The sequence below is a fragment of the Nelumbo lutea genome, chromosome 3, assembly GCF_056320005.1.
Source record: "Nelumbo lutea isolate HS-2025 chromosome 3, American lotus-T2T, whole genome shotgun sequence".
Taxonomy (NCBI): Eukaryota; Viridiplantae; Streptophyta; class Magnoliopsida; order Proteales; family Nelumbonaceae; genus Nelumbo; species Nelumbo lutea.
In genome coordinates, this window is record NC_142686.1 from 24,231,334 (window position 1) to 24,284,987 (window position 53,654).

The window sequence follows — 53,654 nt, forward strand, 5'->3', positions numbered from 1 at the left end:
AGTACTTTAAAAAAGTACTTTTTCCCCACTTTTTTACCAAACACCCATAAGTACTTAAAAACCACTTAATGTGTGGTCCCATGTCTTAAAAGAAATACTTATTAAAAGTGTTCTAAAACAGAGCCCAAGAAGTGGAATATTCCCTTCATTTATTTCTTTGGTGTCCCTTAGCAAGAGCTATTCTCTTTGCTGGTCCTTGGTCGATGTTGTTCCTCAAAATCTTTCATCCTTTCCGAGGCCTTATCTTTCCTAATTCATAAATTCAATAATAAAATCCTTCTTAAGCAAGTCATGTCCTAGATAGCTACCTGGTATTTCATTTGGCAGCTAAGGAATAAAATGATATTCCATAATGTTGTTAATGATGCCTCATGGGTCCTTAGTCTAACTCAAATATACTCCCAAGCGTACATCAATACTGAAAATCAAATCAATCAAGACCTCTACTTCTCCTCTGGCTCTCATCGGGGGCAAAACACTAACCTCCCCACTAACAATAAAATTACTATAATCTATGGTGGAGGCTTTAGTTAACTGAATCAATGATCTTATGGTTTAGTTACTTTGGATAATAATTCAAAATTATTATGTGCCATTGGTAACAAAATCAATTTTGTTTATAGGCCTTGGAAGCTGAATGCAAATCAGTCCAAGAAAGTCTTCTTTTTGCAAAGACAATCGGTTGGCCTTACCTTAACATCAACACAAATACAAAGTCCCTTGTGGAGGCTCTCAATGGTCATCTAAAGTTTTTTGATAACTCATTGACTCTCCTTTTGGAAAACATTAAGAACTTGTGTTCAAATTTTGTCTATAAAATATTTATTACAGGAGTAGGGAACTTACTATGGCCACCCCATCACGTGGCCCAATAGGCTAAAAGAGCAGAAGTTTTTTGGTACGAGGAAAATATTCCCGACTGGATGAACTTATATTTCTCTGCTCTCGCTTAATATAAGTTTCTTTTGTATATATATATATATAAAGCACTAAACCTACATGGCATTGACAAGATGGAAATGACTTCGGTACCAAATACGTTCTAAGTAGGGTTGTCGATGGACCATGTATTCATCCAACCTGATCCGGTCCGATATGAGTCCACTACAAATGGACCAATTCCAATCCAATTTGATAAATATTTTGGATTGGATTGGTCCAATTGAATACCTTATTGGACCATCCAACTTGTTCAAATTGGTTTTAATTTAGTTTGTCCAACCAAAACCTAATCCATTGACACCCCTACTCATATCTTTTGTCAATGCACTGAATATTGGTTCGGCCTGACCCAATCCGGTATAAATGATAAAAACATTATAGGTGGAGTAGGTCTAATCCAATTCAATAAATACTTTGGACCATTAACTCTAGACTGGTCCAATATAAGTCCTATTAGACTTTCCAACCTATTCAAATTGGTTTTGATTTGAATAGGTCCAACCCAAACCCAATCCACTAACACCCCTATTTCTAAATCACTTTTATATTAAACCATACCTACACCATAGCATTCTTTAAACTCATTCAATTGAAAAATTTTCGAACCCATGCCTGTGAACAATGAGAAAGCTGCCTTCCCTAGGTTGGGGTTTTAAGCTGCAATTAGACCTGTTCATGTGCTGGTTAACCCAATGGCCTAGCCTGGTTCGGCCCCTAGATGGGCTTGGACATGTATTTTAGCCCACAAGCTTGACCTCGGGCCTAAAAGCCCGGCTTGATTATTTTTCAGGCCGGGCTCGGGATTTGTCAAAAAACCCCAGCCTGACTTTTTATATAATATAAAATATACAATTATTTTTATAATTTCTAAACCCTAAGTCCCTAACCCAGCTAACCCTTTCCCTCTTTTCATTGACCCACTTCTCAATTCTCACTCTTAGAGTCTCCATCTATCTATAACTCAATGAACCAATCGGTGCCACCAACGAACTAGCAATCTCCGACAAGTTGATGTCGAGCATAAGCTAGCAATGGCAGGTAACAACCTTTTTTTTTTACTTTACCTTCTCCAACGAACTCGGGCACCAGTGCCACCAACGAACTAGCAATCTCCGGGCAAGTCAGTGTCGAGCATAAGCTAGCAGCGATAGGCTTCAGCAGTCTCGTTGTTTTTGTCATTCTTCGGCGGCAACAAACTAGGCTAGAAGTGGTGGCCGACGAGTGACCAGGTCTTCTCTCTCTCTTTATTAGGTTGGGCTTCAGGCTCGGACTTGGGCTTCGGGCTTTTTATGAGGGTCGGGCTTAGGCCTAAGTTGTAGGCCTATTGGTCGGGCCAAGCTCAAGCCTAAAAAATTTTTGTTAATGAAGAGTGAAAGCCCAGTCCATGAACACGCTGCAATATAACAACTGGGAGTCAGTTGTGCATCGAACAACAAAGTATACATGGCTTCCACTTGGGCATAGAATTCACATCTGTGCCCCACAAATGTGCATGTGGGGCGTTTGTGGGGTGCCCTCTGTGGGGGGCAGATGTTCCCAATACACGGTGAGATGTGCATGTGGGGCGTTTGTGGGGTGCCCTTTGTGTGGGGCAGATGTGATCCCCTGGGCACAATCTTAGCAATGAGTAATAACTTTACCATATATAGAACATTTTCAATAGCTCTACTACACGGCTACCCACAAGAACCCTACCCATGCCTCACAACATTGAGAACATCTCCTATATTTGCATGTTATCATTCATGGGGAGATATTCTCAATGTACAACTGTGGTGTCATGTGGGAAGGTGTGGGTAGGAGATCTGAATTCCTGGAAGAGGAAAAAAAAATAGGGTGTCAATTGAAAAAATGGTATTAAAATGACATATTTTCCCTTATAGCATAGCCTTATATGATTCAAATCGAATCACTCATGGGCCATGTTTGGTCCTCAAGAGAAGACTGTCAGGTAATTGATGCATGGTCCTGGTCCGCGATCTAGGCCATGTGGAATTTTTAAAAGGCGAGACTGGGCTGCATATAGAGGGTTGTGGGCTGGACATATTCCAATAGCTCTTCTACACGGCTACCCACAAGAACCCTACCCATGCCTCACAACATTGAGAACATCTCCTGTATTTGTATGTTATTATTCATGGGGAGATATTCTCAATGTACAATTATGGTGTCATGTGGGAAGGTGTGTGTAGGAGATCTGAATGAATTCCTCGAAGAGGAAAAAAAATAGGGTGTCAATGAAAAAAAATGATATTAAAATGATATATTTACCCTTATAGTATAGCCTTATATGATTCAAATCGAATCACTCATGGGCCATGTTTGGTCCTCAAGAGAAGACTGTCAGGTAATTGATTCATGGTCCTGGTCCGCGATCCAGGCCATGTGGAATTTTTAAAAGGCGAGACTGGGCTGCATATAGAGGGTTGTGGGCTGGATCTGGGTTATATGTCCAGCCCATAAGCACTTTCACCTTTAATGGGTCTAAATGTCTACTCACCTGGATACGATTATTTTCGGTCCGAAGAGGAACCCGACTAAATGTTACCGACGGCTCAGATTTGATATATCCAAACAACTTACTTAATCTGCACCGTCTAGAGTTTAGGGCAAGCACCGCTGTCGTCCTTCTCATACTTTTAAAACCCTTCGTTCTACAAAATAGAGGTTTCTCCGACGTGCGGGACTGAAGCGAGGACTTTCCTCTTGGTTAGTGATTCCCGCGGCAGTGAGGTATGATGGTAAATCAATGGCTTCTGTCTAGGGTTTACCAGTTGTTTAGAGCTTGTTCGTATAGATATCTCTAGGTTGTTAACTCGGATTTGATTTTTCTTTTCCTTTCTAATGGTAATCCTTCTCTCGAGAAGAGTCTGTTAGGGTTTTAAATTCTTGGACTGCAACTAGATTTCCCCCCATCTTTTTGTATCTGCTTTTGTTTTCTTAATTGATCAAAATCAAGACATTGCTTGGCTTGCAGATTTGGTGTTTTTGTTTGATGATCTGTTTTTGAGATCCACGTGGGAAGAGGGTTAATAGATTCTGGTGGACATTGTTTGGTTGTTAGCGTGTGGTTTACGATTTTAGATTGATAAAAGCTAGAATTTGAGTTGAACCATTTCTTTTGCATTGTATTCGAATCACTTTCTTCACTGCGAACTCATTATCATTCAATTCGTTAAGACTGGAGAATGGTTATTTGGCTATTTGCCAGAACTTATGTGGATATCTTAGGAATTAGGATGAGGTGATTATTTGTTTGGAGGAATGAAGTAGTACATGTAAAAAAGTAGAACGATGTTAGAAATGTTAGTTTAAACCCTTCGGATATGCCTTTAAGGCTTCAATAGTGAGCAAATATGATTTATTCTGGTTTACTTCCAGCTTGGTGACAGAAAAGTTTTATCCATTTAGGCTCAGTTTGAAAGGAGTACAAATGCAAATATGTAGAGTGCAAGATCTTATATTTTGTATTATTTTGTATGTATATGCACTGTACGTATTTATTTGCATTTGTACTCTTTCCAAACTGAGCCTAGAAACATAAAGTATAATGCAACTATTTGTCGACAACTGGGCATAAATGGAGGACACCTAGACTTTATAAGCAAGCTTTCCTTGAATATGAGATCTTTGTCGTGCCAATTCAATTATTTGCACATACAACCCTTCGATCGTGGCTTTATTTATGATTTGACAAATCATGACTAAATGTTTTGTTTATAGAGCTAGAAAAATCACTTGGTGGAACAAAGATGTGAAGAAGAAATGATGGAATTGTACAGAAACTATGTTCCTTGTCTGTATATGTTTGTTATGATGCTTCACATCCATAGATAGAGGATTTAGTTGAAAATGTATTTATGTTTTTGTTATTCTCTTATCTAATTTAACCTTTGTCATGGCAGCCAGCTCCGTCAAGATGTATACCGCAAGGAGGAAAATCCAGAAAGACAAAGAAGCAGAACCAACCGAGTTTGAGGAGTCAGTTGCACAGGTTAATATTATCACTGTTATTTCTGTTACTTTTAGATGTTCATTTATTTAACATTTAACACTATGCGGACACAACATTGGGATTCTGGTTATCTTGTGTATGCAGTCTCTGTTTGATTTGGAAAATACCAATCAGGAACTTAAAAGTGACTTGAAGGATATTTACATCAATTCTGCAGTGTAAGGGCAGTCTTATGGTTGATTACTATGAACTTTCACCTTTGGTCTGCCATGGATCTTGACCTTTTTCGTTTTCCAATCCTGCAGTCAAATTGATGTTTCTGGGAACAGGAAGGCTGTTGTTATCCATGTTCCTTACAGACTGAGGAAAGCTTTCCGCAAAATTCATGTCAGGCTTGTAAGGGAGCTGGAGAAGAAGTTCAGTGGAAAGGTAATTCAAAGGCTTTGTTTTGCCTCTCAAAAATGTGATGACCTTTCTGTAACATTGAAACTAATGGGAAATGACATCTTGGTGGTATCTGTATTCTTGCCGATCCTGCTAAACCATTTTAAAGAAGGTTCTAGTTCTCTTCATTTCCAGAGCTTCTATATTCTGGTGACTCTTCTCTTAGTTTAGAAAATTTGGTGTCTATTTATTTCTTATAAAAAAAGATGTCTATTTATGTTTGATGGCAAGAGGAGTGTGCATCTCTAAGTAACATTGTCTACAAATTTCCCTATTCTTGCATTCAATCGATCATTGCCATGTTTCTATTATGGTGACCCTTCTCACTCTTTATTCTAGCTGGTGTTTGAGTTGTGGTCTTGAGTAAGTTGCTTGGAGACTATGTGCTTTCTTCAAACAGTCTGTTGTAGCTTTTTTTTTTTTTTTTTTATTTCTTTTCAATGTTGAAGTTGAGATACTACCACCCATCCTTTATAAACTCAAAGGGCATAATTGTCTGTAGGATGTAATCCTCATTGCAACCAGAAGGATATTGCGGCCACCAAAGAAGGGCTCTGCGGTTCAACGGCCCCGTAGCCGCACACTCACTGCTGTGCATGATGCCATGCTGGAGGATATCGTATATCCTGCTGAGATTGTTGGGAAGCGCATTAGATACCGGATTGATGGATCCAAAATTATAAAGGTAAAGGACAGATCTTGCATCCAGACGGGAAAAGATTATTTCCCACCCGTGTTCTCATTTTTTTTCTCAACTTGTTTATTTTTTCTTGGGTCTTGTTCCAACTTGTTGTGGGCGTTTTATTTTTCTTGTAGATTTTCCTGGATCCAAAGGAGCGGAACAACACAGAATACAAGCTCGAGACTTTTGCAGCGGTTTACAGGAAGCTTTCAGGGAAAGATGTTGTATTTGAATACCCTATAACTGAGGCATAGAAATCCTGATGCGATGTAATGGAGATCAGTCTTTTTGTTATGTTGCTATTAAGTTTTTACCATAATTGGTACTATTTAAAATTTTGACTCTGATTTTATGGAACAAGTTCGTTGTTGGGTTTAGGTTGCAATTGACAAAGCTGTTTTTTCTCTTATTGGATGTGTGCAGAATTGCTCGAAAGAGCAATGTTTGTGAAATCTTTTTAATACCATGATTTTAGACTTGGAAGGACACGAGGCTAGGATGAGTGGAGGTTTAGTTTAGCCGTTTAGGGCCTCAAATGGATGTGGGTGGTCATGTATGTATTTTCTGATGGTTTACCTGTTTTGATCTGGAACTAGAAGGAAAATCTAACTACCATCTCTTCAACCTTCCATTAAAATTCAAGACATTTTGCACGGCAAATCATTTTTCTTTGACTCAGTTTGGAAGGAGTACAAATGCAAATATGTATAGTGCAAAACCTTGTTTCACTATTTTGTACTGTACAAATTTGCATTCCTACTCCTTCCAAGCTGAGCCTTAGCAATATTATCACTATGGCTACTTGTCTCATGAGAATTGAGAAGTGGCCTGGTTCCTTATTGACGACAGGAATTGTTAGGTATTATGCTCCATCTTTCTTTTTAAATTAGTCCATTTTTACCATGACTCTTCGGTCAGCCCTCCAAATGACAATTTCTTCTTGCGGACGTTGAGCGTTTATACAACATTGTTTGAATCTAGGTAGTAAAAATTAATTTGATATAATTCTATGAAAAAAAAAAAAAAGATATACCTGGGTTAAGGCAGAGATAAGTGAAGTATCTCAAATAATCTATACAGGTCTGAATTGATTTGGAAGAATCAGGAAAAACCAAAACCAACCAGTTGTTAATCGAAATAAAGTTATTGAACCAAAACCAACATAATCGATTCAGTCAAATTATAGTCCGATATGAGATCTCCGAGAAGATCCTATTTGATATCTATTATATATTTATAAAAAAATAAATATATATATATATATATATATATTTTTTTTATTTGTTTTATTTTATTTAAATTAGTATATTTTATTTTGCTTTTAATAATTTATTAATTTTTAAAGCAAATAAGTCAGTTCGAATCTAATCAGATCATTCAGATTTTTTGATCGAATAAAATCTAACATGAACAGTGTCGAATTGGATTCAAATATACCCTAATTCGAATCCAATCCGATCTATTTGCATCCCTAAATAGGATGGAACTGATCGACCAACAACTGCCATCTTTGCCTATATGCGGGTGAACTTAAGTGGGATTCGATCTCAAGTCTTCCGCTACAACCACTCATAAACATTTTTTTTTTTGTAAGAACCAGCCATAGACTATTGAGAGGGCTTATGCGCAGCATTTCTGGCTTTGAGAGACCGGCCCTACACGGAAAGTATAAATTTATGCTTAGTGAAAATTTGGAAATCCCAATTTGGCTGTCGTTGAGCTAATTGAGCGACTGTTATGAGTGGCTTATTTGGAACACCACCCATATGAGCAATTTAACATGTAAGACTTGTTCATTGGTGATTTGGTGTTACCTCTATCAAGTATCAACCTTGCTTAAGTTTGGGTTGCGTGAAAACTTATAATGTTGCCTTCAATTTTTGTAGTCTAAAATAGTTATTGAAGGGGATTCCCAACTTGTCATCAACTGTCTTGAAAAGCGGCTTATCCCTTCATAGTCTCATAGATACTCAAGAACATCATCGAGGAGTGTCATCATCTTTGTATGTTGATGGATCTGAATGTTTTTTTCCAGGCCTGATGGATCTGAATGTTGGGTACTGGCATGTCTTTCATGAAATAAATCAAGCAGCGGATAGGTTGACTCATCTCTCTATGTCTAATTGTGATTTATCTACTAGTGAACTTGGTTATATTTGTTTTGGTGATATTGGGACGTCCTACCCGTCTTATGTAGCCCCCTTTAAATGTTCAATCTATCAAAAAAAAAAGGAACTTAACATGTAACACAACAATATCCTATATTTTTTAAATTACATTTATTACCCCTATGTCAATGAAGATTAAACTTCGTGACTCGTGAGTAATTGGGTATTGCCCAAGAAAATCTAAATCAACCGTAGGTTGTTTTTGAATATTGGCAACCAGGCACAGAGCTGAAGAAGAGCCTATTAAGCTGCTGATAGCCTGATACAGCTCTAAAGATCAGACAACTATTCTGTGGATCCGGTGACTCCATGCTGAAGAATGCTATTCAGTGAAGAAGTTATTGATTTGTTTTTTACCAATACCCAATTAGAAGATAAAACATTGATTTGTTTGTTTAGACAGATTTGGGTATATATTTGGTATAGCTTCCATTTATTCATTAAATGTTTGTAAAATTGAGAAAAACAATAATAAAATTATTTATTGACAATTAGGCATCACGAGGCGCCATTAGGCACTATATCGGCAAAATAGTAAATAAATGCTTAATAATTGGGAGAAGCAAGGTTCAAAATATTGATACGCCCGATATGTCGATAGGGGCGTATCAGGCAAATCGATACCTTTTTTTTATTTTTTTTAAAACCGATTTAAGGGGGCGGTTTAGAGCTCCTTCACCCCCTGAATCGATCAGATCCCCGACACACCCGCTGTATGGGCATATTGAAGGAGTCCCAGAATGATACATATCGGCCCATATGGGCCTATCGATATTTTGAACCTTTAGGGAAAGCACTAAAATAAAGCTCTCCAAAAAGTAGGCGGGCGCGCACATAAATCAAGGCCCGCTTTTAACGCCCACTTGACATAAATTGCATTTTCGTTAATTAACTCTTCTATTCGGCTTTTGAATGGAATTCCACCAAACATGGCTTAACGAAAGCTAAAGCCCCTCCCAAACAGGCCCTGAATTCTCTCTGCGACTTCGACGGTGACTACATTCTTCTACCAAAGCGTGTATATTGCTTCTTCTGACTGACGTTCCATTGAACTTACTCCCAGTACAAGGGTTCTTATTTCCCTCCACCCCCACCTCTCTCTCTCTCTCTCTCTCTCTCTCTCTCATTTAGAAATCAACCAGCGGTTTGTAAAACATAAAGTGAATAAACCCATAAAACAAGGTTTTACTCTTGACGAAAGAAATGGCAGAACCAATTTGCAGAGTTTTGCGAGATGGAGCATTGGAGGGAGAGCATGCTCCTGCTCTCATGATAAAGGACTCTATGCACAGTGCTTTTGGACTTGATGTCTTCAATCATATTCTTTGTTCTCTTGCCTCAAACATATCTGCTGGAAAATCGCAAGCTCGGTTAGTTCCACTCAAGACTAAAAATCAACTTTTAATTTTCTTTGTCGATTTAAGTTAATTAATTTACATAATACTTTGCTACAGAGGTCTTGTGCTCGTTTCATTAAATCGACATCCGTCATTCTACACTGATTTGTTAAAGAGTAGAGGAATTGGTGTTGCCTCGTCCAATAAATTGTAAGAATATCTACCTCAATTTCTGGAGTAATAATCAGTGAACATTGTAGCAGTAGGTTAACTGAGTATTAACATCACGTAGGTTATTGAAACGATCTTTTCACTGTGTTGACAGCTTCTATTTCAATCAAAGTGTTAAGAATGAACTTATGCACTTTTTATCTTTTACTTTGTAATAGACAGTTTTTCTCCATTTATGTTTCCTTTTGATGCTTACTAATGTGGTTTGAATTGGTCGTATAGGATTCAGATTGTGGACTGTTATTCTGATCCTCTTGGTTGGAAGGATCGGCTTCTGGACCCTAGATGCATTACCAAGCTTTCTCCAAAAGCTACAGGTACTCTTTGCAAGGATATCAGGGATCTAGACAAGCTGCTCTCCGTAATCCTTGAACTTGGGAATGGTATACTTCTAGACTATGTCTGTGCTGCTATGCTAATTACTGCATGGTGATGAATTTCAGAAAGTATCCCTAGAGTTGTGGTTGTATTACCAAGCTTGTTTTCTCTTATAACTGCTATTTTCTTAAAACTCACATATGTAACTTATGGTTGCAGGATTGGTTGGAGTTGAACAAGGAAAAATCCACTTTTCAGTTGCTATAGACTTGGTAACCGTGTTTGTTGCAGCTTAAGTTTATTAGTAAGAGTGCGAATAGTATCTATAGGAAACACATGTTATAATGGAAGAAGCTAAAACTAGAATCTAAGATCCCTACTTATTAAACCAATATCTGGACTATCTTCCATATGAATATGGTTATAGTTGCATGTGGACTAGCTCATATAATGGCCTCTCAATGCATGGTTTAATTTTTCAAAAACCTGATATATAAAAAATACAATCAATGATTTCATTTTGGAACTCTTGTCAGTTTAGTTTGCTGTGGTGAAGGGTCTTGCCTTGTTCTTGTATTAGGAACTATATGAGTCCTTATTATTGATCCATAAGCATTGGAAGAATTATAATGTGCAAAAAATTTTGCGAGAACTTTCTACATTCATAGGCCAAATAATTGTTTATAAGTCCATGTATGGAAGCAGTGCACAGAAGTTAAGTGTACAACAGGGTTGGGCATAGTGATTTGAAGCCCATACGACCATTGAATTGCTTGCATGCCTCAGACCAAAAGTACATTTATGTTTTCTTAACCATAAGTTTTGTCCTACAGTTAGGGTTTCTTTCCGTAAAAGATAATCCTGTTTTTTTAACCATAATAGACGTGCAGACTGATTTGCCTAGCATAAGGAGAAATTTGAATCTTTTGCACTTTGTTTAATCTCCTTGGTGTACCACCATCTTCACCCTACACTAGATGAGTGCTGATCTATCACTTTTTTTACATTTCTCCTTAGGTCTCTCTGAGTTATTTGGTGGTATGAAATTCTTACATCTCTATCATCAACTTTCAGCTTCCAAGCAATGTGAGATTTGTTTGTGGACTAAATTAGAAGTTCATGCAAAGTACTGCTCCAGTACTTGTGACCCCCGGCTTCTTGTACATCTCAATGAGTTGTGAAAGCTTTGGCTAACTTGAATTGAGTTTTATACAAGTTAGGCAAGAGTTTTAATGCACTTTCCAACCTGACACAACCCTCCTTTATCTGGGCTTGAGATCAGCAGTGTAAGACAGGCTCATATAGGCAGAAACATGATTTCCCCTAGGAGTTTAATTAGAATAGGATCTTGTACATGTTTATCTGATTTAAGTTTTTACTGCAACCTGGTATATGAACAATAAACTCTTGGTTTTGTCATGTTGATCGACCACAACTGGAAATGGTAACTTGGAATCCTAACAAATATCTATCATTTCTCTGTTCTAATCATACAAGAGACTTCTGTCTGTAGGAGATAATTTGAGATCTTAAGTATCCAAGGTTGGTGGTGTGCATGAAGATGAATATATTGGGCATATATATCAAAATGCTTTCTGATAGCAGATTTGATTTCTGTTTGGTCACATTTGGCAAGTGAACTCTTTGATCTTTAGAAGGCAGACATGATTCCATAGTTTTGAACTATAGGTGCATTTAGAGGTTTCTACAGCATTTATACACAGCAAGGGCATCTGCCCATTTTCTGAAATCTGTTCCATATCCACATTTCAGAAAGATTCCAATGCTTAAAGTTAGACAAGATCTTTTCTGTAATCATATATCTTTGGTCTCACATATTGTTAGCACTTGTATAGTTTTCATACACTTGATTTAAGTTATTTTACTTAAATATCTCTTAATACGTTTAACAAAGCATATATTTGTGTCCTATTTTTGAGTTTATTGAAGTCAAGGTGTTCTATACCATGTGTAATTTACACTGGAGATGGCAATCTGGATGTCCCATGGATTTAATTTCTTAAAGGACTGCATGCTGGGGTTTTTGGAAGTAAACTTGGCAAGTCAAAAACATGATCTTTCATCATTCACTTAACAAGTAGTTTCCCTTAACTTAATACTGTGTTTGGTTTGAATGAAAAAGTAGGGAAAGGAAGGGAAATATAGGGAAACCTTTACAAACCTTGTATAGGTTTCCTTACGTTTCCCTTCCTTTCCCTACCTTTTCCTTCAAACCAAACATAGCCTAATGGATTCTTCGCCGATTTAGTTCTTCCATTACTGGTTCAAAGCAAATTCACTGCATAGCTATTTAAGCATCTTAAATTTGTAGATTCATGTACTCGAAACAAAAAGATGTTTTGGCTGTTACTTGGTGGAAGTTTGATCCAATATTTTGCATATATTGTCTTTTGAAATTTCATCTAATATCCATCATTTGCTCGTATACTTATTAGTTTTTTTGAAGACATTTGTTCATTTATTTCTGTAGCATATTTTCTTGCTAATAACTTTTTGAGATCTATAATACCTAGATACCTGTATAAGGGTGCCATATCATGTTGGATACTTTATTTTTTAGTGTAAACATTATATCTGACACATTGTCCGGCTGTTTCCTTGTTCTACCTTGGTACACATCGCTTTCTCTTGACATAACTTGATCCTTGAAATATTTTCCAGGTCACTGTAATATTAAGGCATACATCTCTGCAGTCAGTCTCACGCCTTATAAGCAACTTACGCAGCCATGGTATCATGTTCTTCTGTTGATATTTTTTTTTGTCCCTCTATTAAACTTAAAGCTTCTTGGTAAGCACGGCCAACAGTATTTTTCAAACTTTCATTTAGATGGCATGTCACTTGATTTTCAATTCTTGGCAATGCAGGGCTTAGTGGTTATTTCTTTCAAATAAATTCTGATATGAATACGGCTATGGGTATCTCATATAATTGGTTATATCTGTATATCATACTTCCATATCTAGTTTTTTATGGAAGGTGTCACTTCTGAGCTTATACCTTACCATTTTATTATATATATATATATATATATATAGTATGATTTGTTAAAATATACCAATTTACATAATTTCAAAGTGCTAATGCTATTAGAGTATCCATGCAGTATGCCAGTATTTGGTATATATTTGTGTTTGCCACCAGTATGCTGGGCATGTATAGGTACCCGGGTATTATAACCTTACTGCCATATGCCATTCACCATCCAAAAGAACATGAATTCAGAGATTTGCAATCACCAGTTTTCTGGGTGGAATCCATTGCTTTGTGGGCCTCAACTACCTTAGAGGTGTGCCACTTGCACAGTTGCACCAAATATGATTTTTCTCCCAATAGTCCTGAAGAAGTGTTCTAGAACTCAATTGCCAACATTTGTTCATAAATAGTTAAAATAAAGTTCAACCTAGGCAAATTCTTTTGGTAAGTTCTTTTTGGGTTTGTGTGTATACTGTATTTTTGTACTCTAGTACCCCACTTTTTGCCAGGGCCAGCTGTGAATTGGGTTGAGCAAACAATAACATCTAAGCACCACAAGTTTCATGAAAGAATTAGTGTGTAAAAAGATCAAGCTAAGGGGAAAATGAGATCATGTTGGATGTGCATGTCTGCATGATAGTGACAATCATGAAATTTAAAGCTATAATTGATCAAAAAAAAAAAATCAAAGCTATAATAATGTGCAAGGTAGGATACATTCACTTATCATTTTTCTTCTTTTATTTGGTAGTGGTGTTTATTTTTAGGGATGCAAACAGATCTGATTGGACTCAAATTGGGGTATATCTGAATTCGGTCCGATGCATAAATCTTATATCTGATCTGATCCATTGGCCCGGTGGATAAAGATTAATCCAAATTCGAATTAAGGATGTCAGATATCTGAATCTGATCCAATCCGATTTAATTACCCATAGGTCTGTAAAAATTTAACAAATTGTTAACAGAAAAGAAAAAACAGTTTATACAAAGAAGAAAAATACAAGAACATATAAAAAAAGAAGAAGAATACAAGTACATATAAAAAAAAAAAGAAGTACAAGCATTTCTTTCAACCTTTTTTGTCATATATATTTCAAACAAAATGGGGTATACATGTCTTTCAGAAAACAACATAAATAATATAAAACATTAAATTACAAAATGCAATATAAATATATTTATAAATAATGTATGCATGTATAAATATATTTATAAATAATAGGGGTGGATTCGAGTTGAGTCGAGCCGAGTATCTAGTTATTTGATCTCAGCTCAACAAAACAACATCAGGCTCGAATTTGGGCTCAAGCTCGATTTGAGCTAGAGACATTTTCTCGAATTTGGCTTGACTCAAAAGCTCATATGTTTGAGCTCAGCTCAACTCAAGTTTGATAATAACCAACCCTATTTTTTTTATCCGACCTGATTCAAAGTATCTGACAGTGGAACATCTGTCAGATATTCCTATTTGAAATAGGATCAGTTTCAAATTTGAATTGGATCACAATCCAATCCGTTTGCACCCCTATTTATTTTAGTGGGTTGGGGAGTGTGGAGAGGACTGATTACTAGCCATGGCTAACATGGCATAACGGAAGAGCTTATCCTTGTTTATTTATCTGATAGTCTATATAATTACTAATGGTTACTTCACACATCAGAGAAGCAAGGGACAATCAGGATGCCTGAAAAAGCAATTGCCTCTCTGTTTTACTAATTACCACTTCCAAGGGTATGCTTCCCTAAGATAGATGCCAAAAAAAAAAAAAACATTTTCCTCGGATTGATAAAGAATTTTCACTATCACACTGCCTGTTCGCTTCATTTTACCGATTTTCATCTTTTACTAGATACCTTTTGTATCAGGCTCAGTTTTGATATGCCTTTGAAAGGTCCCATAGAAGTAGTAGGATAAGAAACTCAATATAGCCAGAGGTCTAATTATTATACATATGAAAGGCCATTAGCCAATGTTGGTCCCAGCTATCTGTGGTCTTGGGAGGGGTAGACTGGGTATGGTCCTAACCATAAGCATTTATTTTTTTTTTGCACAAGTGGTCACTCTTAGACTTGATGCTGCATTCCGATCATTATACATATCTTCGGCAAGAAACTGAATCAGATCAAGATTTCTGGTTCTTTCTCTTATTCTATATTGATTTCTTTCAAATTCCTTAAAGGGCACCCTTAGAGATTAAGTTGTTGGTAGTATTGCTCATCACTCTCTTTGTTTGCCAAGTTAGGACTTTGTTTTGACTTTTTACACTCTTTTCTGTTATGCATTCAACTGGCAATTAAATTTATATCATTTAGAACTTTTTATTTGATCCTTGTGATCATCTATGAATTTGGTATTTCCATGATATGGGCGCCTCTAAAGTTTTGCTGGCAATTAGGAATAGTGAACCAAAATCTATGCAAAAATATTTCCTCCAATGAGAGCCAATGCCCTAGGCCTTCTTTGTATTCAACTTCTGCCTAGTTACTTCTAAATGATTTTAGATATCCAAAGGTAGTTTTTATTGATCAATATTATTGTTCAAGAGAAACTTCAAAGATGACGTAGTTCTTTTTTTCTTTTATTTTGGTACATTCATACAAATCAAATAAACTCCAAAATTACATTTCTCATTTTCTTTTATTTTCATTTATATATTTTTTTGATAAATTATTTTCATTTTTATATTTATTTAACTAAGCATTTATCCATTTAGGTTTCCAATAACACGATTCTAGGAAGCCAAGTTTCAATCAGAATAACACGAGAAATAATATTAAAGAAACTTATTTTTGTTCTTTACTGATAAAATATGTAGTAAAAAAAATGGGTCTTTTGCTAGATTTAGGACTTAGTGGGAATAACTTTAGAAACAACGGAAATTAGTGCAAAGAGATCCTACCAATTAGGTCTCTAGTAACACCATAAATTTCCCCAACTGAGATTATTTTAAGATGTTAATCTGACACCTAATGAAACAGATTCTGCTTTTCTGTTTTGGCTGCAGACCAAGTTTCAAGTGTATTTTGGTTGATCCATTCAGACCTTCATGAGATGAAGGCTATAGCAGCTCTTGAATATATGTCTTCTATGGTTGCTAATTTAGAGCCAATTGGTCAATCACCAAATGAACAGAGAGGACATTTTGAGAAGCTTTTGTGGATTGAACAAAATTCTAATAAAGGAAAGTTCCATGTTCGGTTCAAGCGTAGAAATGGAAGAGTTAAATTGATGGTTCTCTCTCTTGCCTGTGCCTTGTTCTTCACATAAAATGAAAAAATCTATCATATTAGACTGGTTTCAAGTTGTGCTATCTAACATTTATAAAGTCATGTCCAGTCTGAAGAATTTCTTGTGGAGCAAGGAGGCATTAAGTTCATTACTGTTTCTTCGGGAAATGGGATGATTGATCAAAGCCTTTTACCGAAGGTCAGTTAGATTATCTTTCGTGGTTGGAATTTAGAATATTCAATTGCACCCAAATGCCATGTACATCCGTAGCTTTTTTGGCTGCACACATTTTCAAATAGGGATATCTATACTTGTATTTTGTATGTTTTCAATATTTACAGATGCTCTATTCAACAGGTGCAGTTCAATCTCCAGCTATCAGAGAAGGAACGGGTTGACAGGGCAAAGGTCGTACTTCCATTTGAACACCAAGGTATGGCTGCACAATCCGAATTTGAGTTTTCCAAAGTCTAGCTTTGGTTGGTATTGATTGAAATATGTTACTTGAGTTCTGAACGCAGTTGTTTATTGTGGTAAATACTGCCTGTTTAGTTAGTGGCTACTATCTTGTTCTTTTTCAGGAAACGGTAAATCCATGCAGATTTATGATGGTCGAAAATCTCTCACAGAGGGCCATAATAATCTGAGTACACCAGCTTCAACCACTAAAAAAATTCATACAGAAGCTGATTGTGGCAAGGGCGAGATACACTATATTCGTGATTCAGATGATGAGATGCCAGATTCAGACGAGGACCCAGATGATGATTTGGACATATAAATCCACCCTCTTGCTGGGGAACTCTCTGATGATCTGGAGGTTTCTGTTATGTTGTATGATGAGAAGAAACGTTCCCCTGAAAGGGGGATTCTATTCACGCATGCTAGATAGCTAGAAACCTGCAAGTTTATTGCTTTTCTCTTTCCAGAAGGGAAAGAATTCCTAGATGCAGCTGCTCGAGTTTCTTTGGGAAGCCTTTTGAATAGAAGGGGACTCAACTTCTTGATTTGAGTCTTGCCTGAAGAAAAGCAAACTTGATTTGTTTCTACACCTTTTGAGGTTAACAGGTTTGATTTATGTTACTCTTTGTGAAGGATTTATGCTTAAGCTAATTTATGCTAAGGTGGCATAGTGAAATGGAGTTGTTCATTTGATGGCAAAGTGCTTCAGATGTCTTTTGAAATTCTAGTTCAATGTATCGTATGGGGCTTCAGACATCTTTTGACGACTGACGGCTAAGGGCTCGAATTATTCATTTGATTGATGGTTTTGGATGAGACTAGAGAGTATATCTTTGTTCTACTTTTTTACGTGTTTAGTTGCATGTACTAACTACTAATTACCAATATAAATGGGTAATATGTTGACAGAAGAGAGATGCTTTTGGCCCAATTGGAGCATGAATAATCACATCTCTGCTCAATTTGTAAGCAAACTGATAGTAAATGCACAATGGTTGCTTGTTTATTTTGCAAATGCACGTTGTTTTATTTTTTATTATATTCTCATCTTTATTACCTCGAATAATAATAATAGTAATAATAATAATAATAATAATAAATGGATAAATATTATTATTTTGACTTCCATCTGTCCATGCACGTATCATGAACCTTTAACTTAAGGTTCACTCTGTAATCCTGCCAAGTAGACGTTCAGACTCCAAACTCTAAAATCAGGATGCTCATTGTTCAATGGCAATTTGGCAACATCACAAGCATTCCTTCCTGTTGTTCTTTTGACTAAACTCACTTGAACAAAATGTTTAATATTGAAAGAAGGGTCTCGCAGATGGTCGTATGGTTTATGTTCTATCACTTCCTTTTCTCGTATTATTTTCTATAGCCAAACTGGTTGCAATGTACTGAATAATGTTTGTAATTCCATGGTCATGCGTTAAAAGAGTAAATACTCAAGCTCAACTGAGAATTGTAGAAATGTTAGCATAAATCTTTTTGGATGGGAAGTGAATCAGAGATCTACTGCCGGCAAAGGTTAATAAAGAATGAACCTGTAGCAATTAGTGCTACATGAGGTATTATGATTTCTAATGAATACGAGCTGATATTCTGAGATGTACATAATAAAAAGTTAAAAACATAAGGAATAAAAGAAAACATCATAATTTCTGTACAAGGCCTACTATAATTCTCTTTGGGCTTGGGTAGCTTTGCAGTTCTCCAGCTAAGAGTGGATTAAGGTTATGGAGGTCAAACACTGGGGAATACAGAGATAGCTATCAAGTGAGATCTTCCAAGTGCTAACAAGAGTCGTCACCCAATTGCCTCCTTGGTATGACTTGTATGATTGATTTCATGGCTAAGAGGCTCAAAATCTCTGTAAGCCAGAAGATGCACATTGGCTTAGGCCCTTAAGATGATGAGATTAGTTAACCCGGCACCACAGTATTAAGTGGTTGCATGTGATATTGAGTACCTTTCAATAAGGTTTAAATCTCTTGATGCAACTTACTGCTAAAATCAACTGACGTGATTTTGGCTCAAGTAGTATCCATATAAAAATTCCATATGATCTCCTATTTTCCTTAATGTCTAATAACATTGTTCCACAAGTTGAATATCAGTGTCAAGTTGAACATGGACATGCAATAGAAGGCTTATGGATGAGAATGCGATCACAATGTCTGAAATGTTTTCCAAGCTGACTTGACTCATGGCATTGTGGGTTGAAGCTCTTGTATATCCTTTTTGAGCTGATAATCTGAGTCTGGGTCCATTATTCATGCACAGTTTCCAGCAGTTCGGATTTATTGGAATTTCTCGGGGCTGTTTGATAATGATTGAATATGTTGTGTTTTAGTGGATAAACTAATTAAATAATAAAATATTCAAGCATATTAATCAACTCAACTTCAGCTCCAGCCATTAAGGAGTTCACAATCTCTTCCTTCATTACTTATCCACTAAAAGACAAAGCAACAAGTCATTCAGTTCAACCACATTAGCTGTTATAAAATGACACCTGAGATTTTGACTAGAGAGGTTCAGGATCCTCAAGCCCAAAACTACCTCATTGAAGACATAGCAGGTTCTGCATGTAAGAATATAATAAAATAATGATCATGTAAGCAAGTGGTACCTCAAGACAAGACGACAAGTCCTAGGTACATGGCTCCACAGAGAAACAAAAATGATATTAATCCCCTGTAATCAGATTTAAATATAAATTAGCTTCCAGAAGGATGAAATATTTGTAACTAGGGAGGGAAGCTGCATACATGTGGAACTATTAAGGCAATCGAGACACATTTACAACAAACAAGGGCAAGGGCAAGGGAAAACGCTCACCAGATAACTCCCCATGCAACACCATTGCAAGGGCATGGACAATGGTCTGCAAATTTTTCAGCATCACTGGTGTGAACTCTTCGGGATATTAGATCATCATATATATCTGCATAAATACAGGTGGTACAGGACATAATTTGGCGTTACAGAACTAGATGGCTAACCCACAAATTAGGGTTGATCAATTGGTTCAATTCCAGAATGCTGAACAAAAGAAAGGGCAGCCCAGTGCATGAGGCTATCGCCAATGTGGGGTCTGGGGGGCGGCAGATGCACACAGCCTTACCCCTGCACATACAGAGAGGCTGTTCCCAAGATTTGAACCCTGGTCACCCAGGTCAAAATGGAATGACCCAACCATTGCGCCAAGGCCCACCCTCAGAATGCTGAACAAAAGAAACCTGAAAGAAATCCTAGTAGAAGATACATACCATATACTGAAAACAAGCTGTTCATTACACCTACAATGTGCAGATTGATACAGTCAACATACTTTCTTCCAGAAAAACAAAAATAGAAAACACTTTGCAGTCTGTTGCATAAAGAAAAGGAATTGCATAAGCATAAAGCATATACCAATGAACATAATGATGTATCTAAGAATGCGGACTTTTGTCGTTTCTTGTAAAAGCCAAATTACGGCAAGGAAAATGATAAACCCTGGGAAGTTCAGTAAAGACATTAGAATTGTGTTTGTATTTTATTGAAAACTATGAATATTAGAGAAAGCAAAAGTTGTCAAGAGCTTGAAAAAGTTACCAATACAAAGTCCTCGAAGTGTCCACTGTTAAATAGGAAAAAGATGATCAATAAGCCAAAGATGATCAAGAAGCCAAGTAAACAGGCAGGCATGAAACTCAGAAGTTTTATGAAAAATAACATCAGAATGTTGCATTTGCATAGGATAGGAAAAATATGTTTAGCAGAGACTCTTATCAATAATCTAAATATAAGAAGTACTCACATTTTTAGCAACAAATAGTACAATAAGCAAGGCTATACCAAAACATGCAGCAGCAATTCTTGCAGTTAGAAGATTTGTAGATGCCAGTATAAGAACCATTCCCCAAAATGAAGAACCAATGTCTGGAAAGTTCCATACAATTTTAAAGCCACTAAAAAAATCAATAACAAATACAGAATGGTATTAACTTAAATTTTAGATGGATCCGAGAAAACTAACTAGTTAAGGATACTAGGCCCAATCATGAATTTTGCAAATCTAGCATTGCTGCAAATGAAATTCCAACAAACTGAAATGAGATCTTATGAGACCAAAAAAAGATAAGGACAGAAGTACATTACATCCAGCAGGCAAAATTAACCAATATACACCACCACGAGTTTGTGTAACTCCACCTTCATTTGCATGAACTTGGATCCCCTCCACCTGCATATTTAAGTAGAATATCCTTGTTCAGAAGCAACTCTAGAATCTAGAGCCGACAGATAAAATTATAACCATAGAGTCGGGAGAATCCTAATCAAATAGTGGAACTAATCATCAAAAATTGTTTGTACTTGTAGAAGAACAGCATAGAAAACCAATAAAAACATCATAAATTATTTCACCAAATAAACATTACTAGTTGCAGGGTCTTGACTCTTGAGCATATAAATTTTGAGAGAGAATGGTGAAGTATTTTATTAAATAATCTAAAAATGTATACAAACCTTGCCCGGTAAGGCACTGGACAAGGCAAGTATTAACCTTATACATCCCCAAAACCACTATTCATCAAATGATCAAATCATACAAAAAAGATTGCTATGACAAAAAAAGAGCAGAAAGGAATATTCTTGAAAAACTTGTGTGTCGCCACCAATGAGTAAATCCTACCACGACTGCCTTTTAAAACTCTCTCTTCTGAACTGAACTTGTCTTCAAAAAGCCTCCTGTTTCTTTCCTGATTGACAACAGCATTGCTGCCAGCACAACCTTCCAAACAATCCTTCCTTTCCCTGACAAACCACCCACATTCTAGATCTTTAGCAAATCCATCAAGTTCCTTGGGAAACACAGCTGAACTCCAAGCACCCTCAGAGATTTCATCTGTATCTCCCAAGTGAAGCAGAAAAAGATGCTCCACCTCCTCAGAATTGTTGCCACACAGCACACATCTACTGGGTTCTACCATCAAACCTCTCTTTGATAAATTGTCAACTGTTAAGCACTTCCCTAAAACTGTTACCCACACAAAGAAAGACTTTGAGGGGAGCACCGGAGCAACTGATCTCCAGACCCTATTTTCAGGGAAAGAAACCTCCTCAACATTACACAGACTGCTATTAAAAGATTTGACTGAAATTTCCTGAATTATCCCCTAACCAAATTCTCTTATTCATCCTTGCACTGTCCACCCTAAATGTATTAAGGATTTGCGTCAATTCTTCCCATTGATCTACTTCCCAATCATTCAGGCTCCTTCTAGAAATAGGATTCCAAACTCCCACGCTTCCTTCCTGAGAGAACACCTCCGATACCAAATATTCCTTGTTGAGAGCAATTTCATATAAAGTTGGAAATATGTTCTTGAGAGGGATAACCACCACACCATACCTCTTGCCAGAAACTAACTCTTGACCCATCTCCTATTTCCAACTTTATCCCCTGTTTGAAATCCCTTGTTACTTTCTGCATGCCCCTCCACACTGCACATCCATAAGAAAGATTTGATTCAATTGGCTCCCAGTTTGAATTCCTTGAACCTTATTTATCCAATATCACTCTTTTCCAATGATGTGTGTTGTTCATTCCACTTCCAAAACCACATCCCTAGGCAAGCCACATTGAAATTTCTTAATTTTCTTATCCCTAAACCTCTTGCCTTTCTTGGCCTACAGACTTAACTCCAATTGACTAAGTAGAACTTGAACTCTTCATTCCACCCCTGCCACAGAAAATTTCTCATTTTCCTCTTCAAAATCTTGGCCTTACTAGTTGGGATGGGGAACAGGGACAGTAGATAAGTGGGGAGAGAAAACAGAACATTTTTGCTTAGTGTTAGTTTTCCACCCTTTGACAAATACTCTGATTTCCAGATTCTAGAAATAGGATTCCAAACTCCCACGCTTCCTTCCTGAGAGAACACCTCCGATACCAAATATTCCTTGTTGAGAGCAATTTCATATAAAGTTGGAAATATGTTCTTGAGAGGGATAACCACCACACCATACCTCTTGCCAGAAACTAACTCTTGACCCATCTCCTATTTCCAACTTTATCCCCTGTTTGAAATCCCTTGTTACTTTCTGCATGCCCCTCCACACTGCACATCCATAAGAAAGATTTGATTCAATTGGCTCCCAGTTTGAATTCCTTGAACCTTATTTATCCAATATCACTCTTTTCCAATGATGTGTGTTGTTCATTCCACTTCCAAAACCACATCCCTAGGCAAGCCACATTGAAATTTCTTAATTTTCTTATCCCTAAACCTCTTGCCTTTCTTGGCCTACAGACTTAACTCCAATTGACTAAGTAGAACTTGAACTCTTCATTCCACCCCTGCCACAGAAAATTTCTCATTTTCCTCTTCAAAATCTTGGCCTTACTAGTTGGGATGGGGAACAGGGACAGTAGATAAGTGGGGAGAGAAAACAGAACATTTTTGCTTAGTGTTAGTTTTCCACCCTTTGACAAATACTCTGATTTCCAGATGCTAGATTCTTCTCCATTCTTTCCACCATTAGTTCCCAAATCTTCTTAGATATGCATTTCTCTCAAAGTGGCATTCCCAAATACTTTGTCAGCAATTTCCCAACTTTTCAACCCACTATATCTGCCAACATGTCTAAATTATGATCATCCCCCACCACTAAGCCTCAAAATTATTTTAACTCATACAATTTTGTTTAGTAACCTATTCAATACCATAATTGGTTTGTAGGTGAGTTAGACAAATGGAACAACAAAACTCTTAATTGTAACTTAATTCTTTGTATGAAATTTTTGAATAAAAGGATTGTACCATGTGAGTTGTACAAGTATCTTGAAAGACACCGAAGGGAGTGTTAATCAGTATAGTTTCTAACTTTACACCCATGGGGTATATCTATATATCTATTATTTTCTTAGCATGGTTTTTTTGTACCTCAAGACAAGGTCCTATATAGAGTGAAATGACAGAAGAAACCCATCTAATTGATGCAGGTTGGCTTTCCTAGCAGAGCTATTTTGGTAATTTCATCAAAATAGAAGATTAGGGCCATGTAAAATGGAATGATGGAAGAGAACTGTAGTCAGCGAAAAGTGAGGATTAGGCTTCACTAAGAGTTGTGAGGAATCACTCCTTAAGAGATGGTTAAGAGTTCCTTTTGAAGCAAAGGGTGCCATTTTGTGGAGAATCACCCATTTTTCTACAGTATGGGGCATATGCCATATGGACAGAATGGAATCAGAGAAGTTTTGAAGAAAAGTCCCATCCTTTGCACAGGATATGAAAAGATATCAGCTCCTTCATCATGGATTAGGTTTTGTTTCATATGCACTTCAAAGGAAGAACCAGATTAAATTTTAAGATATCACGGAGCACTAAGGTTTGCTTCTGTCTTCTTTTGATGTTTGTCTTACTCTAAAGAGCACAATGTTTAAAAAGGTCATTTTGTTCTCTTGATCTACAGTTGTCCACATCAGTTTATTCTTTCCGTTCCTCTTATTGCTTCTCAACCCCTCAGATTTTGTTTTGTTTTCTTTTTGATTTTAAAAAAAATAAAAATTAAATATGGGGCTATTTTAACTCACCCATAATCAATTCAGTTTCCCTTTAATTAGGAAACTGAATGTAATAACTCCCCTATAAAATATGGGCAACTTTTAACACCAGTCCATGCACCACATGGATCTCTTCCGGCAGTATTAATAAAATTTTGTTAAGTTACCAATTGAAAAAAAAAATTCAGAATAGGCTTCAATTATTGATTAATTGGATAATATTGTTAAACAAAGTTATTTTACAGAGTAACTACATGCTTTAACTCTAGCAGGGTTATAAAATTAATCTCTCACTTTTCTTCATTGTAATAAAGCAGTTGAAAACGTTATGTCTCCAAAAGCGTTCAACGGGAAAGAAAGAACCAATGTTTCAAAAAGCATGTGAAGTGTGTGCCTAGAGCATTTGAATTATGACTCATGCCCCTAAGTGGTGGAACCCCTTGCATCACGTCTCCATGTTCTAAAACATTGGAACGAATCAAAGGGTGTTGTATCACCATTACTTTACCTCATTTGAATCCTTCAAGCTGAAACCAAAAGGTTAGAATAAGGCTTTATTGATTAATTTTGTGAGTTGTTGGAATTTTCTGACTGATTGATGTGAACTTTAGAGCCAAAACTTAACTTGAAAAAAATATAAAAAGGTATACTACTGATCAATGAGCAGAATTGGGTTTGGAAAAGGGTACTAAAAGAATGCTAAAGAATCTTTAGAATTTGTTGATAATAGTTCTTCCAATCTGCCAAAAGCGGTATCTTATTTCCCCAATAGATCCAGGCTTATGGATTTTTCTTCGTACTCAAGTTCTTAGGGCTACATAACAGGGAAAACCCATCCCCATACCCTTAACCCCCAAACCCTGGTCGCAGTGGGATTTGATCCAGTCTCTGCTAAAAACAGCCGGAGATCCCACCAACTGACCCACAATCAATTGGTTCAGGTTTATGGATTTGGATGATCATATTTGTTCTTTGAAAATGTGGATATGTTGAAGGACACATTTGTTTTTCGGTAAGGGGGGGGAGTTGGTCAATGGGAACAATCCCACATTCTTTTTGCAGATTCTTGTAGGACCCACGGAAAAGTTACTTTCCTTGGGTATCACTAACCTGGTCCTGGTGGGTAAATAACTTGGGTATCACTTGCTCTTCTCCCAGGTGGATAAATAACTTTCACGCCTGGGGGGAAAGTTGCCAGCACATGATGGGACAATATTGTCCCTTCAAATTTTATCTTTTTAAGGATAAAATGTCATTATCTCACTAACCTGGGAAATAAAAGAACACAGGTCCAGGTAAATGGCCAAAAGAAAAACGAATGGGGAGAGGTTCTGAGGTGTTACACTTGCTTATCTTCTGATTCTATGTTGTAAAAATTTTATGATTTATGATATGATTCACAATTTGAATCATGAACCTCAAGGGTTCCAATTTGAATCTTATGCCCAAATCCTTTTCAAAATCATATGATTTTTGTTTGAATCCTACAATTTGATTCATTAATCTTATTATTTATATGATTCCTGTGATTTACTACAATTCAAATAAGTTCAATTAAGGATTAGTTCTCTACTTTGTCATTTTTTGTTTATATTTATTTTTGTCAAGGGAGACTTGTTTTTAAGCCCTTACTAGAAAATGATTTATATACGTTATTTAAGACCAGACATTGAGTTTATTTTCTATTATATGTATTTTAAAGAGCCAATATGTGGATTATTTGACCTTCAAGTCAAACTTGATAATATCATCTTAGGCTTGTATTATTAATATATGTGGTAAATTCTATTGCTTTATGTGCGTATATGGTAGTTATGGATTAAAAATAGGATAAAATCATTTTTCTATACATATTTAACTTTTTCATATATCTTTATTTAAATTTTTAGCAAGTTTATAAAAAATAGAAATAATCTTACGATTTACGATTCCATTAACTTTCTCTACAATTTATGATAGGATTATGATTTTCAGAACACTGCTTCTGACTCAAATTCCTAAATCTACAAAAACTTGGGAGGTTTAAGAAAACTAACAGGTTTCAATCTTAGAGCCCATGACAGAGTCAAATGGCTAAACAAAACTCATGCATCTGGCCCCAAATAGTTGGGGTATGGCTTTGCTAATTTAATTGGAATTGAACAGTTAAAAATCTTAGAACTAACTGGAATACCATATGAAAACAGGTGATAGGTCAAATAGTTATTAGAATCAGTAATTATCTAGAAACAAATGCAGTGGCCTAGGAACTTCATCAGTAAAGAAATATGTATTTACAATTTTACATGTTTCTAAATAAAGTAAAAATACAAACACACGTGCACAATACATTTTTAATTATGTTAAATTCATTCGATACATACACACATACATGTATTTAATTATATTAAATACAAAAACACATACACAATCTATTGTATATAAATGGTGGCTATTAATTAGTTGAAAAAGAAAATATAGTCTCTTTATTACATGTTGCCGGTATGTATCTATAATTTATCAATTTATGTATGTGGAAAGTCAGAAGAGATATAGGTTCTTACATGACCACATGTTAGTTTGCAAGCAATAGCATGACTTGCTTCGTGGAGAAAAACAGTGATGAGCTTGAATGGTGTCAAAAATATTGTCCTCCAAAGCTACAAGGAACCAAACAGAAATAAAATCAAAGAAATGTTAGCAAACAACAAAAACAAATAACACAGCCATAAATTCAAAATCTGATAAGAAGATAGATCGACCGTCTGAAATTTCTTTCCCGCAATCGTCCCATGTGTTAATCCAACTAGATTATGGCTAATATACTTACTGTCCTGGATCTCTGATCTACTGGTAAAGAAAATACAGAATCTCAATATCAAAATATCTAATGAAGGAAAACAAATGTGAAAGCTCCAAACCTCAGAAGGAAGTCCCGAAGCACTTCACAGTAAATCAATTACTGTTAGTTTTAACGGCTGCCAATTCTTTGTGAATTTAAGCTAACAAGAAAGACTAAGAACATAATGCCACGCCCACTAATGTGAATACAATAACAGAAGGATTATTCGTGAAGAAAATTATTCAATCAAAACCATTTGCCTTTCTGTAGAACTCCATTTCTAAAATCTACTAGACTCTAGACATATCCAATGGCCCCAACGCACCACCAACTCAAACACAGAATGACAGAAAAGAAGGAAGCTTTTTCTCAAAAATAGGAGTACCCATGAACATGAAAGAAATGAACTAAAACATACCGCGAGGATTGCAACAGTACAGATTCCTACGGTCGTCAGAAACACGACCTGGTCATGCTTACAACAGTTTTTGAGCTCCCAATTCGGCATCCCTAATGCGTATTGTCAAGACACAAATAGACCAATTAAACTATTCCGAGCTCAAATGAACCAAAAGAATGGAAGAATACAGGGAAGAATCAAATAGGTGTCCACGGTAGTTGAGATCTGGTGAACACAGAGAGAGAGAGAGAGAGAGAGGGAGTTTCAGAGGTTCCTTCCTCCCTTTCTCTCTCCTGTTCTCTATCTGAATGGGCGAAACCGGAACGTTGGTGGAAATGTCAAGCGACTAATTCCGTGTTTAGAGCTTCAAAATTTTTAATTTCTGTGGGTTCATGTCCGAGACAACTCTCAGGAAGGATTGGCTAAACTGCATTTAGCTTGCTCTGCTACTCCATTGAAGTCGTCCTTTCCACTTCAAAGACGAGACCAACGGCAACCACGAGGTCCACGACCCGGCCCGATATCCTCTTGCCAGTAATAAATTTATGGCCCCACCCCAAAAGGTGCGGGTCCCATGTATTTTATTACTGGCATATAACAATATCATTGATTTTACAGCCCGTTGAACAGCCAACGCGTTCAACTAATCCTTATAACTTAGACCCCATACGTTGAGTAAGAGTAACACAATCGACCATGACCACAAGGTCCATAACTCCATTAGGTCAAACGGGTTGAATCTGGAGCGGATCTATTCAATCCATACTTTAGGTCCTGTTCGGTTCGCGGGATTGAGGGTCTGGAATCGGAATCGGAATGGGCTATTTCCATTCCAACTGTTTGATTGGATGAAATTAGAATCTTATTTTCATTTCTTCTGGAATTATTTTCTCCCATTTGAGAAAATGATCATTTTTTATCCTCTCTTAGGAATGAAATTCTATTCCTACTGATTCCAACTTCCATTCTCATTCTTATTTAAACCAAACATGTTATAGGAATGGACCATTCCGATTTCGATTCTGAAAGATTTCGATTCTGATTCCGATTCTAATTCCAAGAAAAATGTGCTCGAATATCATACCCGGATCATATGTAAGGATCTATTCCTAGTAAAAAAAATGTTTCATGGGAGTTTTTGAATTCCTTTTATTCATGATTACTGTCGGTATTTGGTATCTAAATCTGATGGATAAGATTCAATAAGAATTGAAATATTGTGATCCAATGTATTTACTATCTCCCTAGTCCCTACCTAATAAATTCAAAAGAAAAATACCTCCATGATAGGGTTCATGTCCGGTTTAAATTTTAATCGAACCCCCCTGTAAAATTAAGTTCAAATCAGCCGCCCACAACATCCCATAGCATATCTCCGCAATATATTGAAAACATCTCCCGATAATAATATCTACTTTAAACTCCATCATATTCACTTGAAGCTAGGGACAAGAATTTCAATTATATGGGGCTTGGCTTAGGGTTTGGGCCCATAAAAAATTTGACAAATTCAATCCCAAACACGACCCAAATTGCACCCCTTTATGGACTACTAAAAGAAAACGCACAGTGGCTTGTCTCCAAAGTGAGCCAAAATCTCCTTTCCATAAAAAAAACTGTATATACAACATCCAACTACACTATAGAAATATTTTCTGTACATGTATATTAAATTTATGGGAAGATATTTCTTGAATGCTTGTACTCTTGAGTGCACAAGCTTGTAAGAGATCCCATCTTCAACCTTCAGGCATGATTCCACATTAACATTTTCCAACCATAAAAATTGTCGATGATTAAGGGAGTCTCACTCATCATATTCAACCCTCATAATACAGATAGATACCCTCATACCCATTTGAGTCCAAATCATCTAATTAAATGTTCGTTTGGGAGGGTTGAAGCGCAGCAGCTTTTGGCTTTCCATGGCGAATCCTACACAGTCCTTTAAGCTATGTTTGATGAAACATCAAGAGAGCCCACGATGTGGATCTCAAGATTCAAAGTATTAATACGTTCTGGTACGCTGAAAGGGCTGCATCAACCTTTTGAATCTTGTGTATGTATTTTTTTTTAACTCTTTTTTCTTAGGCTGTTTTTGGTTTAAAAAAAAAGTAGAAAAATCTTTACAAATCTTGTATAAATTTTTTTATCTTTCCTTCATTTCCTTACATTTTCCTTCAAACCAAATATGGCCTTATAATAGGCTTTGGAATTGGTTTAATCGAGTGTGCTCAAACCTAACAAATGCTTCAGTTTAATCATTTCTCTAGATCTCTCCCCCTTTTTGTCTATTTGAGGAACTAAGGGACCGACACTCTCTTCTCATTTCAATGACAAAACCAATTCATTTAGAGAGAAATGTGAATGTTAGTACAAAGAGACAAAACTGAGACGTGTGAAAGATTAGTAGGAAAAGAAGGCGACAACGAAGGAAGTAACAAATATCAAATTGGATGGGCCAGGCTAGCCTAAGGCTGTCAATGGTCCAAAACATGATAAAGATACCTCAAGGAACGTGTTATGATTTACATGATCTACCTATAATAATTTCATTTAGTATATAATGTCTAAATTTGCCATATTAGATATATATATATATATATGTTATTTTAAAAAGGAATATACATGTAAAAAGTTTTTAAATGTTGTTCTCGTTTTTCCCACGGCTGTATTCGGTTTAAAGGAAAAAGTAGGGAAAAGAAGGGAAAGGTAAGAAAACCTTTATAAATCTTGTATAGGTTTCCCTAAATTTTTCTTCATTTCCTTATCTTTTCCTTCAAACCAAACATAGTATAAAGGTTCCATTTTGAAGGAGTACAAATATAAATATGTAGAGTGCAAAATCTTGTATTTTATATTATTTTATATGTATTTGTACTGTACATATTTGTATTTGTATTCCTTCCAAATTGAGCCGAAATAAAGATAAAAAATGCAAAGTTTTCAGAGGCAAATAGTTGGCAGGTTGTTATTTGCTTGCCTTTGTTCATTGTTTTTAAAACTGATCTAAAAATAAAACGGCTTTACCATTCAAGCGGTAGGTCAGAGGTTCAACCATCCAGCTCAAAATGTCAATCCATAGCATCATAATTATATAAAATAAATAAGTATAAAAGTGTATAAAATTATAGAATATTGTAAAAAAAAAAGGGCATGCCTATTCTAATCGGAATTGGATTGTGTGCAGGGAATTCAAGTTTGAATTCGATTGATTTTTTTGGATTTAGGATTTTAATTTGATTCGGATTGAAGTTACCTATTTCAGTAGTTGAATGGTCACAATTGCTGAATGTAATATCATTAAAACAAAATCTACAATTAGTAATTTTTACTCAAAAGTTTTGAAACAATTATGTAATCTATAAAATTTAAATTTTTATTTCAAAAAATTTTGAAATAATCTATAATTTATTAAGAACAAATGAAAACGTCAAGAAAGAAAACGGTACATGAGAACTCTATGGTCAAGAAGAAAACCTAGGCGAGAAAAGAATGATGATGGCAAGAAAAGAACAACAACGGCAACTTGGTTGTTGCTAAGAGTGAGAGTTGAGAGAGGAGAGAACGGCAGCAACTTGACAAATGGCAACACGAATTAGGCGACGGAAAGAGAGAAGAAGTGAGAAGAAAATGTCGAGTGAGGGTTTAGGATTTTAGGGTTGATCAACTAGGGATTCAAGGAATGGATTTCCTCATTTCCTCAAAATGTCAATCCAGTCTGAGTCCATTACAAATGGACCAGGTCCAATTCAATCCAATAAATACTTTGGACCATTTTGGAATAATCTAACTCAATGTCTGGACCTTCCAATCTGTTCAAATCTGTTTTAATTTAGATTGGTTTCAATCCAAAACCGACCCATTGACACCTATATTCTTATCTTATATCAATATACCAGATATTGGCATAATCCAACCCAATCCAATGTAAATATATTCCGGGCCAGGTCCAATCCAATCTAATAAATATTTTACACTGGATTGGTCAATCCAATATGTCTTGTTGGTCCGTCAAACCGGTCCATTTGACACCCTTACCATCAAGGTAGAGAAAAAAGCAAACAGGTATCCCAGTGCAAATACATGGGGTGGGTGGTAATTGGTAGCAGGCTGGAATCTGCTCAAAGAAAAGCGTGCACAGCTGGCTATGTAACCAATTAAGAGTAAACAAACAGGTCCGAGTGATCACTCTTGACTGATTAAGTAGCTAACTGTACACGTCTTTGTTTATAGCAGACCTGGAGTGGATGGTAGACTAGTATTTAGAATTGCACTTTTTTGTTTTCATTTGAAAGGGCAGCGCAGTAGCATCTGGCTTTCTAAGGTAGGTCCCACATGGATAGCCTATAAAGTTCTATTTGGTGAAAAATCCAGAGAGCACTAATCTGCTGTCGCCTGCCCTTTGTGATCTAAAGAGCCCTGCAACTATAGCTTCCCTGTCCCTGGCACTAGCACAGCTTAAACACTATCTCATATGTTATCCAATGGGCGTACCAGATACAAATTAAATTTACACTAAAACTTGAAATATTGATAGAGCACCATTGTACAGGTATCCCAGTATCATATTCATATCTATAGCAGCATCATAGTCTTTTGTTGATAATTTACCAGAAACTTGAATACCAATATGATACAAAAGAGCGCCTCCACTTTTATTGTACAGCACTACTTCCAATGAGTTCTAGTTATGAATACAGACTTCAAGAATTCTGTACAGAAGAAATAAATTAATATATGGATGTCATCTACCTTCATCCACAAAAGAAATAGAGATAGAGTTCCTAGAATAATCATCGACTACACTACTATTGTAGAAAGCTTAGTCATACCAGTGGTGCTTTCAGTAGCATTAGTGGCAGTGAGAGTGAGAGCAGAAGAAGTGGTAGTCCAACGTCCACCTCGGCCTTGAATCCCTGGATTCCCAGGGTTCGGCAAAGTAAATGAGTCACTTAAGAGCATGAGATGAACAGAATTCATGTCAGGTCTGTCGGCAACACTTGCTTGACAACACAGTAATACCTTGCTTTCTTGAAAAAGTTTCCATGTCTATAAAGGCAGGCAAATGCATGTAAATGAGAGGGCTTGACGCTTATTGATTTGCAGAAATAGCATTAATTACTAATGAAAGCTTGGTTCATAGACAATTGGAACTAAGATATATAATATGTAATATATGATGTTTTCTTGGTTCTGGTCATAAGTTGTAAACATATTTCTTCTGGCACAAGCACAACCTATTGATCTATGCCATGCAATCAATAAGATATACTGGATAGTTCAAACCCAAATTTGTCACTAATTATAATTGGGCAATCTTAACCAGTGAATACCAATTTTTTACTAGTATTTATTAGATGGACATGTTAAGGAAAAGTAATCTTTTATAATTTAAAGGGGCTAGAAAAACTAGTGGCAGACCATCCAAATGCACACAAACTGAACTGGAGTGCAATTTTATGTGGATAATAATTATACTCTCTTTCCAAATGCATACAAATCCGAACCAATGTAAAATTTACATCGGTTCTTGATTTACATCGCATCCAAATGCAATTTTTTTTGGTACAATAATATTTTGCTGTCATTGTATTTTGGATTTGATCAATATGAATTTATGAGAGATTTTTCTATTTACATTGAATTGATCAATACAAATACAAATTGCTATTTCTACTTAAAACGTCAAATTTGATGCGTCTCAAACATATGTATTTTTTAATTGAAATGACACTCATATCTGATGTGGAAACACATATTTCCCTCATAACATATTAACATGCAATTTGTAGTAGATTTAATGGATTTTGTTATATAAAAAGTCAGCGGTGTCAAGTTAACTTACATAACTTGCCAAAAAAGAAGTTAACTTACATATCTCAAGAGATCAGCCTTTTCTTCATCCAACTTCCGCTCATGATTCTTTCTCCCACTGACAATCTCCAACACCAAAATCCCAAAACTGAAGACATCAGCTTTGACAGAAAGGTATCCACGCATCGCATACTCAGGTGCCATATAACCACTGAATTTACCCAAAAAGAAATGCTTAGTTTCCATACCACTTCTGATCTTATATTGAAAACCACTCTAGTAAGTGACAATAAAATATGTTGGGAAAATTGACAGCAAAAGAAACATAGGAAAGAAACTACTCACTGAGTACCAGAAATTCTAAATGTGTTTACGTGGGTGTCATCCCCAGGAAAAAGCCTTGCTAAGCCGAAGTCTGAAATCTTTGGATTCAGCTGCCCATCTAACAATATATTACTGGCTTTAATATCTCTATGAATAATCCTCTCTGGAGCCTCTTCTTCATGAAGGTAGAGAAGTCCCCTTGCTATACCAATAATTATCTCAAATCGTTTTGGCCAATCCAATGATGCAGACTTGCTCTTGTCTGAACAATTCAAGTAAAATTACCACCAAGGTACATTTTCTTTTATGCCATACAGGAAAAACTGTCATACCAAAGAGGAAGCAATCAAGGCTCTTGTTTGGCAGATACTCGTAGACAAGCATCTTCTCTGGTCCTGCACAGCATCCCAACAATGTCACCAAGTTTTTGTGCTGAATTTTTAGTAACAATTTCACCTCATTCATGAATTCTTTCAGTCCCTGTCTTGAACTCAATGATAGCTTCTTTACAGCTACTTCTTGACCATTTGGCATCAATCCCTGTTGGAAAATAAACAACACATTTAGATTAAACAAAACATTAACCAGATGGTAACTTACAAGAGAAATCCGTTGGTCATCTAGGAGTGATCATATGACCTCTTAATATATATATATATATATGAGTGGAAAATGTGAAATATAATAGATCTAGGGGGTTTTATTCTAGAAACACCCTGACAATTCTCATATCACATTCTTCATGCGGCCATCCTCAACCTCAAATACACAAGCAACTTCTAACAGTTGCCTATACTACAAGTTTAAACTTTGCTCACATAACATCTAGCCACGCAGTGGTAATATCTCCCATATGTTAAATTCATATGGAGTTGCTGATATACAATTGGATTCCCATGTCTTTGTAATGTTTGCAGAGTTTTTTTCTTGGAGGGAATCCCGACTCTCCTCATACAAATTTGATTAAGTGAAGGCTGCTTTAGTAATTAATGTGCAAACTAGGGTAGGTTTTATTAAATACATGAAACCAATGTTTAAAAAAAACACCGGAACTGGAACTGTTCTGGCTACCGGTTTCTGGGTAGATGGTTCAACCATTCTGTTCAAATGGATGGCTTATTCTGATAAAATAAATTTAAAAAATAATTAAAATTTAAAAACAGCCAAAATTGTTGAACAAGTCAAAGGTTTGCTGACTGATTCAACAGTTTTTCGGCTAGAAACTGGATTTAGGGTAAAACGGAACCAATTGCTTGAACGGTTTCTGAGCCAAATGATCCAACCGTCCAGGTCAATAGTGATTCGAAAACCATGCATGAAACTATAAAGGATGTTTAAATAAATGATCCTCCAACCTGAATAGAGCATATGGATGGCCTAATAGCTTTTTCTTTTTCTTTTCTTTTTTTATTGAATCATTCACCTTTGCCCCCGTAGGGCGTATTTCTAATTTTCTTTGGCATAAAAATAACCCTTCTCAGAGATGGTGAGAGCGGCTCGAAACCTCATCTCACCTGGTTGGCCCCGATGACCTAATAGGTGAGATGGTCACTCAGTGTCCTTCCAAAATATCGAGATGCAGGACCAAATCTAATCATGCATGAGACTAGCATTGTGTTTAGTACCGTTGTAACAGACTGTTGAGGTGAGATATTTCGTTCCAGGTGGAGCATGTACCGTTGTAAGGACTGTTGTGTCAAATGATCAGTACCACATATGCACCATTTTTTCACAGTTGAGGTGACCTTAATCAACTCAAAACTTTAGGCTCATTTTGGAAAGAGTATAAACACAGTTGAGGTGACCTTAAGATTTTGCATTCAACATATTTGCATTTATATTTCTTTGAAACACAGCTTAAAGTTGGAATACAAATTTGTAGAGTGAAAAATCTTATATTTTATATTATTTTATATGTATTTATACAATACATATTTGTGTTTATACTTTATATTCCTTTCAAACTTAGCCTTCCTGGTAAAAACAGCAACGATACAAAATACAACTTATGACTTATGAGAGCCACCGAAGCACGGAGCAACGTGAGTGTACTAGCATAATCGGAATCATCTCTCGAAAGTCAAGGTGATAAGATTGCAACCTCGGTTCCGAAACGAAACGTACTTTCATTTCGACCGACCAACTTCAGCTCTCATTTAACCGATGCCGTTTTCAGAAGAAGGTAAAGCAGTATTCATCATACCTTATACACAGGGCCGAATCCGCCGTGACCGAGCTGATTTAAGTCGGAGAAAAAACCAGTTGCGATTTGCAGGCTCCGAAGCTCGAAAATCAGACCGCAAGAATTTATGTAGTCGTCTTCTTCTCCACTTCCGCCATCGGGGCCCTTGCTTTTCTCTCTGCTCCTCCGCCAACACCTACACAACTTATGCAGAAACTCCATCAATCCAACCGATCGACTAGAGATCTGAACCATCTCTATCGACTTTTCCCTGAATGATAGCACCTGATGAAACGATGCAACGGAGGAAGTAGCGAGCCGTTATCTCCTTTTGTACATTTCGGTAAGGATCTGGTAATATTGAAGTTCGCTTCGATCGAAGCGAAGCTTCATTTTCAAATGAGATTTTTTATTGGGGTTTTACTGTTCAGTCCGAAACCAAATTCCACACCAGTTGGGGCTCGCATATTTTACAGTGAAATCCATGAATTTAATACTGGCGTTCCACAGCCCGCGTTCAGCTAATCCGAATTCTCCAATGGCGCGGTGTTTCTTGTGAGAGTTTTTCATTCAATCAATTTCGAGTTGATGAGGTATAGCTTTCTGATTTGTTGACTTGGTCTTTTCCATAGTTGACGATCGTTTCCATCTGAACAATTTGTTGCTTACGTCAACCTCAGCGAGATTTTTTTCTCTTTTTTAGACAGTGGCTCGTAATTCGCTACGGCCTACGGGCTAATGAAAACAGACGTGTATACAACGGGCTACAGAACCAGGTCTCGGTCGGAGAATCCGGATCTTTGCTGTGAAGTATAACTCTCTACGTCACCAATGACGAGTGAACACGCCAATCCTGCAAAATCTTTTAGTACTGAACATTTGTTTTCATTCGTGATTGGTGTTGTAGTGGATTATACATAGCGTGGCGAGCATCAAATCCAGTGTTCCTAATAATGGCATGTTTTGGTAAGTTTTTGGGAGAAGATCTTCTAGTATTTCTGACAGTTAATAAATACATTAAGTTTTTGACATAAGATCTAGGCAGGAATGTTTGATAAATATATATTTTTTCATGCATCCTTTTAGGTCTTTCCGCACGAGATTAAAATCTGGAAAATGCGGAAAATTTCATTTAGATCTTCCCAAAATCAGTCCAAAATAGACTTCCTGAGTTTTTTTGGTGCCCCATCTTTTGGGGGCAAGATCTTCCACGTGTCAAATAAGAATAGACCGATTTTCGGTCTTCTCAACTTGTAAGTGGCTGAAATACCATTCAAAAAAGGCAGGCCAAAGAGGACCTAAATTATTGGAATCAAACGGCCCAAAGTTTGACTACCTGACGGCCCAATATGGACATTTTAATCATTTGATCTTTGAAGGGTTATCCACTTCAGACTCTTTAAACGGCTTAGTTAGAGGGCTAGCTTCAAAGCAACTGACTCTTTAACTCAACCGGCTCCTACGCAACCTCGATAGGTTATAGGTTGTTTATGCATGCATGCATGGCCCACCTCCTAAAGCCATTGCTACACTCCTGCCCTCCCAAATGAGTTGGCTTCGACCAGTGCAAGCTTATGCTCACACCATTGGAACAGATTCTTGCAAGTTTACATTGAGAATATCTTAAAACATATAATTAAAAGCTATTTAAATAGGCATTGCATCCACAGAAGCCCTTCTCCTCCTAAACAGGCACTCAATCAAGAGTGAACACCTCAGTACTCTATACACAGAGGGTGTCTAGCTAACTTATTCGTACAGAACTAGAATTTGCCCTCTTGAACAGTTATGTAGCCTATTCTACGTATCTTTGTTTCTCGTTGGGATCTGCTCCTCACACCAACCCCACATCATGTATCAGTCATACATCAAGAACACCTCCCGTATTATTCATGAGAGATGTTCCTACTACACTGGGATGTGGCTATGAGATTGGTGTGAGGAGCACTCTTTGAGGAGCAAAGTCCAATTTCTTTGTTTTTCACGAGATGAGCTTCAGTCAGAGCAAGGCCCATTACAGTCTTTACAGCCTTACATTGCGAATATTTCCATAGTTATATACTTTATTTCATGGGGAGATATTCCCAATGCAAGACCATAAGGTTGTTCGAATGAGAGCCTTGCACTAAGTGAACCCAAGTTCGTTTTTCACTATCTGGCTCCATTAGTACAAAACAGTACTGACATGTTCATTCTTGATCAGTTTATAATTTAGGGAAATTTCCACTTTAGTACCTTGAATATGGACTTTCAAACGTGTCAATGTAGTATCTAAACTTTCAAAAAGTATCAAGTATTGGTCACTGTTGTTAACTGATCATTAATTATCTATTGAAAATGTCAAAACTACCCTTCAAAAGAAGACAATGTTCATTGTCTTCTACTTTGAGACAGGATCGGTTGAGGTTTTTGAGGTTCTAGACTAATGAAGTCATTGTCTTCCACCTTTAGATCTGAAACACATTATTGTCTAGCTATTTCTTTGCTTTCAGTTATTGTTTCATTCCGGACATGACCTTATAGCAGTACAGGCCGAACACGGTTATAAAGGTGGTTTTTTCTTCATCGGACTGGTCCATCCTGATTTGGTTGTAGCCCAAGTAGGCGTCCAAGAAGCTTAGCAACTCATGTCCCGAGGTCGCATCCACTAGGCGGTCAATTCTGGGGAGGGGGAAGCAATCTTTCGAGTAGGCTCGGTTCAGGTCGGTGTAGTCGACGCACATGCGCCACTTGTCGTTGGCCTTTTTTACCAGCACTGGGTTGGCTACCCGGCTCAAGTAGTGAACTTCCCTTATGAAGTCTGTTGCGATGAGCTTTTCGACCTCCTCGTCGACCGCCCTTTAGCGTTCTGGGGCTAAGTTGCGTTTCTTCTGTCTAACGGGTATGACTACAGGGTCAGTATTAAGTTTGTGAGTTATAAGGCTGGGGTCAATGTCGGGCATATCGGAAGCAGACCATGCAAAAATATCTAAATTTTGAAGTAAAAAACTCACCAGTTCGGTTCGTAGAGGTTTCTGGACGGAAGCACCGATCTGTATCGTCCAAGCTGGGTCTGTAGCTGAAGTTGGGATTGCGACCGTTTCTTCTGTGGGCGCAGCTCATTCCTCGCCTTTCTCCGTAGGTCGCTCCAGTTCGAGGTCGTCGACCACCTTGGTTTTTCCCTTCAGGGCAGCAACATAGCACTTGTGGGACTCGACCTGATCACCCCGCACTACCCCCACACCAAAGTCTGTAGGAAACTTCATTGCCAAGTAATAGGTGGAGACCATTGTCCGTAGGACATGAGTGATTGGCCGCCCTATTATCGCATTATATGGGGAGGGGTCGCAACCACCAGGAAATCGTGGTTGAGTCTGACCGCACAGGGCCATGTGCCGACTTCTACTGGCACCGTTATTTTCCCGAGGGGCCTGACTTCCTCTCCGCTGAAGCCTACCAAAGGAGTGTTTGCGGGTTTCAGCTCGATATTCTCTACAACTGAAGCTGGTCAAACGTTAACTTAAAGAGAATGTCCGCTGAGCTACCTGAATCAACAAGCATGCGCCTGACTTCGAAGTCGTTGATCCTTAGTTTGATGACAAGGGCATCATCGTGGGGGTAGTGGACCCCTTGCGCATCGTCATCCGTGAAGAAAATCAGTTCCTCCGTCTTCGGCCTCTTTGGAGGGTTTCATTCTTCTCGGGCAGCTTCGCGAACTGATGCCCGGGCTGCTGCTGAAGTGCAACCCGCGACTATCGAACCTCCCACTATTATGTGGATGGTTCCCCGAACTGTTCTCTCCTCCGGAGGCTATTTTTTCGGCGGTTCGGCCGGCCTACCACTGGACTCGGGAGCATCCTTATCGTGCTCCCCTTGCCGACCTGTCTTATTATTATTATTATTATTATTATTATTATTATTATTATTATTATTATTATTATTATTATTATTATTATTATTATTATTATTATTGCTATGTTGTACAAAATTTCTCAAGTACCCGCGACATGGGGACTGCGAGGTGCATCTAGGACTGGAAGGCATCGACATGGTCATTAGGGTTGAAGGACCCATCATATTTGTCTAAAGGGGGGAGTTTGAAGCCTCTAGGCATGGGGACTGCGAGGAGTTCTGATGAGAGGGGGGAAGGAACTGAGAGAATAGGGGCAGCTTTTACCTCGTCTGAGCTCGTCTCTTCTTTACCTCTGAGCTCGGGCAGGACACGGGTGGCAGTTCGACGACTTCGTCGGCGTCTTTGTTGAGTGGGCCTGGTACTGGCGCTACTGGCCTCCGTGTTGCCGAGCTCGATGGGCCTGGAATGTTGATAGTCTGCCGCTAGATGTTGAATTGGTTCTCTGTGGGCTGGAGCTTAGGCTTGGAGTGCCGAGGTACTGACTTGGCGGGCGAGGTTCCCAATCCGCCGGCGAGCTGCAAGGCAGGGGAGGTCCTTCTTTCTCTCCGGCCCGGCGATGAGGTCTGTCTCTTGGAGGGGTTCTAAAGTTGGGAGGCTTCTCCTCGGTGAAGGCGCCCACCCTGAGGGGAGGGCTTAACTGGTTTTGGAGTAGGGTGCCGAGGTGGAAGCTGAAGTTGGTTCAGAGGTAGTTGGGGGAACTGGCTCTGGCTAGTCGTCAGGGGGACAACAGTTGGGCTTGCATTTCCCGCATGCATTGCATCAGGTCATCAAACTGGCTCTGGCTAGTCGTCAGGGGGACAACAGTTGGTTCGGTAGAGGTTGTCTCGATAGGGAGAGGATGGGGGACGTTCACAGCGGGTAGGTTCACTGGCGCCACTGTTCGTGGCGCATTCAGGCTGGGGATCCCATCCACCAGAAGGGGGATGGTGAACTGTTCGATGCACACCACGGGGACTTGGAGTTGTTCCCCAAGGGCGTTCATCTCCGTGCTACGTTCGGCATTGCTGGAAGAAGCCATGAGTGTTGGGATTTCTTGGAAAAAGGAGGTTATAAGAGTTTTAGAGGGAGGCTTTTAGAAGCGTTTCCCACAGACAACGCCAATTGATGGTGCGCAATCCGACCGGTCCTAGCTGTCAACGATCTCGCCTCTGGCTAGAGCAGAAGGTGCCTGAAACGGGGAAGAAAGCGAGTATCTCTAGGGAGTGACCCAGTGAGAGTGATCCAAAGCTCAAGTTAGTATCCTCAAAGGCAAGATGATAAACCAGATGGCGCAAAATTCACATACCTCATTCTTGGGGGGGGGGGGGGGGTAGAGAGCCTTTTATAACCACTTCACGCACTCACTCCTAAGCTTCTATCAGGTCGGGTATGATTACCTACACTTCTGCCAGTTCGGGTGTCCTCACCTCTGCTGGGGCAGTACCGCCACTGCTCTCTTTGTCGGAGCCGTCTCTGTAATTAGAGATGGTGGTGGCAGGTGGAGGTGGTAGGTGGCCGTTGGAGTGCGGCTGTCAAGCGTCAGGTCCCAAGTCAGTCAGGTGCGCCGCCTCCAGATATATGACTCCTTAGGTGTCAGGTACGGTGCGGTTGTTCAGTTTAGCGTCCCGGAGGCGAAGTGCTGGAGTGGTTGTGTGAGGTGAAGTCTTGAGTTCGGGTAGAGATGTGGCCCAAACTGCCATGGGGCAAGCCAGTTCAGGTTATTGCCTTTTGTGCTTGTAAGGCTCGGGGTCCAAAGGAGAGCTCGGGTTCCTTGTGGGGAGTTCGGACCATGGATTCCTCTTTTTGGAGCTCCCGCCTTGGGCGTACTATTATGCCGAACTAATGCCTTTTCACATATTGAGTGGTTACGAGGTCGGACCAAATCTTCTTTCATTAAGAACCATTAGAAAAAGTAATATATTCAAACGTAATTATTAATTAGAGTTTTCAATGAATCAGATATGATTTGAATCAAGATGTAAAAGTACAGTTTCGATTGTTAATCAGTCAGGACTATAAAACAGCCCAGGACCGAACCAATTTACCAATTAATAAAATAGGGATAATTGGGTTTGACAGTAATATAACTTCGTTATGATAATATGACCCTAATATAACTGACAGTAAAATACTAAATTGTTTTATGTAAAATTGGGTTAGGGGTAATGTCCTCTCCTGTAGCTTTGATTTTTTTTTTATGATGGTTAATAAAAACAAGGTTAAGTTTGGGGATTAATTAAGAGGAAAAAAAATTAAACTATTTGTATATATGTTGATAAAATGTGTGCCTTTAGTCGTAATTATCTTATATATTGTTTATAAAGGTTACCCTTTTAAATATAAAATATAACAAAAATTACTAAAAATGATATCTTTATATATTACTAACTATATAATCGATTCTACCAGATAGACGCGGCCCATTAACAGCCTTTAAATGTAATGAGAACATAAGGCCAAATAACAATATGTCTCTTTCATTTGTTAGGTTGAACATCAATATAAATTGACAGACAAATAAACAAAAGGGCTTCAAATTGAAGCAAAAGCATTGGGTAGGTTCTTGATCTCAGTAGATTTATGGGTGAAGAAAGTCTCAGCTCTTAACAAAGATTGATACGTAGCCCTTTTCTTCTCTTAAAACCCAAAATATATGGTTGGACAAATATCCCCATAAGCCAATTGGCATTTATTTTCTATTTTCAGCTTGCACCGAACCCCAAAATATGCAGATTTTTTTGTTGAAAATTGAAATGCAAATATAATAGAGGGATGATGTTTGGCTGGTTAAAATAACTAATATGGTGCAGAATTAAAATACCTAAGGTTGTGTTGGTTGCAGTGCAATTTTATTTGCACTAGTACAAATACATCAGAGTACATATGAAAAAAATGCAAATTCTGATTCAATTTTGCTTTGAGTTTTACTCTATTCTGCTTCACTTCTTATTTTACTTCATTTTTACTACAATCACATAAAATAAGGTAAATTTTGAAATAAAAACAAATCAGAATTTGCACCCAAATCATTTGCACTACCATAGGTTTGCATTAGTGTAAATAAATTTGTATTGCAACCAAATTCATCCTAATGAACAATCAAAATCTGTTTAGTTCCATTGGCCTAGAGATCTCCACCATTCAACCTAAGGCTCAGTTTGGGAAGAGTAAAAATACAAATATGTACAATATAAAACCTTGTATTTTGCATTATTTTACATTACTATATCTTGTATTTACACTGAACATATTCATATTTGCACTCTTTCCAAACTGAGCCCAAAACAAAGTCATGGTTTAGAGAGGGAAAGTGATGAAATCCATTTCTTAGAAAAAAAGACTTTTAGAAATGCACATTTCTAGTTCAATGGAAGCAATATTTTATTTACCGGGTAGGCAAATGGACTATACAGCAAAAGTCCGGCCCAACCTATAAATTAGGGGTGCTCATAAAAAGCTAAAACCGAAAAATATAGTTAACCAAACAGATCGGATTGGTATTTTTGAAAAATTGAAGGACCAGTTCAGTTTTTTGTTAACCTAGAAAAAAACAGTGATTAACTGAATCGACCGATATATATATTACATTTATAATTATCTATTCATACTAATTTATTTATAATATAATATATTATATATTTATTTATAATAAATTATATATTTATTTATAATATATATTATAAATATAAAATACCAAAGGACTGAACTAGTTAAAAACCAAAACCGATCAACTAGTTAACTTCTCAAACTGAACCTCAGTTTAGAAGGATTACAAATTCAATATATAGAGCGCAAAACCTAGTTCTTTGTATTATTTTGTACTAGTGGGCCCTCATGCAACGCATGAGAAACTTGAAAACCAAATAATTATTGTTAACAGATTATTGTTAACTTATAATTAAATTTAAATAATTAATAGTAAAATAAGTAAATTACTATTTATGATAAGTAATTGAATGGCAATGGGGTAGGTTTGGGGTGGGGACCATATTCCCCATCCCAACCCCAAATTTAAAACAAATCCCATCCCCAACCTCGACCATTGTTGAGGTTAAGAGTTACCTTCCATCCAAGGGTGGTGCTAGGGGGACCCAAGAGAGCTATGGCCCCCTATGGTTCAGAATTCTCCACTTGGAATACAAACTTCCATGTAAATGTGCCCCCTCCCCAACTCCCCACCCCAATGGTTGGCCCCCCTCATACTTATTCCCTTCCCCCATTCCACTTTAGGTATTGGCCCCCCTCATAAAATATTCATGGCTCTGCCCCCTGCTTCCATCCTCGATCCCTGATGGAGATGGATTCCCTGTGGGGGCCTAAATCACCAAAACTTTTTAATTAAAATTTATATTTTTGAAAAATAGATTTACTTAAAATAAAAGAAATTTTTAAAATATATTTTGATATATATAATAAATCATCTATATTATATATATGATATATATTAAGTAAAGCAGTCCATATCAGCAACCCTCTCCTTTCTCCAAACCCCCCTTCTTGCTTTCTCGTTAACTTTCTCTCCTTTTCCCTTCCCACTAATCCCAATTTGCCAATTCAACACCCTTTCTCTCCAGTCCTTAATTAAGATAATTAAATTAACTAATTTACTGTTAATTATGTAAATAAAGTCAATTAAAGTTTTAGTTAAATTTTTTTTTTGGAAAATAGATTTACTTGAAATAAAAGAAACTTTTAAAATATAAATAAGATCAAATGAAAATCTGAAATTTAACAACAAGATCAAATGAAAATTTCACTAATTATCAAAAATTATGGTTAATTTAGTGAAATTTATTGTTAGTTACATTTATAATTAATTAATAGAATTTTAATTCAAGATTAATTAAAATATATTATTAATTAAAAGTGAACTAAAATTATGATAAGCTTATGTTTAAACCCTTGTTGTGTTAAGTAAATTATTACTCAAGCCATTGAACCAATACTTGACTCGCCCGAACTTGACACACATGAGACCATGCAATGCATGAGCCCTATCAAAGCAAAATTGAAGAAAATTAACCATTTCCCAAATTGGGTGAACAATTCAAATCTAACCCAACTTATCAACCTTTAATTGTCATTTAAGTTAATGAAATTAAATTTTAAAACAAATATATTTGTATAACCATTTAAAGTTACACTTTTCGTGCTCAGATAGAAAAATCCAAAATTTTGAAGAATATCCATTGATTAATGAGTAGCAATTTTTTTTTGTCAAAGTTAACTATTTTTATGTCTTAATTAAATATGATATCTTTAATTAATATAGAATAGCTATTACTAATAATAATAATTATTATTATTATTATTATTATTATTATTATTATTATTACTATCATAATTAATAAGTTATCATGCTATAATTACATATTGAATAACTAAATTTAAATTGATGTAATATTAACTGAATAACCGATTTAAACTGTTATTAGTAGGAATGAATCAGCTCAACCCTAATTGATTAAGTGGATAATTAAGAATGGTCAGCTTTTGTTCAATTAATTAATTAATAGGGAATAAAAAGACCAAAAGGGGCAGAAAAGGGAGGTTCGTGCTTTTTTGTGGTGTTTTGAAAAAGAAGAATAGCACTAAAGATATGGAAGAAAAATCATAGGAGAGAGAGAGAGAGAGAGAGATAGTTTTTTAATTGGTTAAGGCAAAAAATTCTAAAAGAAAAAAGAAGAATAGCACTAAAGATATGAAAGAAGAGTCATATGAGAGAGAGAGAGAGGGGTTATGATGACCTGGTAGCTTGGGAGTGCTGGGAAGGGGGACGGAGAGAGGATTAAGGGGAGAGCAGTATGGGGGTTTGGAGCAAGGAGAGGCCCTCTGATGTGGACCACCTTGTTATATATATATATCTATATATACTAGTGGGGGCCCATGTGATGCATGGAATGGAGCATCCCTTCTTGTTTCTTGCCCCCGTAAGTCAAGACACTCTACTCCATCTCCACCCCGACCCTAGTGGTAGGGTGAGGTATTTTAGGAATTGGGGGTATTTTATAAATTAAATTATGGGATCCTATGATTGTAAAGTTACGAGGAAAACTTAGAGATATTTTAAAAATCAATATATATGGATGTTTTACTAATTTACTATCAGGTTCGGGAATTATATGCAAACCTCATCCTAATTTGGGGCAAAAATGTTTTCCTTGTCCCCACCCTGTCTTTGTTTAAGATTTGATAAAACTTGCCTTGTTTGGGGTGGGGAAGGGCAGGGCCCAATTTTACAAGGAAAATTTCCATCCATACAATTCTAATAATTTTATATAGCTAATTAACTAACAGTAAATTAAATAACAATAAATTACAATATTTTCTGATAATTTCCAAAAAAAATGAGTGAAATTTCTATTGGTTAGTAGTAATGCATAGTAAATTAATTATTTACAATAACAATAAATTAATATAAATTATTTGCTTTTTAAGCCTAAATTATTTACTATTAATCAAAGTAAATGTAATTATAATAAATTAATGCAATTACGGTAAATTACATTATTTTGATTAAAAGTAAACCATTTGTTGTTAATTAAGGTAAAACTAGGTATGATCAAAGTCAACCAAGTAGTCTAGATTGGTGTGAATAGACTTAATAATTTTCATAAATTATTTAATAATTAATTGTTGAAATAATAATAATGGATTGTTATTTAAAAAATTATGAAACAATTTCTTATAGATTAACTTCCTGATTTAACTTTCCTAAATTTTTAATAATTATTTAGTTGAATAATAATAATAATGGATTATTATTTAAATGGTTTTGCAGAATATTTTTTCACAGATTAATTTATTAATTTATTAGTTACTTAATTAACAATAATTATGGTTTATTAGTTAGAGAATTTCCCTAAATTATTTGATAGTTGTTAAATATAATTATTGATTTTATAGAAAATAGTAAACTATCATAATTAGTAATATCTTTTATCAATAAGTTATTATTGTAAAAAAATGAATGAAAATTTATTAAATTACAATGATTAATGTAAATTACACTAAACTTTTAAATTTTGAACAGTTATTAATAACAAAAAATTATTAAATAATGGATTGTTTATTAATTTTTGGCATATTACTAAATTATTTAATATTTGTTAAATAACAAATTATTTCTTAATTTTTGGTAGAATATTTTCCAGGATTTTTAATAATTTTCATAACTTGTGGATTATTCAACAATAGATTATTTAACAATAATGGAACTATGGAAGATGACATGAATATATAAGAAACATCGAATTCTCCTTATTCCTCTCTCTTTGCTTGAGATCACATCTATAAAAATAAATATTGTTTGATTTGGAAAACCAAATCTTCAATAAATTATAACCCTATTTTTATGGGAAAGTGGAGATAATATAGGGAAATTGAGAATATAATAGAAGGAGAAGATAAAACATATACAGAGAAGGAGAGAAGTTAGGTTGTTATAAAAAGTGAGAGATTTGAGTTGGGGGGGGGGGGGGGGGGGATAGGAGAGAGTCAAGGAGAATGAAGGGTTGGGGTAATGGAGCAAGGATAAGCAAGGTGACATATATACACTAGCGGGGGCCCATGCAATGCACAGGCTTCGTAAAGCGAAAGCTAAACAATAGAAATACATAAGAGTATATAATTGTTTTATATTTTAGCTTTTTAATAACCAATCCTATTGAACTCAACCTGAGTTGGTCGGTTTTCTAGTATTTCTGATCGACATTGGTTCAACAATTTTCTAACCCGACCAAGTTATGTCAATTTCGGTTTGGCCACTTGTAAATCGACCAAAACTAAACCTACTTCTTGACCGCATATATATATATATATAAAAAATAAAATTTTTAATACATAAAAGTGGGAAAATTCCCATATTTCTTAGTCTAAAATATTTTATACGATAAATTTAATTTTTTAATAATACAATTGCAATTTATTAAATTTAAATTTATTTTTTAAGTTAAAATCATTTGAGAAAACAAACCAAACCAAAAATAGACCCAATCTGATACAACCCAAGTTGACGGATTTTCACTAATTTCAGTCGGTTTCAGGTGACAAACTCCCTACCAGACCAAGTCTATTTACTTGGCAAAACAACTTACAACCTCATTGAACCAATCATTGAACACTCCTAATTTCAGCTAAATTACTAGTCTAATATCTAATAAATAACAATAGTTTAATCTCCAATAATTATTGAAAATTTCTAGCAAAAATATACAATTACTAAAAATAAACTTATAATGAAAATACAATAGATATCCAATAAAAATATAATAATTAAAAATATCCAATAAATACTGAAAATATATTAAATTAGTCAATAAATAATGTAGTCTCAAATAATAGTTTAATCTCTAGTAAATATTAACCAATAAATTATAAAAAATACATAATTACTAAAAATAAAATTATAACAAAAATATAATAAATTATATTTCAAAAGTTAAATACTAGTTGTTTAATCTCCAATAACTATTGACAATTATTTGTTAAATAACAAAATAAAAATAGATTTATAAATAATTATTGGAAATATATTTAGTTATTTACAATACTATTTAGTTATTTATATAATATTATTATTTAAAATTTTAAAAATATATTATTTATTGAATTTAGTAAACTTAAAGCTCTAATCAATACTATTATTATTAACTTGTTATTAATCTTGTAAAATATTAAATTATTATGGAATCTCTTATAATTATTTTTCTCGTTTTAAGAAAACGTTTAATTGTATTACATAATTTTGTTATTTTAACTATTTAAAATTTAGTCATGTAAACTATTTCATTATTTAAATATTTAAATCATGCGTAAAATATAAAATTTTTCATTATTTGAATTTTATTTATTTTAAAGTTATTACGTAATATCAAATACTTTGTTATATAATTATTTAGCTATTACATAATATTTGAATTTGAATTTTATTTTATTTATTTTATGTAAGTTATATTGTTACTACATAATTTCATGATGAACTTTGTAAAAATATATAATTGTTTATAATATGAATATTGTTAAATCTATTATAATTATTTTTTGTGTTTTGAATAAATATTTTAAAGTTAGTATATAATTTTTTTTATAATATTTAAATAAATATGAAAATTTTTAATTGAAACTTTAGATGGATGTAGATAAATAGTGGGAGAGAGGATAAATAGGAAATAAAGATAGTTTGGGAGAGAATCTCTCTTCTAAATTAGAGATAATTTAAGAGATAAATAGGAGTTAGGGATAATTTAGGAGATAAATAGGAATTAGAGACAATTTAGGGGAAAGTGGTGCCACTTGGCTACCTTGGCATACAGGCAACCGATGCAAAGTGCAGGCCATGTCGGGCTATGCCGCCCTCCCCTAGGATAACTTGGGGGGTCAGCCCGGCATGACCCATGCCCGTGTGAGCCCATGCCATGCCGCAGGTCAGGTTGGTCACTAAGCCAAGCCTTGGGCCAAGTCAAGCCATGAACCGGGCCAAAGTTATTTATTTAAAAAAATTGAAAAAAAACTTAAAATTTTAAATTTTTATGAATTTTGATGTATGCAATCGCTTATATATACAATAGTTAAATAAATTAGTATAATAAAATTGAAAAATTTGTTTATTTTATTAATATATTATATATTATATATTATTATATAATTATAATTTATATAATATGTTATATATTATACATATAAATATATAAATATTATATATATACAAATATATATAAATAATATATATGGGTCATGTTGGCCCGTGTCGGCACGCAGGTCCACCGTGTCAGCCCGGTCCATGAGCCTAAAACCCCAGGCCCAACGCAATCCACACAATTGTGCTGATCTTGGCACGACCCACGGACCGTCGTGTCGGGGCCGCGGGTAGCACGACCCAATTTACAACTCTAGTTTGGAGCAAGGAGAGGCATGGTAAGATGGACTGTTTTACTATATATATACAAGCGAGAACCTGTGTGATGTATGGACTTTGTTAAGTAAAAGTTAAACAATAGAAATACATAGGAGTATAATTATTTTATATTTTAAATTTTTAATAACCAATTTGATCAAACTCAACCCAATTTAGTCGGTTTTCTAGTATTTTCGCTTGGCTTTGGTTTAGTAATTTTTCAACTCGACCAAGTTAGGTCAGTTTCGATTTGGCCATTTCTAAACTAACCAAAAATTGAACTAACCTGACCATACATAAATACACATATATATATATATATATATATATATATATATATATATATATTTTAATACGGGAAAGTGAGAAAATTCCCATATTTCATAGTCTAAAATATTTTATATCATAAATTTAATTTTTAAATTTTAAAATTTTTAATAATATCATTATAATTTATTAAATTTAAATTTAATTTCAAGTTAAATATTCTTAACAAACAAACCAAACCAAAAATAGACCCGAACTGATACATCCGGAGTTGGCAGGTTTTCACTAATGGTCAATCGTTTCGGGTGACAAACTCCAACCTAACCAAGTCAATTTGGTTAGCGAAAGAGCCTGCAATCGAAATGGACCAATCCTTGAACACTCTTAATTTTAGCTAAATTAATAGTCTAATCTCTAATAAATAACAATCATTTAATCTCCATTAATTATTGAAAAATTATAGCAAAAGTACACAACTATTGAAAATAAATTTATAATAAAAATACAATATATATTTAATAAAAATACAATAGTTAAAAAAATACAATAAATACTAAAAATATATTAATTTAGTCAATAAATAGTGTAATCTCAAATAATAGTTTAATCTCTAATAAATATTAATCAATAAATTATTAAAACTACATAATTACTAAAAATAAATTTATAACAAAAATTCAATAAATGAGATAAATTTAATTTCAAAAGTTAAATAATAGTTGTTTAATCTCCAATAATTATTGACACTTTGCTGTTAAAAAACAAAACAAAAATAGATTCATAAATAATTATTGAAAACATATTTATCAAAAATACAATAAATAATTACTAAAAATAAAATAAATATTAATTTTAGTATATACATAAATATATAATGAATTAGAGGTGTTCACGGGTCGGGTTGGGTCGGTTTCTTGGAATTTTCCCAATCGACCCGACCTGGTCGGGTTAGCTAAGGTGGGAACCAAAACCGACCACTAACAGGCCAAATCGACCTGGTCGGTTTGAGTCGGGTTGGGTTGGTTTCGGTTTTGCTTCTGTACAAAGCCAAATAGAATCTGAAGTAGTTGATAATTTGATATTCAAGAGTCCAAGATAAATCTAAATTTAATTCAGGTAAAGAATAAAATCAATAAATTCTTCATGTAAAAACAAGTGTCAATAATGGGCCTTCTAGAGTAAAAAACTAGGTAAATTTAGGTAGGTAAATCAATAAAATAAAAATTTAGAAAACTTTTAAATTCTTATCTAGGTAAAAAACTAAAAAAGGACACCTAATTGAATTCTAATTGTAATTGCCTAATGGGCCTTCTAGAGTTATAGTTCTAGTAGAAGTCTAAAAGTAGAAGACTAGTAGGAATTAGGAAACTACTCAAACTAGGAAGTAGGAACTACCAAACTAGTAGAATACTAGTTTGGTTTGGGTCGGGTTGGTTTTGGTTATCATGCAAGAAAACCGAAATCGACCCAAGATTTCGGTTTATGTATGTGCCCAACCCGAAATCGACCGGTATGGATGAAAACCCGACCGACTCGGGTTGGGTCGATTCAGGTTGGTCGGTTTGGTCGGGTGGGCATTCTTATGAACAACCCTATAATGAATATACACTATTATTGAAAAATTATTATTAATAAGTATTATTTTTTTGAAAGTTATTTTCTACAATTATTAATTGATATAAGTGAAATTAGTTATTTTCAATATTATTTATTTATTTAAATAATATTGTTATTTAAAATTTTAAAATATTAATTATTTATTAAATTTAATAATCTATAAAATTATCATTAGTACTATTTTTACATAATTTGTCATTAATTTTGTAAAATATTAAATTATGATTAATATTAATATTATGAAATCTATATAATTATTTATATACTTTTAAGATTTTTTAAATTTATTACAAATTTTCATTATATTAACTATTTAAAATTTAGTCATGTTAAATATTTTGTTATTTAAATATTTAAATAATATGCAAAATATTTAAAATTTTCCATTATTTGAGTTTTATTTATTTTAACGTTATTACATAGTATTAAATATTTTTTTTATATAATTATTTATCTATTTTTAATGTTTTGTTATTTAAGATATTTAGCTATTGAAATATTTAAATAATGTTTTATGTTTTAATGTTAAATTTTTATTATTTGAATAACATTTAAATTGAATAATTCATAAAATTATAATTTATATTGTTACTACATAGTTTAGGAATTATAATTTATATTGGAATTATTAGTAATTAATATTAGGAATTAGAGACAATTTAGGGGGAAGTGGTGCCATTTGGCTAAACATTAGAAAAGTAGATTCCTCTTTCTTTATGGTTGTTAGAAATAGTTAAGCCTATTGATTTAATTATAATTATGTGAAATTAAAAAAATAAAAAAAATCAAAAAATAGGAAATTAGAAAGGGGTTTGGAGCAAGAAGAGGCATGGTAACGTGGGCCGTCATATATATATATATATATATATATTTGTATTTGAACTCTTTCCAAACCAAGCCTAATGTACATGTGTAGTTTGTGGGTTGTTCAAATTACATGAGAGATGAGACTAGGGGTGTTCAAATTCAGATTAAAAACCAAACATCGAACTGAACCAAATTAACGAAGAAGCTAGCTTTGGTCAGTTTTTGTTTTTTTAATTGGTTATCAATTTTGGTACAATTTGGCTGAAAGTTTCAATCAAATGGAATTGAAAACCGAACTATTATGATATGCGGAAAAGTACGGACAAGCCTAATACAGATTTCTGAATTCTACTCTACACATTAATGTCCGCCTGTAAATTGGTATCAATTCCGAGCTAACATCCACTCCAATTGTACTTTGAGCCTAAAAATTCTGACCCTGGGCTGAACTGTCATTCTCTTTTATTTATATAATATACATATATGTATATAAATATAAATATGTATATATTATATAAATAATTAAATATATTAAATATATAGTATTTTATATTAATATCTTAAAAGATATTGGTTGACTAGATTGGCTGAAAGCCTGAAAGTTCAATTTTGTATTTACTTGTCTTTTAGTGGATAAAGAGTGATTTAATAACAAAAGAAAACTAATATACTCATGTGCATTTTTATGCCACGTAATATGTTTTTCTATGCATGCCTGATAAATAAATGGGGTTTTATCGTTCAGTCCACTTTTGAAATCTTAGCTCCATATTACGGGTGTTATAAGTGGACGTGTTTATAAATTTGAATTGTCATAGGTCTGTTTAAATCAAAATTTTAAAAGTACAATCTAAAAATCCCTAAATAAAAATCGATAGGTGGAGATGGGATTTAATTTCTTTTTCTTCTTTCATGCATCTCATTGAAGCGTTATCTCCTTTTACATTTTTCCTTTTACCTTTCACAATTTAGGGCCCAACCGAATCGAAAACCATACCGAATTTGGTTAAGGTTGATTTGGTTTGATTGATGATTATAGTTAAATCGAATAATTTGTTAAATCCTCAATTCTAATCAAACCAAATCGAACCAGCCAATTGTAAACCCCTACATAACACAATGCAAAACTGTTCTGTTTAACTCGGCACCTTTAGTTGTGATTGGTCACTCAGCATTGAGCATGGTTGGCACGCTTGTGTATTGTATTCTCACGAATCTCAGCTAGGTTGGCAACTTGGCACATGGTGCACATCCTGTGGCGGCACATGGCAAGTCCATGTACCGTCCCAATAGCCTCTTACAATCTTACATTGGGAATATTTTC

The 53,654-nt window shown here is 35.5% G+C and overlaps 4 protein-coding genes and 1 long non-coding RNA gene across 6 annotated transcripts; 3 read left to right on the plus strand and 2 right to left on the minus strand.

Annotated features, from left to right (window-relative positions):
- The first annotated feature begins 3,422 nt into the window (after positions 1-3,422).
- LOC148863664 (small ribosomal subunit protein eS7) lies at positions 3,423-6,432 on the plus strand. 2 transcript variants are annotated; one of them, XM_088976927.1, is made up of 6 exons: positions 3,423-3,675; positions 4,848-4,936; positions 5,042-5,115; positions 5,203-5,326; positions 5,844-6,026; positions 6,158-6,432. In XM_088976927.1, exons 2-6 carry the CDS (start codon positions 4,862-4,864, stop codon positions 6,275-6,277), a joined length of 576 nt encoding a protein of 191 aa, XP_088833053.1. In that variant the 5' UTR covers positions 3,423-3,675; positions 4,848-4,861; the 3' UTR covers positions 6,278-6,432. The 2 variants fall into 2 exon arrangements, with proteins under 2 accessions (XP_088833053.1, XP_088833054.1); XM_088976928.1 differs by having other exon boundaries at positions 3,543-3,675; positions 4,852-4,936.
- Positions 6,433-9,090: 2,658 nt separating this feature from the next.
- Positions 9,091-17,699, plus strand: LOC148863665 (elongator complex protein). The gene is made up of 9 exons (XM_088976929.1): positions 9,091-9,561; positions 9,646-9,738; positions 9,982-10,142; positions 10,297-10,349; positions 12,760-12,829; positions 16,083-16,309; positions 16,415-16,504; positions 16,664-16,739; positions 16,888-17,699. Exons 1-9 carry the CDS (start codon positions 9,395-9,397, stop codon positions 17,085-17,087), a joined length of 1,137 nt encoding a protein of 378 aa, XP_088833055.1. The 5' UTR covers positions 9,091-9,394; the 3' UTR covers positions 17,088-17,699.
- A 1,493-nt stretch (positions 17,700-19,192) lies between these two features.
- On the minus strand, positions 19,193-27,998 carry LOC148863666 (uncharacterized). The gene is made up of 10 exons (XM_088976930.1): positions 27,569-27,998; positions 26,873-26,968; positions 20,921-21,005; positions 20,580-20,701; positions 20,375-20,399; positions 20,192-20,275; positions 20,047-20,076; positions 19,616-19,721; positions 19,407-19,471; positions 19,193-19,230 (listed from the first exon to the last, which is right to left on the minus strand). Exons 1-9 carry the CDS (start codon positions 27,656-27,658, stop codon positions 19,408-19,410), a joined length of 702 nt encoding a protein of 233 aa, XP_088833056.1. The 5' UTR covers positions 27,659-27,998; the 3' UTR covers positions 19,193-19,230; position 19,407.
- Positions 27,999-32,051: 4,053 nt separating this feature from the next.
- On the minus strand, positions 32,052-33,966 carry LOC148863667 (cysteine-rich receptor-like protein kinase 44). The gene is made up of 3 exons (XM_088980221.1): positions 33,713-33,966; positions 33,428-33,578; positions 32,052-32,602 (listed from the first exon to the last, which is right to left on the minus strand). The coding sequence occupies exons 2-3, from the start codon at positions 33,569-33,571 to the stop codon at positions 32,354-32,356; spliced, it is 393 nt and encodes a 130-aa protein (XP_088836347.1). The 5' UTR covers positions 33,572-33,578; positions 33,713-33,966; the 3' UTR covers positions 32,052-32,353.
- Positions 33,967-35,813: 1,847 nt separating this feature from the next.
- Positions 35,814-36,907, plus strand: LOC148863668 (uncharacterized). Its single transcript, XR_016110515.1, has 2 exons — positions 35,814-36,466; positions 36,577-36,907. It is a non-coding gene; the product is annotated as an uncharacterized LOC148863668 (long non-coding RNA).
- The last annotated feature ends 16,747 nt before the right edge of the window (positions 36,908-53,654 follow it).

What these genes read in the sequence shown, in the direction of transcription:
- LOC148863664 (XM_088976927.1), top strand. Translation starts at nt 4,862, where the DNA reads ATGTATACCGCAAGGAGGAAAATCCAGAAAGACAAAGAAGCAGAACCA. An exon ending in TTGAGGAGTCAGTTGCACAG is followed by an intron (nt 4,937 to 5,041) that starts GTTAATATTATC and finishes TTGTGTATGCAG; the next exon opens with TCTCTGTTTGATTTGGAAAA. An exon ending in ATTTACATCAATTCTGCAGT is followed by an intron (nt 5,116 to 5,202) that starts GTAAGGGCAGTC and finishes CCAATCCTGCAG; the next exon opens with TCAAATTGATGTTTCTGGGA.
- LOC148863665 (XM_088976929.1), top strand. Translation starts at nt 9,395, where the DNA reads ATGGCAGAACCAATTTGCAGAGTTTTGCGAGATGGAGCATTGGAGGGA. An exon ending in ATGGAAGAGTTAAATTGATG is followed by an intron (nt 16,310 to 16,414) that starts GTTCTCTCTCTT and finishes AGTCATGTCCAG; the next exon opens with TCTGAAGAATTTCTTGTGGA. An exon ending in ATCAAAGCCTTTTACCGAAG is followed by an intron (nt 16,505 to 16,663) that starts GTCAGTTAGATT and finishes TCTATTCAACAG; the next exon opens with GTGCAGTTCAATCTCCAGCT.
- LOC148863666 (XM_088976930.1), bottom strand. Translation starts at nt 27,658, where the DNA reads ATGCCGAATTGGGAGCTCAAAAACTGTTGTAAGCATGACCAGGTCGTG. An exon ending in ACTTCGAGGACTTTGTATTG is followed by an intron (nt 20,276 to 20,374) that starts GTAACTTTTTCA and finishes TGAACTTCCCAG; the next exon opens with GGTTTATCATTTTCCTTGCC. An exon ending in GTTGCATGGGGAGTTATCTG is followed by an intron (nt 19,472 to 19,615) that starts GTGAGCGTTTTC and finishes ATCTGATTACAG; the next exon opens with GGGATTAATATCATTTTTGT.
- LOC148863667 (XM_088980221.1), bottom strand. Translation starts at nt 33,571, where the DNA reads ATGGCACCTGAGTATGCGATGCGTGGATACCTTTCTGTCAAAGCTGAT. An exon ending in AGGCTGATCTCTTGAGATAT is followed by an intron (nt 32,603 to 33,427) that starts GTAAGTTAACTT and finishes CTGCCTTTATAG; the next exon opens with ACATGGAAACTTTTTCAAGA.